Source organism: Spea bombifrons, chromosome 1 (genome assembly GCF_027358695.1).
Source record: "Spea bombifrons isolate aSpeBom1 chromosome 1, aSpeBom1.2.pri, whole genome shotgun sequence".
In the NCBI taxonomy this organism is placed as follows: Eukaryota; Metazoa; Chordata; class Amphibia; order Anura; family Pelobatidae; genus Spea; species Spea bombifrons.
Genome location: NC_071087.1, coordinates 78,413,577 through 78,485,665, shown reverse-complemented (window position 1 = coordinate 78,485,665; position 72,089 = coordinate 78,413,577). Strand labels below are relative to the sequence as shown.

Below are 72,089 nucleotides of genomic sequence, written 5' to 3'. Positions count from 1 at the left end.
TTTCTTAACCAATGAGGGTGGGAACCTCTTCCAGCTTTACAAGGTAACACTAAGGGCTGCAGGATTGTATTATAATACAACCCTTTCCCCCAAATCCAGAAAGTCCTGTCTTTCCTTTTTCTGAGTTGTAATATGTTTCACATAGTGCCATTACAAAACTCACTGCAAATTGTTTTCAGGGAAAATATTATTATGGGGTAAATAAATGAAATTACATTAAAACACATTTTCCAGTGCATAAAAAATTACAGAGCACAAATAAAACTTTAAATAAATGTGGTGGTTTCCAGATCAAGGCATGCAAAGGAATATATCTTTGGCATTTTTTCCCCAATTTAGCAGTGTATTATCTATATACCTGGAAAACTGTGAATATTTTTTTTAAATACATTTATTTAACTGTTTCACATATATGGTTATGGGTTTAAAAAAAACCCTAAAAAGTCCAGAAAAATATCAAGTGTGTGGCTACACTAGATGAGAAAGAGGGGAGACATAGAAAAAACAAGACTATGTTTATCTAATATTAAAGTGTCAAGAAAGCAACATTTCTATCATCTTTCAACAGAAATATCCAGTGAAATACAACGTTGGTAACTGCTTGACCAACAATGGTCCTGCTGTTCCAGTTGTATACGACTATGGAGATGCTGAAAAGACGACCAACTACTACTCTCCACTTGGGAAAAGTAAGAAGATAAATTGTTAATGAGGTTGATCTTTATAGGTGCTTGATAGGTCTGTTTATACTAAGCATCCATTCCCTCTCCAGATGAGTTTACTGCTGGATATATCCACTTTCGTGTCATTAATAGTGAAAAGGCTGCTCAAGCTCTTTGTCCGGGGGTGAAGGTGACTGGGTGTAATACTGAACATGTAAGTATGACAGCTCCCTAAAATTAACCCCCAAATATACAAACCAAGTGTAAATGATCTGAAACTGCCATCATCCAGATATAAGCTCCACCTGTGCATTTGTTAAAAAAAAAAGAACAGGACCAGGCTGGTGTAATTACTTAGTAGTAAACCACTAAAATAAGTAGTAAACCACTAATTAGCAGGAATTGGTCTATGCTCATATAGGATATGATCTCTCACCATCACCACACATACTAAGAGTTGACCTCTACTTTACTCTTGCAGCATTGCATTGGAGGAGGAGGCTTCTTTCCAGAGGGTAATCCCCTACAGTGCGGAGATTTCACAGCTTTTGACTGGAATGGATATGGTACTCGTATTGCATGGAGTGCCAGCAAGGAGATCACTGAATCAGCTGTGCTCATTTTCTACCGCTAATATGAATATTGTCTTGGTGCCTTGCAGAGTTTGTGTAATGTTTCTTTCAAACATGTGGTTTGGTATTGACAAGGTGCATTTACACCATTAATCTGATACAGGTGCTAAGGGTTAAAGGACTAGTTAGGCTAACAGGAATAGAAATAATGGGGGGGGGCGTATTATTCATTGCATTTAGATTAACACCTAGTATTTCTCCCTAGTTCAATGAATTAGCATATACAGTATTTACAGTAATGCATCTTGTTAATTTATACACTGTTGTGTTCACCTCTTTGCTTAAATAAACAGTGTAAACAATATTCTTTACATATTTATATATACAGCCAAGGCCAGATCAAGGAGTTTTGGGCTCTGGAGCAATTATTCATGAAGGACCCCTTTCTTTGGGTTTCCTGCTTTTAGCAAGTACTTTAGCAAGTTTCTCCTTGCAGTCTTTTTTCCTTCAGTTCTACTCTTTCATCCTTTATTTCCCTCTGTTCTATTCTTTTTTTGCCCTATCTCATTTTTGCACCTAGCTTCTTGAGATAATTTCCCATCGCCTTTCTCTTTTTTCTTTTATCTTGATTGTTTTCCTTTTACATTTTTCATTCTCCTAATTCCTATTCTGCCCCTCACACATATATACTGTATACACACACATGGACACATAGCGAGGGACTTGAAATTTACTACAATCTTATTGCCACAATGAGGGTAAATGTTCAATACAAGCTTTGACAAGCCTTATGTTCATAATTTAAAGAGTAAAGTATATGTCATACGATATATAGGGTATGGAAGTAGAACATGACCTATGTTACCACTAATTTAGATCCCTAAAACATATGTAACTACATAGCACTCCCTTCTAATATGAATCTGCTGGCTGAATACAATATGCTAGCTCAATACAAGTAACCAATAAATGGCTATAAATTTTGTCCACAAGTGTTCTAAAGTGAATATTAGGTAAAATATGCTTACAGGAACACAATGACTTAAACTGCTGAATGATCGTAAAAATGCTTCTGCTGAGCTGAAAAGAGGAGTTTGACCCGAATTAATAACTTTTTTTACATTGTCTGTGTAATCCCATTATCTCTGCTGAAAGATATATCAGTCATTGGCCTTGTCATATTCAGGATAGCCATATGCATATCATTTTTGGGATGCTACTGGGTCTACATTTCTGTTTTTTTTTACTTGGAATCAATTTACTGCACTCTTTTCTCATTTGATGCAGTATGGTGGTCTCATATTTCAATTTAACCCAAGAGTTTAACATAAGAGGGTGTCATATTGATGGTCTACCTTGGGCAAGCACTTTGCATTCATGTTACTCAGCCACCGACTCAGTTACCCACCAAATAATCTTACTAAATAAAATGAATACAATTACCAAGTAAATGAGGCATCGATTCAGTTACCCACCAAATAATCTTACTAAATAAAATGAATACAATTACCAATCTCCCTCAAAATATCATAGCAGTTAATTTACATAACTTATTAAACTAACTTTATTCCTGACTAAACATACTTTTTTTGTTTTAACCCCTGAATAAGACACACAAGCCAGTGCTAACTACCCATTCATCAAATAGTATATAACATTATATTTATTAAAATTCAACACTTACTAAATATGGGTAAGTAAACCAAACATATTATTAGGTAATGTCCACTAAACAATTATATTAATACATTTAAATAAAATTAATACATTTTAAAAAAATGTCCCCTATCTAAACTTACACTTTATGGCTCCCAACTCGCCAAAAGTACTTAAGCCCAATTTACTAATGTAATAATACAATAAATTCCCTATTAATTCCAAATTAATCTGATTATTTAAAATTAATAAAATAATATTATTAACATAATTTCTAAATAAATTTGCAGCATTAGCTGTCCTGCCAGAGATTGCTGCAGTAGCTCGGCACTGGAGCAGGTTTGGGTGAGACTGGAGATGCGGTGCTTGTGTTTAGCTGTAATTTTCTTCTTTCCCGTTTACTGAACGCACAGGAGATATATTGTTTTTTTCAGGACAATAAGGGCTTTCTTTAGATGTCATGTTATTTTGATTGTATCATATCATTTACTATAAAAAAGTATAAAATATGGTGAAAAATTTAGACTTTAAAATTGGAAATTAGACATGTGGTCATCCTTCCCCCTGTGTTAATTCGGACATTGTTGAAAACGGCCAATTCAATTTACCTCATCAAATCATAAATTTTTTAAAATGCCAGTATTTTAACTTTTTCCATGCGAGAATTGTTTAAAGATAAAGCACTAATTTTAGGACCTTCAGTGGGAAATTATTTTAACGTTACCATTTTTTTATTTTTGTAACTTTTTTTTTTTCTTCTTTTTTTTTTTTTTTTTTACATTTTTTATTTACTAATCCCATTGTGATTAGAAAGCTGGGCTCCATTGACTTGCATGGTTGAGTGCAGTACCTGTATTCAACCTGCAAGGGGAGCCAGAGTTCTCAGGACTGTCTGGAGAGACTCCCTTGGGAAACTTTTTCAACTCCTGGGGTGGGTGTTAGGTGTCACTGAATGCCTCGCTATGGAGGCATTTCAGCGACACCATTGAAGTTTTTAAAATGGGCGCCCGCCTCCATACAGTGTATGGTGGACATTGACGTCCCGGGGAGGGGCTAGACACAGCCCCTGGTGCCGATCTCGGTGTTGCGAAATGCCTCGACATTGAGGCGTTACAGCAACACTGTTTGGGTGCAGAAAGCGATCCACGTTTGCTTTCTGTTTAAAGTCATGGCAGTCCTGGCACGTCAATTGTCGGTAACCGGATGTTAGTGGATGATGTCCCCGGACTGTCAATTGTCATCAAGGGTTTAATCCCATCAACTACCAGACAACTCTCTGTTTACATTATGTTTAAACACAAAACTTTAATAAAGAATATTAAAATAAAGTTTGGTTGATTTACTGGAAGCACCTATCTCTTTGCAGGAAATCTGCTCTATTATTAAATCTCTACCAGCTCATAAGACGCCACGGCCTAATGGCCTCAGTGCGGAATATTATAAAATTTTGCCGCCTCACTTGTTGCCTCACCTCTGTGAATTATATAATCGCCTCCTCGCGGGTGAGATACTCCCGAGAGACTTTAATCTTTCTAGGACTGTCCTTATCGCTAAGCCGAATCGGGGCCCTGAATTGATGTCTTCCAACCGTCCAATCTCCCTCCTTAACCAGGATTTTAAGATTCTGACTGCAGTGATGGCTTTACGTCTTCAACCCATCCTGGCAAGGTTGATAGGTCTGTCCCAAATGGGTTTCCTTCGTGGGAGACACTCTACCCAAAATGTTAGGAGTATGATTTCAGCCATTGCCTCTACTAAATTAACAAAAAATAAATCAGCCATCAGCCATTACGTTTAATCGTATCTCATGGCAATATCTAACGTCCCTTTTTAAATTTCATCACTTTGGCATCCGCTTTACCCATTTATTCCGGGCGCTGTACAGCTCCCCTCTTACCCAAATTTTAATTAACGTGTTGAACTCGGCTTCGGGACTCTTGATTAATGCTGCCAAGACGGAGGAACTTCCAATCTTTCCGCAGGCCAGGGATGGGTGGGGCGATCAATTTCCTTTTTGCTGGACTGCCTCACCGGCTCTTTAGATCCCGTCCTCCCTTTCTCAGCTTTATAAATTACCGTATTTGCTCGATTATAAGACGACCCCGATTATAAGACGACCCCCCAAAATCAAAATATTAATTTAGGAAAAAAAACAAAAAGCCTGAATATAAGACGACCCTATAGGAAAAAAAGATTTACCAGTAAATATTAATTCATGTAAATATATTTTTTAAATTTCCTTTTATTTGCCAACCTGCCCCCCCCAGTTATGCCACTCTGCCCCCAGAAATGCTTTATACCCCCCCTATTTGCCACTCTGCCCCATGATATGCCTTATACCCCTATATGCCACTTTGGCATATAGGGGGTTAAAAGGCATATCATGGGGCTGAGTGGCATATAGGGGGTTAAAATGCATTTCTGGAGGTATATATGCATATCATGGGGCTGAGTGGCATATAGGGGGTTAAAATGCATTTCTGGAGGTCCAGAAATGCATTTTAACCCCCTATATGCCACTCAGCCCCATGATATGCCTTTTAACCCAGCATGTACTGGCTGCCTTGGCTTGATAGGAGTGTGATTGCTGCTAACAGCAATCACACTCCTATCAAGCCAAGGCAGCCAGTACATGCTGGAACCTGGGGATGATAGTAGTGGGATTACAGCCTCCCTATGCCATGCTACAACCCCCACCCCCCTTACACATCCATGCTATCACACACAAACACACATTCACAAACATTTAAATACTCATTCATTCCATTAATCACACATACTTCACACATTAATCACACATACTTACCCAAAAACCCTCCCCCACCCCCTTACCTGAACTGCAGATCTCTCACTCGAAGGCTTCTGCAGGGGACCGGCTGTACCAGCAACTTCTCTGGCCCCGCCCCCAGAGGAGGGAGGGGGAGATAGAGTTCTGTGAGGAAGCTACAAGCTTCCTGTCCTCCTGCTTCTAACGGAAGAGACGCTGCTCGCGACCGGTAAGCAGCATGGCCCCAGCCATTTTTTTGGGGTCTGATTAGAAGACGACCCCGATTATAAGACGAGGGGTATTTTTCAGAGCATTTGCTCTGGAAAAAACCTCGTCTTATAATCGAGCAAATACGGTAAATGTCCCTCCACTCCTTCAGCAAGTTGATGGTCTGTCCAAAGCTTAGGCTAAGCTTCCGCTTTCCTTCACGGGTAGGTGTCATTTGTATAAGATGGCTGCGTTCTCTAAGCTTCTTTACGCTATTCATATGCTCCTGATTACTTTACGACGGGCTGATGTACATAATCACCATCGGTCTCTTCAGCGCTTCCTATGGGGCGGTAAACGGTCTCGGATTGCACTACTAAAATTACAACAACCTACCTTTAACGGTGGGTTAAATATCCCACACTTACCCGATTAAAATTTGGTGGCCAATTACAGATATGCAATAGATTGGATTTTGGATAGACACTGTTTGCTTCTACTGGGTTAGAATCCCGGATTCTAATTTGGTAAATCTGCTCCCATTTTCAGGACGCTGGAGATCGAGGGGGGTTGCCTCGTTGCTGATTTTCTCTGTCCAACTACTTCTCATGTCCTTACCTCGCAACAATTTTGTGAGAAGTTCTCTTCCCTTTCTGTGCATCCGCTACATTATTTACAGCTTCACAGTTTTGTTGTTGGTGTTTTGGCTGTGTTGTCACCTAGAGATCATAACAATCCCCTTGACAATATGACAAATCCCTCTGGCCCCCTTACAATGTCCTTTCTCTATGGGCACATTCGACCTCTTATCACTTGGGCATCCCTAAGGCAGGGTCTGCCCGCTTCGAGGAAATATCTCCCAAAAATAGAACTGGACGCACTGGTTAAAGACACGGTGTTAAATTCTAAAAAGAAGGCTACATTTGTAAACTCTGTATAGACTTTGTTGTAAGCTTGTTTGAGCAGGGCCCTCTTTATCTGTTGTTTCTGTAAGTCTGTATGTTATATACTACTTGTTAAGTCTTGTCAAACAATAAGTTATAATAATAATAGTATGGAAAACTTGTTAACCAGGAGGATAACAGAAGTGTAACACATGTCATCCTAATCTCAACCACATGAGGGAGATCACACAACAAAATTCCAGCAAGCAGTTAAGTGGGAACATCACATCACCACCAGAATAATGAGGAGTAATGAGCCTCTTTCTGCATTTGAAAGGCTGAAACAGACTTTACTTGAGCTCCTATTCTCCATTATCCACATCCTTCTCTACCATTCATTGTGGAAGTTGATGCTTCTGAGAATAGTGCAAGAGCCAAAGAAACCCCAAGGGTAACTGCATACATCTATGTTCATTATTCTCAAGGTAGTTCTGTTCTGCAGAAATAAACTATGATGTTGGAGAGAGAGAGTTCTTGAAGAATGGAGACACCTAGACAGTACAAGGTTTTTTTTCCTGTTGATAAGAACCTCTTGTATCTAGAAGTCACAAAGAGACTAAATCCTTGTAAATCAAGATGGTCTTTGTTCTTTACTAGGTTTAATTAAATCATAGGGAAAAGAAAAAATGTCGGTGCGCTAAGCTAGTCACAGGCTCAAATAATACAAATGTGTAATACGAGGCCTACCAAACAGGTGTAAGCATGCTGCAAGAAACAGTGTATTGGCTGTACAATGTATACAAGAAACAAAAACTGTCTGCGCTTCTTACCCTAATAAAGTTGGCAACGAATATATAAACATAATATAAATGAGAGGTTTTGGTTATATGAATTGGCCAAAGCATAATTAAGCTCACCCGCCACGTCAAGGCACACTCTCAATAGGGTGAGAACCTACTCTCACCTCCTACATAGTGGGCACACAAAGCAGTTTATACTGCTACCAAAACTTTATTAATGTGTTGGGGGAAATGCAATTAAACCTCCTCCCTATTAACCCCTGGACAGCAAGCTGCAACCAGACTGATGAGGAGCCAACAACCTCAAATATGTGCAAACAGGGAAAAGAAAAAATGTCGGTGCGCTAAGCTAGTCACAGGCTCAAATAATACAAATGTGTAATACGAGGCCTACCAAACAGGTGTAAGCATGCTGCAAGAAACAGTGTATTGGCTGTACAATGTATACAAGAAACAAAAACTTTTTTTGTTTCTTGTATACATTGTACAGCCAATACACTGTTTGTTTAACTTTATTTAACATGGAGGATGTTAAATAAAGTAAAAAAAAAAATCAACAAAAAAACCCCGATGTTTTAATTTAAGCCCTGTGCGGCCGCGCACCCCTAAGGCCGGCCCTGTTTGCGGCTGCCCGGCCCTCTAGAGTGGTGGACCCGGTCGCAGTTGCTGCTTACTCCGGCAACAAGGTAAGTAGGGTAAGGGCGGGGGGTGCAGTGAGAAGGGGCAGAGGGGGGAGAGGGGTTAGATAGAAAGGGGTAGAGGGGGTACATATTGAGAAATGGGGAAGGGGGTACATAGTTAGAAGGGGCAGATAAGAAGGGGATGGGGAGAGTGGGTAGTGTGAATGAGTACAAGAATAAATGTGTGAATGAATTGTGTGAATGCGTATGAGAATTAATGAATTCATGTGTGGATGAATTGTTTGAATGATTTGTGAGACTGCATTATGAATATGTGTTAATGATTTGTGTGAATGAGTGAGTAAGTGTTTCTGTCTATCATGAATGTTTAAGTGATTTGGGAAAATGCAAAGATGGTACATGAAGTGTGGGCTTTAACAATAAATAAATAAAAATGGGCTGCTCAGTCTTAAATGCCCGGGCCTATTTTTTGTCCCAGTCCGGGCCTGCTCCTGAATCATTGTCTCTGTTTCTATATCCTTATTGACCAAGATCCAACTGGCCCAGAAGAATGTTCTGGGATGACTTGGCCATCTTATGACGGGCTCATGCCACCCCTATCTCCGGTCATCCACAGAACCAAGAAAACCCCAGAACTGCTCTCTCGTAGTTTCTGGAGGCTTTCTTTTCTCACCTATGTTAATGAGAGAATCACTGACATGATCTCAGCTGGCCCTTTTAGGTCAGAGCTGAAATGCTGTTCAAATGTTTTTGTGGGATTTAGTTTGTTTTCATGGCAAAGAGGGACTTTGCAATTGATTGCAATTCATCTGATCACTCTTCATAACATTCTGGAGTATATGCAAATTGTCATCATTGACTGTACTATGTTCGTTTTGTAGCCTCAAATGGTCACCATAAAGTTGCAGTACATAGACATCTGCTGCCCCCTGCTGGCAATCCTAATGATTGACGCAGGAGGCAGCAGATGTCCATATATGTCAGCTTTATGGTCAACATGTTAATGGCTTACATGATGGTATTTCTTTGCAAATAAGACATTGATTCTTGATTTGTATATATATATATATATATATATATATATATATATATATATATATATATATATATATATATATATATATATATGTATATATATGGCATTATTTTCTGCAGTGCTGATGTGTGTAGACAGGACATAACAAATTGGATGATAATGGCTGATGATCTTTAGTCCACAAAATATTTATAGATAAAATGTGCCCTGACTGGACCTGTCCAAAAATAGTTTATATGTTTAGCAAGAAATCTAAATTTCTTTCAGCGTTCACCCATTCAGGTCTAAGTTGAAAGCCCACACTTCACCAAGTGAGCTTCTCCTCAAAAAAGTTCTCAGTTGGCCTGTGTGTGTCCCTAATCTTGGTATTCAATATATTGGGTTACCCCCAGTGCATTGTGGTTGTGCCACACTTCAGTTATCCCTAATCAGTCTTTCTAAGGATATTTAACTGTGTACTAAAAGATTCCTCACATTTCTTTAGATAATCATGGCACCAAATCAGCCAATATGTATGAAAAAATGCATTTCTTCCCGAGACTGTCCCAGTGCATCGTATTGTATTTTGTGCAATAATAATGCAGTAATAATGGAAGTATTAGTGATTCCTGAGCTAACTGTAGCGCTTTCCAGATTTGCAGATTTCAGCAGTTTATGAGGAAAACCTTTCTCTCTTAATTGTTGTCTGAGGATTGTAGCTTCATTATAAAAATCATCTGTCAGTGCAGTTCCTTCCTGCTCTAAGACACTGCCCAATATGTACAGCCTTTTTCAGAGTGATTGGGGGTGGTTGTCCCACATTTTTAAAATGATTTGCGTAAAGTTGTGTTTAAATTACAATCAAGATGTACATTAGCAAAAGCATGATCTCAGACAAGCCAGGTCAGTAGCCAGAATCACAGCCAGCCAGGAAGCAATGGGTACACGACATAAGGACAATGACTAGAAGAAAGGTGCTCGGGTGCCTTAATATAGCTAATTGAGTGTGTTAGTTTATTGGGTAGCAATGTCTTTAAGAGGGATCAACTTCACGCATGAGTTTACGCGTGTGCATACCTGCTGATTCATCGGTAGAGGGCAGCAGCTGCTCAGAAGACATCCGCCAGATGAAGCTTCCCACTAGGTGACAACGCAGACCGGTATTCAACACTGCATTGATGCCAGCCAATGTGGAGCCCGACAAGCTGTGAAGGACTGAAGACCTGCTGATCGGATAAGTACTCTGCCTACCACTGTGAAAAGTATACTTACAAAGGTGTGATGACAGTTATTTGGAAACCTGCATCAGTCGAATGGTGTTCTCTCTTTTTGTTGAGATTTACGTTCCATAGTTTGTTACTTACAAATATATTCTTTTTGTTCAAGCTGTAGCAATAGGGTTAGGGCAACATTGTGACAGGGTATTTCATTAAAGTACTAGCTGAACTTATTGCTCTCTAGGTGGAATGCAATGCTGTCCCCACAGTACTAATGAGTTGCCAAAATATTTTTTGAATTTTACTTGAGATTTCTGGAAACTTGAATTGATATACATTCTAGAGACTTATATGAATGAATTAAATCTTGAGTTAACTAAAATATTAGATTTGCACCATTTGGATTTTTAACAAATCGAAATAAAGGCTTTATCTGGATAGGATTGTTCTTCAGTCCTCTAGACAGGATTACAAAGCCATTTCTAAGGCTCTGGGAATCCAGTGAACCATTGTGACAGCCAATACATACAAATGGAGAAAACTTACAGTGGTGAACCTTTGTAGGAGTGGCTGGCCTACCAAACTTCCTGAAGGAGAGCATCAACAACTCACCCAGACTAACATGCACAACTGCAAGCCTCACTTGGCTCATTCAAGGTCAGTGTTCACTATTCCACAATAATAATAATTAATAAATTATATTAATGCAGTTGTTGCTGCCAAGGGTAGCGCAACCAGTTATTAGGTTTAGGGGGCAAATACCTTTCCACACAAGAAATAGAAAATAAAATAATGATTTAAATGGTGCATTTTGTGCATTCATGTTGTCTTCATCATATTTTGGATGACTTGGGTGGGGGCCACCTAAAAAGCTGCTTAGGAGCTTACCTGAGCCAAGTTGAAAATCTAGCATACCTGGGAACTTCTGGTCTCTGGCTACCCAGAGACTTCCCTTGCGGGATGCGGCCAGGACTGCCCATTGACATCTGCGGGCGGTCCGTGGGAGTTCTCGTTGACATCCTGGGCGATCCCACTGACGTTGGGGGCCTTCCCGATGACCGCAGCGGGAAACGCCCCTCCGGGCTTCACCCGGAGAACCGGTGCTTCACCCAGCAATCTCCAGGTCAAACCCCGAGAGTCCCCAGGTATGGTCATTAGTGACACTGGCGCAAATCAAAAGCGAGAGCATGATACCAGGTTACACACCTCAACTGGAGGTTTGTGGAGGCCATGTCGGCCTTGTAGTGTGGGCCCAGCCCTGCAGCTGAAACTGGCGATGACCTGCCGAGAAGGGCTACATCTCATTTGGTATGGACGGAGGCCTGCCCGGAGCCACAGGTACAACCAGGGGTTCCGGACAGGCCTACCTGAGTTATGCTCTCTAAAGTAGGGTGACCACATGTCCGGATTGCCCGGGCAGCCTCGATCTGGGACAATGCATTTTCCTGGAACGAGGAGTCTGAGTGAAGGAGGTGTCAGCCAATCAGAAGAGACTCCTCAATTCTCCTGATTGCCTGAGACTTCAGAAGCCTCTCCTGATAGGCTAAGTCCCTCCTTCACACCAACTCAGTGTAAGCTGCAACCAGCACCAGGTATGTGTGTTTGACTCTGTGTGTGTGACTGTGTTTGTCAGTTTCTCACAGTGTTTGTTTGTGTGACAGTGTTTGTCTGTGTGACTCTGTCACTGTGCTTGTCTGTGTGACTGTGTGTATTAGAGGAGTTAATTATCTGGTATTAGAGGGGTTAACATTCTATATCTACTCATGTCTGTAATAATTGCATGTATATTACAAAATCTGAAATCAACATGGTTTCCAAGACTTCTTAATAATTAATACAAAATAGTATATGTGAATCAGTGTGTATATAAAGAAAGATTCTCAGAGGGGGTATTTAATCATAAACTGGAGATTTCAAAACTGACCTACACCACAAACACACAGGTTTGTAGGTTGTTGGGTAAACATCACAGGGATGTCCTTCAAAAAACTCTTCCTAACCTTTTATCTCCCAACACATCAACCTGGAAGCCTATGACAGAAAGGTGGGCCCAGCCTATTCCTGACTTACGCAGTTAACACAACATCTTCACACCCTACCAAACACAGAGAAACATCACCTATCACCCCTACTTCTTTTCCAGTATTACTCTGCATCAGTCACAATTTAAATTTCTTTAATTTTCTTCATTTCTTTATTCATGTTCATATCTAGTTGCAAACAATGAGATAACCGCGATAATATAAAACAATGTATTACATGTACCAAAAGGGGTGTTTTTTAGATATTGGAATGCCCATGTGGAATATATGAGCATATTTGCAACATAAAAAAGGTCTTGAAATACACAACTTATCACAACATTTTTAAGAATCAACAACATCCTAAAGGTCTTTATTTTTATGGTATAGGGGTAATTACTAGCTAGAGTAGAGATCAGAAGGATCAGTTAGAAAGATGTGAGGCCTATTGTATATATAAATCTGACACCCTTTTGGCAGATGGCTAAGGCTGTATTACGAGACCATAATAATGTCATTTGTGGCAAAGAGGAAATCAGATTTAACTTCAAATTAAGTCCCTGACCTAAGCCTAATGATGCTTTATATGCACACCAACTTTGACAAACAAGGAACTATTCAAAACAGTCAAGGATGCTTTTAATGCGCTGTTTGAGGAAGCCTCTGCTTTACTTCTTAAGTTCATCAGCAATAAATAGAACATTTTAGAAGGGAACAAGCCAGGTCATCTGCTGGCCCGCATAACGAAAGCGAATGCATCATACAAACTAATTGAGACATTTAAGTCCAGTTCAGGAAGCATACACACAAACATTACGGAAATCAATGCAATATTTTTAAAGTATTAAAAAAATCCTTAAGCCAGAGATGTTACGGAATCAACAAACCAAGATTCCACTCTGTCTAGTGTCCAATTACCTACACTCACTGAGGACCAGAAAGGTATGCTCAATGCCCCCATAACAGAGCAGGACATTTATCCCACAATTAGTAATTTTAAACTAGAAAAGCTGCTAGGTCTGGATGGTCTCCCATCCATATTTTATAAACTATTGAAGGACCAACTGACTAAGCCCTTGACAGAAATGAGCAACTCCATATTTCAAGCTTACTCATTACCCCCTGACTTCACCTTAGCTCAAGTGATCGTTCGCCCAAAAGAAAACAAAGATCCACTGCTAAAAGATTCCTATAGTCCAAATTATGTGGCTGGACAACACTGTTGCCTTTAAAAAAATGACCATGTTGCCTGGGTTGCCTGGTCCTTTCTAAAAAAAACCATTGCCTATGGTGGGGTGTGGAGACACCTTTCTAACATATACAATATCTCACAAAAGTGAGTACATCCCTCACATTTTTGTAAATATTTTTTCATGTGACAACACTGAAGAAATTACACTCTGCTACAATGTAAAGTAGTGAGGGTACAGCCTGTATAACAGTGTAAATTTGCTATCCCCTCAAAATAACAACACACAGCCATTAATGTCTAAACCTTGGCAATAAAAGTCAGTACACCCATAAGTGAAAATGTCCAAATTGGGCCCAAAGTGTGAATATTTTGTGTGGCCACCATTATTGTCCAACACTGTCTTAACCCTCTTGGGCATGGAGTTCACCAGAGCTTCAGAAGTTGCCACTGGAGTCCTCTTCAACTTCTCCATAACGACATCGCGGAGCTGGTAGATGTTAGAGACCTTGCCCTCCCCCACGTTCCGTTTTGAGGATGTCCCAATAGGGTTTTGCTCTGGAGACATGCTTGGCCAGTCCATCACCTTTACCCTCAGCTTCTTTAGCAAGGCAGTGGTCGTCTTGGAGGTGTGTTTGGGGTCGTTATCATGCTGCAATACTGCCCTGCGGCCCAGTCTCTGAAGGGAGAGGATCATGCTCTGCTTCAGTATGTCACAGTACATGTTGCATTTATGGTTACCTCAATGATCTATAGTTCCCCAGTGCCAGCAGCCCTCATGCAGGCCCAGACCATGACACTCCCACCACCATGCTTGACTGTAGGCAAGACACACTTGTCTTTGTACTCCTCACCTGGTTGCCGCCACACACGCTTGACACCATCTGAACCAAATAAGTTTATCTCTCAGTAATCCATGTCCTTAGTCTTGCCCCCACTATTGTAACTCCTGCAGACGTTCCAACAAGTATCAGGCGCCAAATTGAGTTTAAGTCGGAAGTCCTTATTTTAAACGCATCGGCACAACGTCTCAAATGTCCATTTCAATGGTCAGTGCACACAATCACACACTTTGGCACTGTATTACTCAGAGATCTAAATAAATTTTTGACCTAAATTATAACCCAGATTATAATTCAGAAACGCAGGGACAACGTCTGACTATGCGGACAACTTCTGCTCTCATTCATAAGGAGAATACATTGAAATTCTAAAATAAAGTGAAAATGATTGCCTTACCACAACTGTTGTTTAAAATCCAGATGCTCCCGCTTCTCAATCCAAACTTGGTGGTACGCCCGGGAAGTATCCCGCTTTATATGGAAGGTAGGGTGACCATATTGGCCATGTTTTCCAGGAAACATATTGATGACCAGCCCAGATAAAATGCTGCCCTGCAGTATGTGGGATGTATAGACTTATGGAAGGAAACAAATTACCGTATTGGCTCGGATATAGGCCGCCCCCGTATATAGGCCGCACCCTAAAAGTTTGGTGCTTTTTTTAAAGAAAAAGTTTTTTTCTTTAAAAAAGCACCAAAAAAACATGCTGCCACTCTGTCTCCCCCCCCGAGATATGCTGCCACTGTCCTCCCCCCCTGAGATATGCTGCCACTGCCCTCCCCCCCGAGATATGCTGCCACTGTCCTCCCTCCCCCCCCCCCGAGATATGCTGCCACTTCCCCCCCGAGATATGCTGCCACGTCCTCCCCCCCCGAGATATGCTACCACTGTCCTCCTCCTCCCCCCCGAGATATGCTGCAACTTTGCCCCCCCCCCCCGACTTACCAGAGCAGACTCCCAGGTGTCTTGCGGGGGACATCTACGCAATACGCGTATACAACTTCACCGGAAGTTGTATACGCGTATTGCGTAGATGTCCCCCGCCAGCCCCGCAAGACACCCAGGAGTCTGCTCTGGTAAGTCTTGGGGGCAGAGGTAAAACGCATCGTGCAGACGGTCACCGGCTGTGGCGATGCGGGTAAACAACCTCCGCTGCCGGGACATCTGCACAATGTGCTTTAACAATCTCCCTTGCCGGGACTCCCCCCGTGGGATTTCCCGGCAAGGGAGATTGTTAAAACACAGCGTGCGACGAGGCTGTTTACCCGCATCACCGCAGCCGGTGACCGTCCACACGATGCGCGTAGACAACCTCCCGTGCCGGCACCCCCCCCCATGGAAAGTGCTGGCAGGGGAGGCTGTCTGAGCGTATCGGAGAGTAGGATACAGGTCCCCTGCACCGCTGCGGGGGAACTGCATGTCCCGGGCGTCGGGCGCTAGACCCCGAATATAGGCCGCATCCCCACTTTAAAGACTTAAAGTTGGGGAAAAAAGTGCGGCCTATATTCGAGCCAATACGGTAGTTGTCAGCAATATGTAAAAGTTGTGTCCTGGAAAACATGGCCAATGTGGTCACCATAATAGAAGGGTGGAAAGGCCAAATGAGATTTGCTCACAAAAGAAAAAGGGGGCTTTAATTTGCTAAACCTGAAGTGGTACAACATAGCAAGTTTGGCAAGTGTGGGAGGAGACTAGATCTCTCAAAAATCAATCAGACTACAGTTTGTACTAGACTTGGGCACCAGGGGAGTCTTCGTTTTCGTGCTCGTCTTCAGAAGAGATCAAAAATCAGAAGAGATTGATAGATTTCATGATTTTGCAAGCAATAACATGCATAATTACCAACTGGTTAGATTTTACTCCCCCTTAAATGGTGGGGTAAATACATAGGAGCTTTTTACTCAGGTGCTAGACATTCATACAGTTTCAAGGTCACAAAATGATTGTCCCTTCAGTTTCAAGGTCAAAGGATGATTATATCTTGTCTGTTTTAAAGCGTATTACTTTATTAAAGGGCCCCAAACAACTCATAATGTCCCCATGTGGAAAACTGTCATCGCTGTAGACTCAAAGTCTAGTTATGTCACCTTTAGCAGCAATAACAAATTTCTGGAGTTATTGATCAGTCTGTTACAGCATTGTGAATAAATATTGGTCCATTCATCCAAACAGGATGTCTAACGCTCTTCAGGTTCTGCCATAACATCTTATTGGGTTTTAAGCTGATGGATGACTGGTCTGATTTTATCATGCAGAACTATCTGATACAAAGCAGAACAAATGGTCCCTGCAGCTCCATGGCTGGTCCAAATGGGGCCTGATTGTTTACTCATTGGATTGAATGTACTAATTTCTTATGTATACAGCTTTTTACTGTAGTACTTGTTATTTAATTTTCAAGTGGACAGGTCACAGGTAAAGTGCTCTATGACTGCAGGGAGAGATGTTAAAATGGTTTGTTTTCAAGTGTCACAAAGAGGTTTTATGTGTTTTTTCAAGATAATTTCCACTATATCTGTGCATTATGCACAGCCAGCATTGACTCAGCGCATTCTTCATACTTACTAGTGACTCGGTCTTTAAGAGGGACAATCCCTCTTTGGGACCAAAATCCCTTTGTCAAAAATGTTTACTGCAATTACAATTGCTCTGTGTTCCAGCACAGGTTTTGGTGCTTCTTTCAGACTCCTAAAGCATTGTAGGTATGCAATATTAAAAATTATCATTCTCTCACGTCTTCATTTTTTACTGTAAACTTATTTAAATTATTGGTGTGTCCTTAAGACTGGACAGATAGTGTAATAAAGACAAAACACAAGTAATTATGTTTCAGTGCAGGGTGAATACATGAATGGGAGGATGTGGGGTCTGTTTTAGATCTGTGACATCCCCCACCAGTCTCTCCCCTCTGTTTATATTTCTTAAGCCCAGAGCTCAAAGGTAAACACAAAGCTTTGAGGCTCATGGAGGGGGATGGTTAATGGAAGGCAATAGAGACATATTCAGGTGTGCTTCCTGTCTCTGTCTTTGAAGCAGTGTCTCTGAGGTCATTAAGTTCACACAGAAGCTACAATAAACTTTGCATATTTCACATTTTTTATGCCCCATAGTAATGCAGCCTCCATAAACACTTCCTGCTGTGTAACAAAACCTAATTTACCCCCTCCTCCCAATCCCGTCCACCCACCCATCCATGCACTCCTCAAACAGAAACCATTTACATTTTGTTGCCTGGGTTTGTCATTGACACATTGACAAACAGCCAGTGGTTTTCGAATGACATTTTTAGCAGTGACTTAAGGCAAGTCTTTTATATATTTTAGGGGTGCCTAACCCTCCCTTCCTTTATGTATGAGCTTTAAGAATATAATATATAATTATGTCAAAAGCTTTGTCAGACACTAAGTCTCCCAAGCCCTTGAGGGCTGTATTGTAAAGCACTAATGTACTTTGGGAAGAAACTCTGCACAATCTTCCATATGAACTTCCATACGTAGTTTTATAGGATCTGCATGAAAATAGCAGGGCCTGTGTAGAATAACCAGAGCCGTCTATTTACTAAAGGGAATTCACTAACACCAACAGGTTCCTCCAGCGAGTCCAGCAAGAATAGCTGAGCTGGCCCTGCAATGCCTAATTTAATAGGTGAGGAGACTTTCAAGAAATCTCACCAGTCTAATTATACATTATACAATTATACAGGACCAGCCAAGCTTTTCTTGGAGCAAAAGCTTGCTGGGCAAAGACTGTCATAATGTTTAGGTGCTGAAACACAACTCTCCTGTCAGCTATCTCTTTAGTAAATAGACCTCAGAGGGTGGGAGCAGGGCAATCATTCTCCTTTCCTCTCTCCCTGTACATATATAGACACACCTTATTGCTCAGCAACACCTTAACATAAGTGAACCTGACATAAAACTGTAAAAACAACTTATGAGATAACTTTTCTGGTTAGAAATCAAAGCTGACTTTTGGTTGCCTTTCTTTTTCAGTGAAGTCTCATAACATTTTGGTATTAACCTCCCTCAAACAAAAGCACAAATGTAAAGGGGCAAATGTACATACCACTAACACTTATTTATAGGAAATGCATACATAGGCCTTTTCTTAAAATGATACCACTGGCTCAACTTCAAGAGGTAAGGAGTTCCAGCTAAACGTCTCCAATGGTTCAGTTGTCATATCTATTGTGATGCTTGATAAGACATTGAGATGTAAAAGTCTTGGCTCATGAAACCAGGCAGCAAGCAGATCCATCACTATCTAGTATCCTATACCTGCATCTCACTAAACATGGTAACCTTATGAAAACTTCAACCTAAAACTGTAAAACTGTATGCAAGCAGGGGCGAGTTGTGCAATACTAGGGCTAGGGCCACAAATGGGTGGCTTAATTATCAAATGAATGTAGAATAATAAGTTGTCTCATCTTCATATTGTGAGGGCATACTACATAGAGGACATTGTCATGGTTACACCAGACAGGCACCCTATGCAGCCATTATATATTAACTTCAAATGAATCAATTACATCTCAGTGGCAAATATATTATGATTAGTGAGGGCAGTGCTTTCTGAACATCTGGTATGAAAGAATATAATGCTTATTATAGGATGGAGATGTGCATTGATAATGTATCCATCCTAGAGGCATTACAATCCTTGCTTGTTTGCTTTTTTTTTTTCTTTTTTTTTCACAACGATTCCAATGGTCAGTCTTGGAGACTGTAACTATAAATTAACACTAATTCTGATGGCATTTCCAATGATTAGCATAATGCCATGCTTATAGATATCTATAGCCAGACATAGAAGTGTTAACCATAAAATCAACTGGGAACAACAGCTGAAATTAGAGATTTTAAAAAGGTTTTGGGTTTCACTCCCTCCCTTGAACAGACTCACATCCTATGCACACATAGCCCCTTCCTGCCATCTGATCAAGACACTGCTAATTAAACAGTAAATGACTTAAATTGGAATACCAAAAGCTGCCCACCCCCTCCTCTTTAAACACAGAGATACAAAGGAAGAATTGAGTGGGCTGGAGGGTGAAATTATATATGGCAGATGTGCAAGGAGAGTGGGACTCTTAACCCTTTCTGTGATTTTATCACAAGACAGCATAACATGCTATAACTTACTTTACTACTTCCAATAGCAGAAAACAAAAAACTTAATAGTTAAAATACTTTTCAAGAATCTTCAAAGAGCCAATAACATTACAACAGAGCCCCCCAAAGGTCCATAAATTCTCTTTGCTGCTCCCAGAAATATAAGTAGTATTCTCACATTTTAACAATTGTTATTTTAACTTTTATGCAACATATTTATAATTATTTGTCTGCTGCTGTGCGCAGTAATTTCCGTGATACTGGCTGTGTCTGCTGGTATATATTGGTAGCTTCTTATCTCTGTATTGGAGAGTCATATCGGAGTGCTGGTTTCTGGCAGCGACAGTTGTGGGTCCGCTGCGGCCTTGAGTTTTAATGTTGTCAATTTCCTTTGTTCATTTACGACTATGTGTGAAGCGAATGTTTTGCGCATGTGCGGTACTTCAGGCTGTGCACTATAGTTGATTGTGATCAGGAAACCGTGCTTTTTGCAGCGACTGTATTCAGTTCATGATCATTAAGTGCAGTTTCCAGTGGTATATTTTCTCTCCCACAGGTCGTTTATACACAAAATATAAATTTATATAAATATATAGATATATATGAATTATTATTATATCATTTATATTATATTTTTATATTATACATTCGTCCATATCGGCTATGTCAGAAATACTGGTAATTGGCAAGTGCATATCTATGGCTTTCAACACTTCTGAGAATCTCTTGAAGTGAAGTAGTGCCCCAGGCATTATCCAAACCCCTGTTACAACAAAATCAAGTCAATAAAGGAATCAAGTCAGGCAAAGCCTTACAAAAAAGATCCTGCAGTCCCTACGAAAGAAAACATCAGGCTTAAATTATTTAGAGCCTCACAGAACCAAGAAAAAATCAGTCTTGCGCCAACCATTGAGCTGTATTGACAAGTGTGTTTCAGAATCACACACAGTACCCTCATAAAAGGAAGATTTGACTTAGGTCAAATGACCTAGAATGAAGCCTGATTCCTTCGTTTGTGATTCGGACAAATCTTTTGTATGTAATTATTAAAAAACCGCTATTTTAGACCCATCATCTTATAGTGATTCTATCCTTGTTAATACAGGGGATGATACCCTCCAGGATACCCTCCAGGAACTGGGAATAGAAACCAGCACCCCATGTGGCTAAATATATTGAATGCTGGATTCGTAAGCCCATGAAATGGGGGGCTAGACATTGTGGGTTGAATGACCCACAATGAATGACCAATGACATTCACTAGCCAAAATATTTAATTTAGTGGAATATGCTAAAACAAATAAATCCGCTGTTGACGAGATTATATTAAGAGACTGGATTAGGGTGACCACATGTCGTGAATTGAAACGCTATCCTTTTTTTTCAGACACAGAGTAGAGTGAGGGGCACCAAGCGGTCGCTCAAGAATACGTTTTCAGCAACCGTTCAGCAGCCCTCACTCTCCTCCACGAGGGGGGAGGGGTAGATAGTGAGAAGGGGGAGGGGCTAGATAGTGAGAAGGGGGAGAGGGGCTAGATAGTGAGAAGCCGGGAGAGGGGCTAGATAGTGAAAAGGGGGAGATGGGGTAGATAGTGAGAAGGGGGTAGTAAGAATATTGAAATAAAGAGTGAGAATGAGTGAGAGAATTACCGTATTTGCTCGATTATAAGACAAGGTTTTTTCCAGAGCAAATGCTCTGAAAAATACCCCTTGTCTTATAATCGGGGTCATCTTATAATCAGACCTCAAATAGGTCTGACTATGAGACTAAGATCCAGATCCCCTGCAGCGATGCAGGGGACCTGGATCCTCCTGGATCCTCCCGCTGCAGCGGAACTTGTTTACATGAATCGTGTAGAGCTCTACATGCTGCCCGGACTAAGCACCGGGGACTCAGATGCAGGGGACCTGGATCCTTCCCCCCAACTTACCGGTGCTTCTGAGTGCCCGGTGCTTAGTCCGGGCAGCGTGTAGAGCTCTATGCGATTCGCGCAGACAACTTCCGCTGCAGCGGAAGTTGTGTACGCGAATCGTGTAGAGCTCTACACGCTGCCTGGACTAAGCACCGTGGACTCAGAAGCACCGGTAAGTTTGGAAGGGGGAGGGAGTCTTAAACGGGGGGCATAAGGCATTTCTGGAGGCAGAGTGCGCTGTGAAATGCCTTTTAACCCCCTTAATGCCACTCTGCCTCCAGAAATGCCTTTTAACCCTCTATACGCCACTCTGCCTCCTGAAATGCCTTATACCTCCCTATATGCCACTCTGCCCCATAATATGCCTTTTAACCCCCTAAATGCCAGAGTGGCATATAAGGGTATAAGGCAATTCTGGAGGCAGAGTGGCACATATGGGGTCAAAAGGCATATCATGGGGCACAGTGGCATATAGAGGGTTAAAAGGTGTATCATGGGGCACAGTGGCATTTAGAGGGTTAAAAGGCATATCATGGGGCAGAGTGGCATATAGGGGGTATAAGGCATTTGTGGGGCAGAGTGGCAAGCCTGGGGGCAGATGTGCATAACTGGAGGGGGCAGGTTGTAAAAAAAAAAAGGAAATAAAAACAAAATATTTTCTCAATCATAGCTTTTATTAACAAACAATTGTTCACATAGTGTACATGAATTAACATTTACTGGTAAAACTTTTTTCCTATAGGGTCGTCTTATATTCAGGCTTTTTCTTTTTTTCCTAAATTAATATTCAGATTTTGGGGGGTCGTCTTATAATCAGGGTCGACATATAATAGAGCAAAGGCGGTAATTAACGTGTGGATGAATTGTGTGAATGAGTGAGAGAATGAAAGAATTAATGTGTGGCTGAATTGTGTGAATGAGTGTGAGAATAAAATAATTAATGTGTGTATAAATTGTGTAAATGAGTGAGAGAATGAAAGAATTAAGGTTTGGATGAATTGTGTGAATGAGTGAGAGAATTAAAGAATTAATGTTTGGATGAATTGTGTGAATGAGTGAGAGAATGAATGGATGTGTGTATGAATTGTCTGAATGAGCGAGAGTATGAGTTAATGTGTGGATGAATTGTGTGAATAAGTGAGAGAATTAACTAATTTGTGAGAATGCGTTAATGAATGTGTGTAAATGATTTTTGTGAATGAGTGACAGAATACATTATTGTGTAAATGATTTGTGTGAATGAGTAAGAGAATAAATTATTGTGTGAATTAATTATGTGTGTCACGTATCGGGTCCACACAGACGACTGTAATGACCGAGAGCGCCCGATGATGGTACTGCAGGAGTCCCCGTGCAAGAGCGGAGGCACAGGAACAGGTGCAGAGTAACCACACTTCCCTGTGTGTTGGACCATCAGGATTGTGTGGCCGCATACCAGGGCTGTGAAATAGCAGCGGGAGGTATGCAGTACAAATACCAGGATATAGAGATATTTGGAGCTAAGAACAGAAAAGGCAGGACAGAGCTAGCGGAGTAGAAGCAGGTTGCAGAATGAGGAATACAGGTTACATGACAGGCTGACACACAATACATACAGGACTAGCCTAGGACTATATGATACTATTGGAGATTTAGTCACATCTTATGGCACACATAGTATGCTTAGCCCACTACTACGCCAAAGTACTCCAATATTCGGTGGGTGTCTACGGAAGTACTAATAAACTGAACATTGAAACCAAACACATATCAGAGAGACAAACCTGTAGACTCCAGACTGAGACAAGAATAACTTGTGGGGCACACCTTATAAAGGGAACAGAGCTGAAGCAAAGAGCAGAACTGGAATCAAGGAATCAGAAGCAGAGTACAGAGCATAAGGAAATGCAGGAATGGATTGTAGCAAAACAGGGAAACTGTAGCAAGACAGAGATATGCACCTCTGCAGCCTGTATGGGGCCTGACAATGTGAATGAAAGTGTGAATTGGTGAGTGACTGTTTAAGTGTTTGTATGTACAATAGATGTATATTCCGAGCTGGAGAAAGATGATTAAGAAAGAAATTCGGTCCATGGTAAAAAAACAGATTACTTTGAGGACAATTGCCAGAATCATTGGAATGCTTTCAGCATCAATCCAAGCTATTTTTCAGGCTCTTCTTCATTACAGAGCTGGTCCCTCTATCTTTAGACTCAAGAAAATAACTCCTTTGGTGGCTAAAACATGTACAAGCATAGAACGTCAGACCTAGTCAGGCACCAGTCTAGGTTGGGGACCGAGATACGGTACACAAACAACGGATCTTCACTTCAATTGTCTAGAACTACTGGCAGGATCTTTTGCACTAAAATTGTTCGCCAAAGAGAGTGAATTGTTGCATTTTGGTAAAGATCTTTCTTGTTTTCTTTTAGTGGTTCAATACATAAATCATTTGGGTGGCACAAAATTAAAGCTGAATTTGCCAAAAAAATTCTAGCATCTCTGCTTGGATTGAGGCATTAATATCCAAGCAGTATAAATACCTGGCCTCTCAAATGCAGTTGCGGATTGGAACTCCACAAGACAGTTTTCAAACAAATCTCTTCAATTTGGGGACTGTTCCATCTGGACCTGTCTGAATTCCAGAAGCTCTAGCAGTGAATGTTTTTCTCCATGATTGGAATAAACTATACCTTTAGACCTCCACTGGCTGCCAGAGAGAAGGATCCAGGTTCCCTGCAGCACTGCGGATCTGGATCTTAGTCTTGTAGTCAAACTGAGGTCTGATTAGAACATGACCTTGAATATAAGACGATGGTTATTTTTCAGAGCATTTATGGTAATTACTCCTAAGTCCCTCTCTTCCGTTGCTACTTCTTCCAGTGCCACCAATGCTATATTCTGCCTTGGGATTTTTACATCCCAAATGCATTATTTTACATTTATTAATATTAAACTGCAGATACTTAAGTCATTCACCATTTGAGTTGTTCCATCAGGAATGTCTTCCATGTTGCAGACCTTTGTATCATCTGCAAAAAGACATATCATACCATTAAGACCTTCTGTCAGGGCCGGCCGAAGACTTAACGCCGCCTGGGGCGAAGTTTAAAATGCCGCCGCTGGGGGGGGGGCGTCATTTTAAACTTCGCCGACGCCATAATCTACCCCCCGCCCCCGGTACTAACCTTTAAACGGTCCTGCGGCGAGTCTCCCTGCTCTGCCACGGTGCCGGCTTGTAATGCTGAGCGCCGGAAATTGACGTCACTTCCGGCGCTCTGCATTACAAGCCGGCACCGAGACCGAACAGGAAGAGTCGCCGCAGAGGAGAGAGAGAGGGGCGCCGAGCGGGTAAGCGAAAACCACTCGGTGCCCCTCTCTCTCTCCTCCGCTTCAAAAAAAAAAAAAAAACAGCGCTTGGGGCGGCAAAGTGCCGCCCCTTCTAAAGTGCCGCCTGGGGCAATTGCCCCAGTCGGCTCCATTGTAGGGCCGGCCCTGCCTTCTGTAATATATTAAAATAAAAATATTAAAAAGTACAGGTCCCTAACCAGAAGGGCGAAATGTTGCATGTTTGGTGGTCCTGTCCCAAGCTCCATCCATTATGGGAAGAATATATCCAAAAGCTTGAAACAATAACTGCAACAAGTCTCCCACATACACCAGAGTTTGCACTATTAAATTTTTTTCCAGACAATATAGCCAAGATCCATAAAATTCTGATAATCCACGGCCTTCTATCTCTCAAAATAGTGATAGCCCGACACTGGAAAGATCCACTCGCACCCCTATTATCTGAAGGCTGGAGGACACTGGAAATGCATTCCCAAATGGAACATATGTCCCACGCAATTAATCATACCCTTCCCAAATATTATAAAATTTGGTCATTATGGCTGGACAGTGATGTTAGACCAATAAAGTAATAAATTAACTCACAAATACACCTTAAAGGTTCAAGACAAACTGTAAGTAGTGCTAACTCGGTTATGATGTTTATGTTTAAATGTTAGTACCTTAGTATGCAACAAGACAACCAAAGAGTTACTCAACATGGCTCAGCAATGTTTGAATCTAAACATACAAAGTACATTTAAAATAACAGAGGAGTATAACACGAGGTACGGCATTCTTAGATTCATAGATAAAATATATGGCTGCAAACTATACTTGAATGTTAGTACTGCAAACATTTGTAATATGTTAAAATCTCCATCCTGTATGTAACAAGTTGACATATGCACCCAGACCCCCTGAAAAAAATCCAGGGAGGCTTAAGGTCAAAGTATGTTATTGGATGTTGATGTACTTTATCATGTTTATACTTACCTCTGAAAACTCAATAAAATCTCTTTAAAAAAAAAAGTACTTAAGTGTTAGAACTTGCTGGGCCATAGAAAGAGTGTGGAGCTCACTGGCATGACAAATGGAAGTAATACCAGGAATACAGTCTGCATAGCAAGGAAACAAGTGGGGATGTCTTGAAGATGGACCCAACATCATCTGGGTTGACATCTAGATCCCAGGCAGGGAATCTCAGCACTACTGGAGGTGCCTAGAAGAAAGCACCAGCCCAAAGGATGACTATGCTTCTTAAACATGTTCAAGGTTGAGACCTGAACATAGAGAAGAGAGGAAGAGACCATAGAAAATCCCTCCTGAAGAAAATCTGGGTAACATCAGCAGTAATAGCAGCGACACCTTTTCCTTGACACCAAAAGAAAGTCTGGTATTCCGAAGGGTTCAGCCACCGATGTTCTTATCAGATCTGAGTACCAAAGTCTTCTGGGCCAATCTGGAGCAACAAGAATAACATGAGCTGAAACCATCCTGGTAAACTGAGGGCAATATGGTGGTGTTGCAGTGATGTTGTCTCCCCCAATTGGGGGGATTGGAAGACGATGTCACCACAAGAGCCGCCATGTTGCCCTCAGTTGGCGCTTTCAGTGACTTCCTCTTCCCTGATTGGAAGAGTGAACTAATTATATATGATCCCTTCTGACGAAGGAAGGACCAAATGTAAGAACCACTGATGAAACCCCCTGATTGGAATGTGGAAGTAGGCATCTTACAAATTCAGGGTGCAAGGTAGTCCCCTTTTGACGATTTCCAAGGCAGACTCCAATGAGTGTCTCTGTACTGCTTTTCTGGAGGATCCTCCACTAGGACGTTATTTAGGATTAAATCGTGAATCAGAAGAGAAATGCCTCTTGTGAAAGAAGAAACATCTGTAGAGGCATAAAGGCAAACTCTGGGTATACCCTGAGCAGATAATCAGTCATAACAAGAGTATCTGCAGTGACATACTGCCAGACTGGTGGGGAAAGAAGAACAGTCTACTCCCACAGGACACCTGGCATCATAAAGTGAAAGGCACCAACCTATCTGTCTTGAGCTTATGTCTGGATCCTTTCCCGGAGGAGAAGTAAGGCACATATGATCTGTCTCAGGACTGGCGCTTGGGTGATTATTGAAGACTACCACCAAAAATGAGGAAGCCAATACTTGTTTCCAGTAGTATGCTCAAGGAGAACCTCTCAACTCTCTCTTCTTGGTCTGCAGACCAGCACTTTAGTCACATTGCCCTCCTAGCCACCACTCATTTGGGGAGTTTTAAGGAAACAGCTGAGACCCTAACTGCTACCTTTCGATAGCACCCTCAGCTTTAAAGTCCATAGGATCATGAGGGAGTGCTGTCTTTCTAGTGTCCTTGGTTCACTGCACGAACTGCATCCCATTGCCCAGAAACAGTCGTGTTGCACTCCAGTGATGTCAACACACTCATACGACCCTATAAAAAGGGACAAGCACGCACTGTCAAGACCTAAATGGTGTCTCCCACCAGACCACTGGGAAATTCCAGCCTCTGCCAGCCATGAATGTCAGATTTGGCCAAAGACATCTGGCAGCCCAGCGAGAAAGCCACCTGTCCGCGGTGCATGCAACAAACCCGCCCAAAAAGGCTTCCCAGCCACCCAACTGGGTGGAATGAAGTGTCAGGACCCCCTGGAGTCTGAAGAAACAAAGAAAGTTAAGAGCTCACACCTAAGGAAGCACAGAAACAACACTGAAGGAGTGGAGGTGTGGGTTATTTAAGTGTTATTTCTGCCCTCCCTAGGAAGATGAGGTACTATATCTCCTTAAGTGCTACCAGGGATAGCAAGGAAGAGACATAGCAAAAACACAAAAATTGCTCTGGTGCTATAGCGGAAAAATACCCCATGGTCCATAAGGGGTTAAAATCCATAATGACAGCATAAAACTTTCATCTTCAGTAGCAGGGTAAACATCCGTGCACACTGCTACCTGATGGCTCTTGCTGCATCACCTGTAAAAAAGCAAGACTTCTTATATGTGTCAAAGCCTTGTGTTTACACTACACACAATGCTCCAATTGCTAGAAAACAGTCTCCGGGTGTTCAGCAGCCTCAGTGATGATATATAAATTAAATAAAAATTGTAATTATGAAATAAAGAAAAAGCATGAAACAGGGAGCCTACTGTGGGTGCCTGCTACCATGCTATCAAAAAGTTTAAAACATAAAAAAGATGTATAATTTGTGTGGATACAGCAAACATGGAAAAGGAAAATTGTGGTTAAATGTGAAAAATGCTTTAGGTCTTTGGGTATAAAAACCCTCTGTACAGAAGAGGTTAATTGGGACCATGGAGCAGACAGTCAATATCAATATATTAATATTTGGTCATGGTATAAAACTCCAATTGAATTATGAGAGTGATGGTATTCATAGGTGCACCAGAGATACAAAAGGATACAAAAGGACGGCATAGTTTTCTAGTACAATTATTAAAATGTACCCCTTCTGATATAACTCCATTATATCTTGTACTGTCATCTGTATAGGTTACATAAATGCACAAACACATCTATTGGATACATTTAGGGGGTGGAAGCTTTATTTAGTTTCCATCACTGGTTTGAATTTTTGAGGGACAGGGTGATTTTTTAAATTTTATTCTGGGGAGTGTTGCTTTTCCTATTATATCTTATTAAGTGATGCACAATTAGTCCCAAACTAGGTATCTATGAATAGCTTTACTCACACTTACACTGAAAAAAATAAACTAAAATTATGTAGGTGTCCCTAAGTGTAAGCTGGAAAGATTGTTACTCAACCATAACTAAACTACATAAGTTGGTCCAGCCTCCTACCTTGACAATCATACCCAGATTCCTAGGAGTTGAAGGGTTAACCCAGTGTCCCAGACGAAAAAAAAAATAGGGTAATGTAACAGGCATGAAAGAGTTATGATATAGACAGATTGCCCAGTAGAAAATGGTTTATGCTGACTACCAACTAATCCATCAATACAGTCAAAAATGCTATGTATAAAGAACTGGAACTGGAGAACCACAAGTGGAATTCTATTAATTTCTACTATTGAGTATGTATTAAAAACAGACGCATATACTACGATAAGGCTAAACAGCACATGGTTCTTACTGCTGTTAACCCCTTACCAATTAATGATGTATCAGGTTCTTCATGAAAAGATGTCCCTACTGGACCAATGATGTGCCTGGTACATCACAAACATACATGCATATGACAAAGGTGACGCTTGTAAGGGCAGCCTTTGGCATTACCTGGTATTCTGCATTAATTGTTCACAATGTGTGATACAAACAAAAGACAAACACAATGTGCTTAAGCTAATAACGGCAAGGTGTGGAAGGTGGTGGAGTCCGGTATGCAGGATAACCCAAGGCACAAAGCAAAAACAGGGCCAGATTCACTTAATGAAGCATAGGTCAGTCCATAAATCAATAGCGGGGTTCGGTACACTAGAAATCAGGATAAGCTGTATAGTAGCCAAGGTCAGGACAAGGGAAGGCAGCAGAGTCAAAGGAATAGCTGGGTTTAGTACACTGGAAATCAGGATAACAGGAAACACAAACTAAACAGCAGTACCCGGCACAATAACTGAGCACAGCTCAGTGCTGAGTTTAAAACCTGCCGCTCGGAAGACATCCCGCCCCCGTGCGTGACGTCAACCGAGCGTGTTCCCTGCCGTCTCTGTTCAGAGACGCATAAAGCTTGCATGTACACGCGCCTAGAAGCAGTCACGCTGGATGTGGAGGAAGAAGCTGGAGGCATGATGCTGGATCCGTTACCCGCCGGTACGTGGACCCTGACAATAACACACAAACAATGATAATCTTTCATGACTTTATTGAACACAATAATGGTTAAAAAAGGAAGTGAACCCTTGAAATAATTAGTCGGACCTCCTTTAGCAGCAATGACCTCAAACAAGTGCTTCCAACAGCTGCAGATCAGACCTGCACAATGTTTAGGAGGATTTTTAGACCAGTCTTCCTTACAGAACTGCTTAAGCTCGTATTCCTAGTATGTCTGCAGCACTCGTGGTCATTCCACAGTATCTCTAAAGGGTTAGGTCTTTGACTGGGACACTCCAAAAGGCATCAGGTAGGGCAGGAACAAGATAAAAAGGTGAACTTCTCACTTCCTCCACAGTGTTGTTCCGACCCCTCAGGTAGGGTCATCGCTTTTTTCTCTGCTCCACTTGTTATTTTTCCAGGATCCTTGGGGGGTCCCTTTCCACCCATTCACATTGCCAGGTGCAGCATTGATGCTGCAGGAAGGATGGTTTGGGTCCTTGGGGGCCAGTCTATCACATCCCAGGGGGGTTTTCTTGAGCAGGCTTACATGTTACATTGGCTTACCTTTGTTTTTCTCATAGCCCTTAAAGAAGATACGTCCAGAAATGTTGATCCTTTCCAGGGACATACTAGAGAAATCAAGACCTTCCCAGTCTATGACTCACTTTCTCCCATATCTCTGAGCAATGGCAACATCGATTCAAGAGACTATTTGCATGTCACCCAAGTTTTTGGATCTGCGGGAAACTTCTAAGCACAATGCCTCATTTGCCAAGGGTACAAAGAAGACTCAGTTCAAGGATCTGATGTCTAAGAAGGCTGAGGGCTCGGCAAAAAAAGATCCTTTGAGGTAACAGCGGCTAATTTTTGTGATTCACTTGCTATTTACCCTGCCTCCCATGCTGAGAGGATAAGGCTTCAGCAGGCCCTTGAACATCTAGCATCTATGCAAGAAGCAGAACAGGTGGCTAGAATTATTTCTTACACCAGCTTGGCAGTTACTTTAATCTTAGAGGCAGCTATTAAATAAATCCTAAACACAGCTTCGGTGACAGTGCTTTCAGCAGTTTCCAGAAGGGCACTTTGGTTGAAGTCCTTGTCTGCAGACAACGCCTCTCAAAATCATCTCTGTGGAATTCCCTTTCAGGGTAAAGAGCTCTTTGGCAGTGAGCTTTAATCCATTCTGTAGAGACCTATAGGTGATAAGAACTGGCTTTCACAAAGAAGAGCTCCTACTCTTAAGTCCAATGCCTTTCATTCATCAAACGGACAAGCATGGTCATCGGTCATACCAATAGGAATCCCCATGAAGAACCATTACATTCACTGGATCTGAAGTGTATCAAGATCTTGGCACGAGTAGAACTCCCTCTTAGTCTCCTTTGCAGGAGTCAGGAAAGGACTGAAGATTTCTAGTGCTTCCATAGGTCTATGGATCAAGGCTACCATCTCTGAATGTTACCTAGAGGCAGGAAAATAGGTTTCCTCTTGCAACATTTCAGTAGGGGAGGATCCTATGGACCACAGTAGACCAATACCCCAGGAGGGCAAGGACCAGGGACAAAAACAATAACCGAGTCAGGAACAAAGTCAACAAGCTGAGTCGGTACCAGTAAAATAATGACTGCCAAATCAGGATCCAGGAGCGAGGTCAGGCAAGCTGTGTCAATAACCAAAATCACTAATAGAGCAGGAGTAAATGCACAATGCTACACCAACCAAGGCCAGCTAGACACTGAAGGTCTCAAGTTAAAATAGGCTGTGGATGCTGAAAACAAGGTGTAACGGTTCCCCAAGAGCTATAGCTACTCTTGGACGTTGATTTGTTAGTTCTTCCTTCAGTTCCCCAATAATCACGATCGAATAGATAGGACTTAGTATACAGGGACACAAACAATCCTTTCTTGTTTCAGCAGACGAATGCTTTATTAGTCCCAACAACAGTATATTTATACAGTACGTTTATCTTGAAAACACAGCTCACACAAAGGGACTTTAACGGGATTAACTGTAACACAATGGAAACTTTAATTGAATTTGGTGCCAGCACCCTTGGCACCAATACTTTAGAGGGGGCGGGTATTTATATTTGGGGGCGCGGACTTAGCGACCAATGAAAATAGGAGCTATGTCCCGTTTCCCTAAAAGGTGATCCGAGTGACTAATCCCGGATGTGTCTACCTTGCTCAATCTAAGGACGTACTCCAGCCGTCGGGCTTAACCTTTATTATATGCGGCAGCTGGGGATACGTTCCTGGGCAAGGGACCTAGTGATTTTAGCCTCTTTCTCCAGGTAACATATTTTAGGTAGTCAGGGAAAAATAAGGGTTCTTGCCTCCTAGTCATGGAGCTTCCATGACACAAGGCAATTCAGGTCAGCTGGGGCTATCTGAGGTCATAAACGCATGCTCACGTGACCACACCCTGTTTCAGTGTACCGCACGGTCAGCCATCGGGTTGAGGAGGCTGGAAGGTATAGCGGGTCAACAACCTGTACCAGAGAGTTGCTGGCAGGTCCCGCGCAGCTGTCGATGAGCAGCAGGACAAGAGCTATCTCTACCTTCTGGGCTGAATCCGACCCCTTTCTGTAAAGCAGCTACCTGAAAGAGTGTGCATACCTTTGTCAGACACTACAGGCTAGACCTCAGGATTCTAGTTCAGCACTCCCTTTCTTGCTCTGTCCTGGTGCCACCCAGGATGGATGGCAAGGAAATTGTGAATTCATTTAAAAAAAAAAAACAATTTATTCAAAGAGGATATTGCACATATGCAGTACAGAAAAGAGAAAAAGGCAAGCCAAAATACAGTATACAAACACAGTAAGCATGTATCAGTATCGTAGGAGGCATATGAGGTACAAATCGGTAGTAAGGAAGACACAGTCGATACATGTACCAGAAAAACACAAAAGAATCTATCACGGAAGGCACATAATACAGACAACCCATATGATAGCAGGGAAGCACAATACATAAGTAGCGTCAGTACCTAAGGCGCGAAGAGTATAGGCGTAAGAAATCATGAGAGGAAGGAAATTGTGAATTCATTTCCATGGTGACACATCCCTCCCCAAAAAATTTGTATTATTGCATTCACATTTCTGAGAATGTCGTATTAAACTGAGGAGGAAGTGGAAGGTTCACCTTTTAACCTCTCTCTCTCCTGGTGCCACCATGGAAATGGGCTAGGAAAAGGTATTCTCAGGTAATGTAATTTTTTTTAAAACCAGTCCGTAATAGATTTACTACAGATAATGTTTAGGATCATTGTCCTGCTGCATTACACAACTTCTACTGAGCTTCAGCTGGCAGGCAGCCACTCTGACATTACCCTGTATGAGACCTTGATAAACTTGGGAATTCATTGCAATCTTGATGATGGCAAGCTGTCCAGGCCCCAAGCTGGCAAAAACAACCCTAAATCTTGATGCTCCCTCCACCATACTTCACTATTTGTATGATTGGTATGCCATTCACTTTTTACACCATATGTAATACTGCATGTTCTTCCCGATCAACTCCACCTTAGCCTTATCAGTCTGCAAAACATTTCTCAGTAGTGTTGTGGAGTGTCAACGTGCTCTTTCACAAACTTCAGCCGAACAGCGATCTTAAATTTGAGAGCATTTGTTTAATGCCAAAGTAGCTTGTTTCATTGATTGGACTCCTGACTTCAATTAGTTTTTGTGATTAGTGATTTATCTAGGGGTTCATATACTTTTCCCAACCCATTAAACTGAATGTTTTAATGATGTATGTATGTAATACGGACAACAAAAATACAATAATTTGTATGTTAGTAGTTAAAACTTATTGTGTTTGTTCATTATTGTAACTTGAAGAGGAAGATCATATTAACACAAATTTATACATAAATGCTGATGATCATGGGCGTAGGAACCCCTAAAAATCTTGGGGGGGCAGCATTTTCCCCCATCAGATCACCACCCTCTCCCCCTTCCCACACCATCTACCCCCTCTCACACTTTCTTACTATCTACCCCCTCCCTACCCTCCCTTCTCAGACTATCAACCACTAGCAATCACACTCCTATCATACCCAGGCAGCCAGTACATGCTGGTACAGGGTGGCTGTAAGTGATGTGCAGACCCCATATTGGTGGCAGCATCACTACACAAGGGGGGCAGCTAGCTAGGTTTCAGCATGTACTGGCTGACTTGGCATGATAGGAGTGTGATTGCGAACAGCAATCACAGTCCCATCATGCCTAGGTTCCAGCACTTACACATCCATGCCATCTCACACACACTCATTCATATACTCATTCACTCACTCAATCACGCATACTGATTCAAACACCCTCCCGACCCCCTTACCTGCACTGCAGCTCCTCGATGCCACTCACAGACTTCAGCAGGGGGCGCGGCCTCCCTCTGCGTTCTCTGGTACTGCACAGAGGAAGCAGGATGTAATGTGATGTCACATTAACTCTGCTGGGTTCCGCTTCCTCTGTGCAGTACAGAAGACCCTCCCACAGGTAAGTAGCAGGGCTCGAGGTGCGGACCGCATAAGATCGGCAGCCAGGGCCGCATTTGCGGCGTTTCTATTGGAGGGGGTTCTTCATTATCGGTCCCCCCCCGCATGAGTTACTGGGGGGGGGGATCTGTCCCCCCCGGTTCCTACGCCCATGCTGATGATCCCAAAGGGTTCACTTTTTTCAACTGTGTTTTTGTATGTATGTATGTATGTATGTATGTAATGAGAAAAGGGGAAATAACTGTTGAATAAAGATACAGGAATGATGCAAAAATTTCTCTGGTCCTTTAGCGTAAAATTGCAGTGGTCTTTGTGGAGTTGTAGTTTAACATCATTAATGTCCTGCCAACCAATAGCTCTAGCAATAGCAGTCCTGCAAGAGACGATACCTTCCCCTTCCTTAGTCATATTGGGGAAAGCTGAGAATTATTCTGATTTTATCGCCTGTGACGATGGATGTTTCCTGGGTGAACAATATCGGCCTGCTGTTTGGGATATCCAGGAATGTGTGATTAAATTATACTTTGAAAAAGCCCTTTTACAGTGCAAACCTCAACCATGTCTTATTTAATTAAAATGTTATTCTACAATTTTACACCATGATTCTTGATCTAGCTTGGCTTTACTATTTTAAAGGCAAATGTTTAATAACTCTCAATAATAAAATTAAAAAAAAAAAACAGTTCTTGGTAGGGATTTACACATTAAGGGAAGCACTGACCATTGCATTCCAGTTTGCATTTAAATCCCAAATAGGTTATAGATGATTGATCCTGATGCAAAGTTTGAAAAGTGCTTTTATCACCATAGCACCACTAGAACATACAGTTCAGCATACAGAGAATGGATCTTTACCAGATCTACTTTCTGTCTCAGCCAAATGAGAGCATATATGCAGTTTCAAAAAAACAAAAACATCCTTACGGCATCTTTAACATAACTCAGTTAAGCCGTTTTTTTTTTAAATAACCAATGAACAATGAAAAAGAATGCATCCCAATGCCATCCATCCACATGCATAACACAAACAATGAAAGAGGCATGTATTAAAGAAATTTTGTTTAATATTTCAAGCTCAGTTACAACTTTCTTTCCTCTTAAATATTCTGACGTTTAAATACAATCTGCATAAGGTTATAAAATGTAAACTTTCAGGGTCTTTAATTTTTTTTTTACATTATTTTATTTTATAATCACAAGGCTTTAATATCTGAAGTATCTGAGAAAAAAATAAAGTAAAAACCTGTGAAATATGTTTCCAGCGATGTGAGTGATGATACCCACAGAGTTCTGAGGTAGAGATATGACATACCTGAGTTTAACACTTTTTCACCAGAAGGGTTAACCATAGCTGTGGTCCTCCTGAGGTAGAAAGTGTTTATTTGATAATTCTGAAATATATTGTTTCTTTCACCACTTCATTCTATAGCCTTGTTATACACAAAATAAAGTCTCCCTCACCACAGCCACTTCAATTAAACCAGGCATTAAATTAACAAGGCTACAGGGCAATGAGGTGAAAGGGTCTTCAATAAACAAATGGAGGGAAAAAAAAGACAACATTTCAAACACAAGCACAAAAACAAAGTACAATAATTAGATTACACAACATTGCGGGGAAGAAAAAAAACCCTCCAACCCCCAAATACAATGTGAAAGCTAGGACTCGCAAGAGAGAAATATAAAAGAAAGAAATGTGTTTCAGAGTGGGACAGGACTTGGAGTATCCCACAGACCTAAATTATAAACAGATATTGTGGTAACATGGCAAGACCTAAAGGAAGGCTTTTATAGTGCAGTAGATACAGACAAGGGCATTGTGTGAGAGTTCTGGGAGGGAAGGCTGAACTCAAAAGGGTCCCTAAAAGTAAGGTTTAATGGTTCTAAGGTAGGTTGCAGGGGATGACTGATGGATATTTATAATTTATTTTCTTCTAGGTTGGCTAGTTTTTTTTCTTCAAATGTGTGTGAAATTATATATATATTATATACACACACACATATATTTAAAAACAAAACGGTAGCCAACCTAGAAGAAAAATCACTTATTCAGAAAGTAGAATTTCCATTGGATTTTAAACAGGGAAGTCTGCATCTAAAAGTACCAGTTATCACAAAGTAATGTACCTAAATGCAACATCATCTGACTGCAAAACCCCTTTCTTGAGAATCCCTTCAAGATTATAGGCCTTTATTCCTATATAAAAAGGGCATTTAGGAACATTAACCATATTTTCCATAATCCGGAAGAAATGAAATTGCATGTGAGACCTTGACATGTAGGCTAGGGAGAATACTCACAGCAGCAGTCGCTTCCTGCTTTGTCTACCAGCAGACATCTACTTCATAAAACATACTTCTACTTCCCAGGGACAAACTGTTCTATAATATGAGCCTTTTGAGAACATTCGCTCAAATGCTAGAGCTGTCTTGAAAACATTGATACATCACACAAAGAATGCTAAAAGCAAAATTAAGCAAAGCAGCCAGCACATCAACTCTCCTCTCCACCTGACAGAGCCAGAGAAAACATTTTATTCCCCTGAGTTATAAATCTAGCCCTGCCCTATTCACACAGAGCAATTCATGAATATATACACACTATATATATTTTTTTTTCTATATATTTATATATTATAGAGAATATTTATTTTTTATTAAAAAAAAAAAAAATCTATCCCAGACCCAATTTATGGGTAAAGCAGCGAGAGGGTGATAGATGGATGAAGGAGAAAGGAAAGAGACAAGAAACCCTGAGTCTTACAAATTAGCCCCCTCCTTGCCTAAAACATTCTTTCTTTAATGTACAAATATATTTGGGTGAAGTCATCACCATTACATGTTTTTCCTGCTACATGGGGGTTCATCCTCTAAGTAAGGCCTCTTGCAGATGTATTCACATTTTTGGCATTGTTATGACCCTCTGCTTTATATGTATAAGAGAATAAAAAGTAAAATCTTTGGATTAACAACCATTGGCAGCAACTGATGAGGGAAAACAACAAGGTTATTCCATAATATCTGATGTGCCTGTCCTGACTTGGGAATCTCATATACAAATTTCCAAAAGGTGTCTACAACTAGAGCAGGCAGCAAAAGAGGCAGGATTAAGCCCCCATGACAGGTTTACACTTAATAGAAATCTGCGTTGGCATGCATGCTACTTCAGAGCCATACCCTGACCCTTGAAGAGCAATGTTACAAAATGTACTGCCATCACAAGTTTAGTAGCAGAGGGGTTAAAAAAATTAAGATTGAGGATATTCTTCCACAAATGTATAGTTAAAATCAAACTAGAATGACCCGCTTCCCAAGAAGTTACCCACATTTTCTTTAGTCAATAGATATAACCCGTATAACGCTTGCAGGTGGGTAAATTTTATCGGAATGATGGAGGCTACTGAGGTTCTGATGCAGTCTAAAACCCAAAACTTCAGGAAACCACAGGAATAAAATTGAAAACATTCAGTGATACAGCATTTCCTGCTCTTCTCAAATTACATTCCAGAGTCTGTGGAGAATGGGAACCACTGGATCCACACATGTTACTTTTGGGTAACACAGACACATCCCACCTCAATGATAAGCTGTGTCCCTTGTAAGTTCAGCATAAGGGTTATGCCAATATTCTCACATATATTGCAGTTCTCCCTCCATCTTCCTTTCAGAATAAAAGGCATTAACACAATAAAAGACCCCCCCCCTGAAAAATTCCATATTTTTTCTTATTTTTTTATGTAGGCATTAAAAATTTGTGTTAAAAAAAAAAAAAAAAAAAAAAGGATGTGGGTGGGTGGTTTCCAGAGCGCAGAGTGGGGCTGAGGAGGTTTAGACGGGTTTTTTTGAACCTGGAGGTACTGAATATACATTATATTGGAAAATATAACATACACACATCATATGTATTTACAGTGCAAGAAGTGAGGTATATTATTCATGGAGAGTTAAAGGATCATTTCTGACCCTATAATGGCTCAGCCGGACCCCCTCCAGCCCCTGCACTCTGTTCCGGGAGCTCCCATTGATGAGGAGTAATAAACCTGAGTGTGAAACACAGAACAATTCCATAATTTTTTGGCGTCAGCTGTGTGAAACTATGGCAGCTCCATGTCAAGGTGATGAGCTGTTGGAAGTTGGAGCCGGATGCGTGGGCAACGAAGCCTGTGAGATGCTGCTGACCCCTCCCACACTGGTTGTCCGGTTGGAGGTTCCTTTGCTGGTAGCAGACACTGAGGTAGAAGGTTGAGCGAAGAGTACTCCTTAAAGTGAATACAGCACACAGTTACTTTCAAATACATTATGTTCTCAAATCAAACATAAAAGGAATATATTCACTAAGAGATATAATACATTTCGCTATGTACTATGTATATACAAGATAAATTGCATGCCATAAAAACAAGTGAGACCTAAATGAACACACCTTGATCAGATAAAGCCACGTATAGGTATTTCCAACCAATAGTCTGGTTTAGAAGTGGTCCTGGGCCATTAAGACATGAAACTTCTGTTCTATTATATATACACAGTATTTTTAGGTTAGATTCAAGGTGCTGGCAAGTGAGGGATACAATAATGAATTCAGGTCTGACAAAAAGAAGCAATTCAAGAAAAATGAAGCCTGATTAATGTTACAAAGTGTTGTTTCACATATTTTAGTCATTCCATTCCAACAATATTAGTCACATAGCTTGCAAAATGGACGGAAAACAGCAACCATGGCTGATCAGGGGATATTTATAAAGAACAGGTCTGGTAGAGTAAAATTGTCTTAAGATGTATTAATCGGTGCGATCCATGCACATGTACATGACTTTCTTTACACCATATGTACAAATTTCAGCTCGTCTTTTTGGCTAACTCGGGATGCGACAGCACTTATGCTGCACCCAGCACAAAATGTACGAACAAAGTCACATGTCATTATTGGACCGAGTATTATATAGTCGAGGAATAGAGGCGATTTTTTCATTTCTGATATGTGGTTGTTTAAATGTAAATTTACCTCTCTGTTATTTAACACACCCATGAAAATTATATATTGCTTTTAACCTTCAATATAGTATTAAAAATAGATACAAAAAAACAAAACAATTTCCCCATGGCTTTTGACAGTCTGCTGTGTATTGCTGCAAGAGTAAAGTGATGCCACCCATGCATAGGTTTGTTGGGTTGTTTTGGGGGGGGTTAAAAGGCCACATTTGAGACATGCACTTTTTAGTTTTTCAATTTGGAATTTTTCATCTCCAGCTACTCGGTGGGGGCTAGGTCTGCTGCCTTGTATAATATAAGGTGGAGTAGGTGGCCATATACATAAAGATTTGTTTGAGCAGCAATAAGCTCAAAATATTTAATCAGTGAGTGACAGCTGCATAAATTAATGTGACTATCTGTTCTACTTCTTGCGAAGCCAAGGGTTTATGTGAATGGGGGTATGTTCAGCTGTGCAAAATTAGGTGGGCATAGGCTCCGTCTTTGTTTTGGGAATTGGGGACGAGCAGCAGAGCCCCGAACCGTCACTTGAGGAATAAATACTGGGCTAAATATACAAGCAATGTCTGAACTGTATGACAGAATGGCGTAAGCCTCCTCCACACTATAAGTGAACGCATAACTATTTTTAATTTTAATATCTCCCAACCTAATGCTAACCCACTCATCCCAAGCAATTGCCCACTTAAAGAAAAAAGATAAAAAAAAAAACCTGAGCAGTACCAGTACTGATCAGAGCAACAGCATGGAGCTGCAAGGGTTAAATTAAATTAGCATAAAAATGATTTTACGTATCAAAACTGAAAAGTTAGCACCTAAAGTAAAACAGTGATCACAGTTTATTAATGTAATCAGGAAGAGGGATGGGAAGGGTTAATTTTTCAAATACTCTGCAACGCTGTGTAACACGGTTTCGCTCTCTGTACCTCATGATCAGTGTTTGCGATACAGAGGGTGACACAAAGTCAATGTTTCAAAACACTGATGCTGAGGTGAGCATCAGAGATTGTTGCTATTGGTTAATCGCAGCAACCAGCTGACCCCGTGATCACCAATTGGGTCCAGGAACTCTGCCTCAGTTGGCGAGGCAGCGTCCTGGACCTGGGGAATGCTGAGGCAGTGTGCACGCTTAACTGCACGGCATGCCAACTCACGTAAAGGGGTAAAGGGTAAATTGAGAGCTACTCACCTGTATACACAATGCCATTAAGCTCCACAGACATGCTAATACTGTTAGTGCCATTGGTAGTGAGGTTTACAGCAGAGTCTTGCCTTCCCTCAGCTGGAACAAAAATGAAAAATATGCATGTTAAATTGGAAAAAAGTAACATAAATAACCCCCGTTCGTTATAATAAAGTTGTACAGTCGTGGCCAAAAGTTTTGAGAATGACACAGTCTGTTGCCTCAGTTTAGGGGATATCAATTTGCATATACTCCAGAGTGTTATGAAGCGTGATTAGATGAAACACAATCAATTGCAAAGTCCCTCTTTGCCATGAAAATGAACTTAATCCCCAGAACATTTCCACTGTATTTCAGCCCTGCTCTAAAAAGACCAGCTGACATCATGTCATTGATTCTCTCGTTAACACAGGTGAGAGTGTTGACGTGGACAAGGCTGGAGATCACTCTGTTAGGCTGATTGAGTTAGAACAGACTGGAAGCTTTAAAAGGAGGGTGGTGTATGAAATCATCGTTCTTCCTCTGTTAACCATGGTAACCTGCAAGGAAACACGTGCCATCATCATTGTTTTGCACAAAAACGGCTTCACAGGCAACGATATTGCTGCTAGTAAGGTTGCACCTAAAGCAATCATTTATCGGTTCATCAAGAACTTCAAGGAGAGAGGTGCAATTGTTGTGAAGAATGCATCAGGGCGCTCACGAAAGTCTGGCAAGTGGCAGGTCTCCTAAAGTTGATTCAGCTGCAGGATTGAGGCACCACCAGTGCAGAGCTTGCTCAGGAATGGCAGCAGGCAGGTGTGAGTGCATCTGCACACACAGTGAGACGAAGAATTTTGGAGGATGGCCTGGTGTCAAGAAGGGCAGCAAAGACACCACTTCTATCCAGGAAAAACATCAGGGACAGGCTGATATTCTGCAAAATGTACAGGGATTGGACTGCTGAGGACTGGGGTAAAGTCGCTTTCCCTGATGAGTCCCCTTTCTGATTGTTTGGGGCATCGGGAAGAAGACAAGGTGAGCGCTAAGATCAGTCCTGCTTTACATGCCAACAGTAAAGCATCCTGAGACCATTCATTTGTGGGGTTGCCTCTCAGCCAAGGGAGTGGGCTCACTCACAATTTTGCAGTGTGGCATGTCTGGGGAGGATGGAGTGGTGTATCAGGGGGTATAAGGCGTATCAGGCACAGTGGCATTTGTGGGGGTAGAGTGGAGTGACATGTGGGAGGCAGTGTGGCATATGTGGGAGTCGGCGTGGCAAGCCTGGGCTCAAATGTGCATAAATTGGGGGGGCTGGTTGGGAAATAAAGACAAGAAATCCATTTTATCAAAGTTTTTTTTATTCTGCTGTTTGTATTTAACATAATTTGTTTATTACATTATTTTAAATAAATGAAAAATTACATTTTTTTTATCCGATTAATCGAAAAAATAATCGGCCAACTAATCGATTATGAAAATATTTAGTTGCAGCCCTACTTGTAAGTATAGCATAGTAACATCTGACAAAAATATCTAAGAACACTGAAGCAGCGAACTTTGTGAAGATCAATACTTCTCAAACAGTTTGGCCACAACTGTACACATAAAGGCTCTTATACTCCAGTCAAATGTCATGCTTCACTGGACTTGCAGTGTGCCTGAATTTTGTGATGCATCAAGAATAACTGTACTATGTCATAACTTGACTGGGGAAACTATTTGTGTGACCATAATCAATGTTTTCTCAGTAAGCAATTCAGCATGAAAAATGAAAATAATGCATTTTGCAGGGCTGCACTCAGCATCTGTTGTTCCTACGTTAAACTGCAGGGTGCTTTTTTAGGAGGCCTCTAACTGGACTCCTTAAAACGACTTTAAACACAACATCTTACAGTTAACAATAAAGTTGTGTCACAGATTAATAAAACAGACTGCAGGATGATTCTGCTCCAATGTACTAAAGTAAAAGTATTATTGTAAACTGAAGTATAGTGGATAACTCTTTTCAAGGAATGGTAACCAAAGCAAAACATATCTAGTTTACATCACTATACTGTTGCCATGAAGTCTACACTGGTGTAGAATTGCAAACTCAATCACAATGGCCCAATCATTAATCTACAATGCAAGCTGTTGTACAACAACCATCCTCCACCCAGACATGTCTTCTCTAGAGGCTAAACAGGGGAAGCAGCAATTGTTGGAGCGTAGCCTTAAGTAAAAACAAACATCAGAACTGACCAGTGGCTCAGGTGTTGTCCATCCATCAACAATACAACATTTGCTTTGAAATAAAGTCATAAAAAGTTACTCTGCAGTACTTTTTTCTCTTTGTGTTAAAGTAAAATGTCTGGTGAAGACAGATTATGCATTCAGGTGCAGCTCTTCAAGTAGTTTGAATATCACACACACAAAAAAATTATATCGTTTAAACCAGAGGTTCCCAAACTTACTTGGCTTACTGCCCCTTTTCAGAAAAAAATAATTACTTAGCGTTCCCCCAGTTGCTCCCGAGGCTATTACCCCCCCTTGATTGTTTCAGCATTGATGCGTATTTAATTCCTTAAGGAATAATTTTTTTTTTTTACCCTTCGTGACAATGCAGTTTAGCTGTAACCCCCCCCCCCCATTTACTGTACCCACTCAAAATTATCTTTTCAGGGCTTTCTTTAGACACCAAAACCCACACACCTTTTCTGCCTTATTTGAAAATACTTTTTACCCATCTACAAAATGTAATGAAAAACATGCTACAGTAATCAGATTCTATTTGTCCTGGGTTTAGAAATATCCAATGTTTTTATGTTAGTATAAGTAGTGTACTGCTATTTCATAACCATCCTGCGTCCGTGTACTATTTGGGACGTCTTTCAAGTGGGCCAAATCAATTTACTCCCATCAAACCATATATTTTATTGAAACCTAGAAACCTCAGGGTATTTTAAATGCTGGTATTAGCACTTTGTGGTAGTAATTGGGAGACTGCAGTACATGTTATAACCCTGCAGAGAGCGCTTAAAGGCATCAGATCCTCTGGGAACTCAGTTTTTACCAGGCACAACCTTATGAGAGATGCAAATGCATGGGGGGGATTCTGTAAAATCCTCCCAAATGCATTTGCCCCTTTCCCCACCCCAGCAAAACGCCATGCAGAAGATGCACTCCCATCTAGTCAGCTCCAGTGCTTTCTCTGGTGAAGGCTGCATGCATGAGTCTGTTCAGACCCCAGTGCCCGTTTGGAAAGTGCTACAATTGATATCAATGGAAGCAAATATCTGTTATTAATTGACAGCTCCAAGAAGCCAAACAGTGTCAAAAAACATTAGGTCATTGTGGAGCAGCTTTTGCAGCAGGACTGTGACATATAGGTCAGGCAAGCGCTTTATTCTTTATTTTATTTTTCCTTTTTGGAGAAATGCATATTAAAGTAGTCAAAGTACTTTAATATTAATTCATGTATAGTAGGAATGTTAGGGTCATTAGACTGCCCCTTTAAAGATATCATACATTTGAATTCAAATATACTGCTATGCAGACTACTGAAGAAAGGATTGAAGACGTTATATTGTTGTTTTTATGCTGGCAGTAACTAGAATCATACAAATAAGCACATTTCTTTTAAAGATATGTGGCACTGGTTGTTCTAGCTACCCAGTAAGGTTAAACATTCAATCTGGATACTAACAGATACTTAGATTTGCAATTATAAAACTAAATTTGCAACTTCTTCAAAGTATTTTTATATAAAATGCTCTGTAATATATTTACAGGGCAATAAAATATATGGGCACATGTAGGCCTGCATCTTTCACCACATGTAAGAGTTTTTTTTTAACAGAGGCATCCAGGACATTGCAGTTACTCGATACCTGCTGGTCAGCTGTTTTTTTTTTTTTAATGATTTTATTTTTATACACAACTTTGCAGCTGATGAGTACCCATATTATATACTATGGTGATCCCAGTAAGGTCCACCAGGAGCGGTACATATTTGGCTTCTTGGGCCTTCTTGCCAACTATGAATTGCATACATAGCCGACACACTGAGATATTGTTGAAAGGACTGCACAGAACATTCATATGGATCTCTCTCATTACGACAACTCGGCTAAGCCATAAGCCAGGTTTTTTTTTTGTTTGTTTTTTTTTTATTTTTATTTAAAAGTAGCAATCCTCCCAGTTTGTCATACCTTGTAAAGTCTAAACCATTGAATATAATAAAAGCAATACATAAAAAGCTGCTAATTTGATATGGTCGGCTGACAAGGAATCAGCGGAAACAAAGGAAGCTCAGAATTGAGTATCCTTTGTACTGGGACAAGGGCAGTAACCACGCAGCTGATAAATGACCAGAGCTGTGTTTACACTGTTATTATCTGAACTCACTGAACCATGTATCAATGCCCTTAGAATTTGGCCTTGCGCCCATCAGGAACTCAAGGGAAAGGAACAGCAGTTAATTGAGATGTTGTCCAGCCACCAGCTCAAATGCTTAAATCATAAACCAAGACTCTGAGCTAGCTACAGTATATGGACAAAAGTATTGGGACACCTGACAGGAACTTTGATGACATTTCATTCTCAATGCATCGACATTAATATGTAGTTGAACCCCCCCCCCCTTTCCAGCTATAACAGCTATGGAGTGTTTGTGTGAATTTTTGCCCATTCAACCAGTAGAGCATTTGTGAGGTCAGGCACTGATGTTGGATGAGAAGGCCTGGCTCGCAATCTCCATTCCAGTTTATCCCAAAATTGTTTTATGGTTTTGAGGTCATGGCTCTGTGTGGGCCAGTCAAGTTCTTCCACCTCACAAATGCTCTACTGGATAAACGGGAAAAAACTTCCACAGAAAAACCTCCACAAAACTCTTGTGGAAATCGTTATAGCTACAAAGCGTGTAATTTTACATTAATGTCTGTGTGTTTAGAATGCAATGTCATCAAAGTCCATGTTGGTGTAATGGGCAAGTGTCCCACCACTGAAAGCTCAATAAATGGGTGGAGGCAACAGAAAGCCTTTGGTTTTTAGAGAGATTGACTGAAGAAATATATATCCCTGCTTTACAAGTTAAATACTTGGAGAGAGAACACCCAATCACTCTTACCTTGGCTGTTGATGCGGATATTCATTGGAAGCTGTGCAGTCATTGCAAGGAGATTGTGCTGGATAGCTCTCTGCATCAGTCGTTGTTGTTCCTCTGTTCCAAGAGCCATCTTCTTCTCCGGGGGCTCACCAGATTCCAGCTTTTCTCTGAGCTGCTCCAGTGCTGCTGCCTGGGCAGCAACCTGGGCAGCCACCATGGAGTGTCCAGCCAAGTTGACAGGGATCCTTGGGGGTCCTGTCAAGGAGATTGGAGAGTCCTCCTCTGAAAAAGACAGAAATACCATTTTATGTTGAAAGCTCTGGTCTGTAAACATCATGATATGTTGCCGAACTGATGCTTTTGTGTATTAGCACACTGCTTTTTCAAACATTTAAGAATCAAACAGCTCTAACATATTACTTAGAAGATGAAGCGACACAACTTGAACATTTTCCTAAGGCAGGATTGTACGTGCTACTTAAGGTCTGCAGGACAAGCTGCAGATGCGAGCTGACCTGAGGGTCCAATACTCTTCAGAGGGAGCCACCTAAGGTAGACTGGCCCACTCGCGGAGAAGGGAGCACAGTGGATTCACGTAATGCTATATTAAGTGACCTGGTGGTCACTCTCCCAGCTTATTCTGGCCCTCTGCACCAGCAAAGTTGAATAGTATTGTTCTAAGGGCTACAGATTCTTACCTAAATCCCATAAAGCCTTCACCAATATGGTTACATAAACAAACCGCATTAAACCTCAGGGTTTTCATTACTACACAGTCAATCATATTAGAGTTAGAGTAACTCAAATTACCTGTATATAGCTTCCCCTGTGCATCCCAACTCACCTTTCTTTATCTTGTGCATTTGAGGTAGGGAGCTACCATTTGTTGCAGCAGTACCAATTGCCATGGCTGACACTTGCATCTTTGGGGGTGAAAGCAAATTTGGAGCTCCACTGGGTGAGTAAGTGAACAAGGAGCCCCCAAAACTCTGTCTGCGACCTTCCCGGCGATTACTGTCTATGGCAGCCTGCAGTTCATTGGGATTACTAAGGCCACGCTTCTCACATTCGTAGGGATACAAATACTTCATATATCTATTAAAAAAAAGTGGATACAAATAAAAATTCAAGGAGAGAGTGGGCTGTATTAGGAGAACAAGAGGTCACAGCTTTTAGAGGTAAAGGACATAAAAGATAATGCTGGGGGATATGAACGCGTCTATCCCGTCAATAACCCATCCGTCACATGGAGGTGGAAGAGCAAGATCCATGTCCCACGGACATTAGCTCAGTAAACATCTTACACTACATGGTGCATACTTACTGTGTTCTCAGGGTGAAGGCTGCACTGGTGATTGAGGTAGGCAAATTGAGGCCTTTGGTGATTTCTCGCCATAGTTTCTTATTGATAACTTCCACCAAACCTCCTTTCTCGGTCACCAGGACATATAACATATAGAGGTCCAGGACCTGCTTAGCCATGATGGGGATTCTATTCACAGGGGTCCCTAAGAGAGATGGCATATCATAACTATAATTCGGGTCTCGTACAGCAGAAGACAACCAAAAAAAAAAGTTTTTATATCCAATGAGGATAGTATTTAGGACACGTTTAAATATATATATATATATCTATATATCTCTAGAATATAAGTTTGCAAGCAGGCCCCAAATATTTGTGTAAGTCTGTAAATTCTAGTTGTCATAGCCCTTGAATATACATATTGCAATAAGTGATGCATAAATTGTTGCTGCTATAAAAGGAGAAGAGAAACAAACATGAAAGTCTGTTACTCTACAAAACTGTACAGAAGTCCTTAACCCCTGAAATAGTGTTACAAACAAGAAAGCGATAACACCCATATATTGTTTTGTGATACAGTACACTGTGACAGGCTGCACTAAATTTACAACCAAGTTTGAAGTACATTTCAACTTACAGGCATCACACAGCATTAAAGTATAACTCTAAACATTCTCATTGCTCCTTTTACATTTAAAACAGTCCAATGTGTTATTTTTATGCTCAGCACAGCAATAGAGGCGCTAACTCACCCCCTCCCTTCCAGTAGCCCAGCATATTCCACTAATTGCTCTGTTGATAAGGGCAAGACCCCCTGGGGCAGAGGGCGGGTGGGGGTCTGGAATGTTGCATTCCCACAGGTGGGTGAGGCCAGTTATGGCAGACTCTGCCCCCAGCTCGAATTCCAACACTCCACCCCCCCAATTCAACACATATACATACATACATCCAGCATCTAATGTGAAATTAAATGTAGTACAAATTATCGAAGGTTTAGTATGTCTTTCAGGAAAATTAACACAAGAAACTGGGTGCACTTACCTCTCTTCTGCATGAAACTGAACAAGTCATCCAGAAATTCTTTTCTTTTGGGGTCCCCATCCAATTCATAAAGCTGTTTGAGAAACAGAGTAGAGTAGTTAAAATGATAGGGATGATAAGGGAGGAGAGGTTCATAGAGAAAGCCAAAAGGCAACCACAAAGATTTTTTTCAGGAGGTGTAAGCGAGAGCTGAAGGGAACGCAAACATAAAACGATTTACTGATAAACAATGCACATTGGGGGGCAATTGCAGGACTAATTATATACCCCAAAAGTTAGTTCTGTCAACACCACATTTACAGTCACTCAAGAAAAGGACACATTTTATAGAAGTACAATAACCCTACATTTACTTCCACATCACTATATATATATATATACACACATGCCTAAGCATCCATTTAGAATAATGGAGATGGAAGCTATAAGCAATTGGCAGTCTTGAACTTTATATTGGGTTAGCAAGATACTACCTACCATAGCCAGGGCTGGGAAAAGTCATACACAATTTCAAATAATGCCATAGGGTTTATTTACTAAGAGTGATTTCAACTCACTTAATTTTGGTTTTCGTTTTGAAGGGCCATACCTGGCAATATTCTCCAGCAAGGAGGGCTAAGCTGGCCCTGAATAATGCATAATTCAATATGGAAGGAGAGAATTCACCAATTTAATTATACAAACACAGAAGTTTTTTTAGTCATGAACATTACTATTTTGGCAGCCAGTATTACCTGGTTTCTGGGATCCATCCAGCCCTATAACCAAGCCACTTAAACAGAATGCACTCCCCAGCATAGCACAAAACAATGACTTTAATAAACGCTCCCAGTTGCAGAATAGATCAACTAATAACCATGTATCAAAACAGAAGCTGCATATTACTAACAACGCACACGTACATTGTCCGGACTTCATTGGATACAAGACAAGGTCAACACAGGGCTCAACAAACCCCAGCATGGCAACTAGAAGCAACTTCTTGGCGCATAAGGTTTTGTAGGACAAGGGGAGTAAAAACTGGCCTGGGCTAGCATTGTGAACCTGGCAGCCTACGTGTTCCTGCGGAGTCACATAACGTGCACTACGTGACCCCGCTGGGTGCCTCACTGCAGCCCCTCCCCCCGCATGAAAGCAGTGGGTGCCGGATTCACAATGGCAGAAGATAGGTGTGGCAGGTCTCTACGAGGTGTGGGGGGTAGCGTATGTATGTGTATGAGTGCATACGGTCGTGTCAGTGTGTATATGTATCGTGCTGTAATCAGTGTGTGTGTATACTGTAATATTAGTTTGTATATGTACATACGTATAGTACTAGATATAGTGGTACAGTATGTCTACTGTATTGTAGAGCCAGATTCAGTATGTATGTGTGCATTTTTACAGAAGTATAGTGTTATCCAGTGTGTGCATGTGTATAAGAGCGTAGCGTTAGCCTGCATTGTGTTGTGTATACCAGTTATTATATTGTGTTACCAGTACAGCATTAACATGTGTATATGTCAGCATATAGTGTGTGTATTAGTGTATGGTGTTAGCATCTGTGTATGCAAGTATAATGGTTAAACATACAAGCTTGAGTCTTAAGGGCTCTTTTACACCATAGTCATGAAGGGGTTAACGGCAGTACTGAAAAAAAAGGTGTGTTTTATGTTGTATTGTCCCAATATACATCATTTAACCGCAGACTATAGGGTAATATATGAAAATAAAAACATGATGTGGGGCGCTCAGTTGACTCTAAATTTTTTGGCTGGCTCATAGATCGAAATAAAATTTGCCAACCCATGGTTTAGCTTTTTACAAGCCTATCTCAGGCTATTCAGTCACACCTAAAGTGTAATTAACAAAACAGCAGGTGCAGAACTGAAAATTTCAATCCACTTAGCAGGAACAGCCAAGATGTGATCCTCACCACAAGCTCTATACTCAACAATACTATGCTCAAAGATTAAATTGAAGTCTGTGATGCCAATCTAGCCACACACAAAACCCTCTTCTACGATAAGCAGCCAAGAGCAGTGTGTTTCTTCCCAAAGACTTGGCTCAAATCCTTGACAGACAAGCAGTAGCAATGAAGACAAGTGACTAGCAACAACACAAGTATACCTTAAATCAGGGCTTGACAAACCCCGGGTGCCAGGGCAACTAGCAACCACTTCCTGCGCCATGATGAATCCATTGGATCGGGTACTGTGAAGCACCCAGCGGGGTCACATAATGCACGCTACGGGCCCCCGCTGGGTGCCAGTCGTTTGCTTCAACACGCAACTGCAGGAAAGCATAGTGTGCCGGATTGACGATAGCATAAGATAAGCAGCGGCATGACAGGTGAGAGGGAATAGTGTGAGTGCGTGTACACTATAGCGACAGAGTCAGTGTGTGTACGTGTGTAAATGTATAGTGCTAGAGTCAGTGTGTGTATACTGTAGTGTCAATGTGTACGTGTGCGATATGTATGGTGCTGCAGTCAGTCTGAGTGTACTAAAGTACTTAGCTCATAGGGCACTAGTATATATATATATATATATATATATACACACATATATATACACATATATATACATATATATATATACACACATATATACACACATATATATATACACACATATATATATATACATATACATATACATACATACCGTATTGGCCCGAATATAGGCCGCACTTTTTCCCCCCACTTTAAGTCTTTAAAGTGGGGGTGCGGCCTATATTCGGGGCCTAGCGCCCGACGCCCGGGACATGCAGGCAGCGGGGGTCAGGATACAGATCCCCCGCAGCAGTGCAGGGGACCTGCATCCTACTCTCTGATACGCTCAGACAGCCTCCCCTGCCAGCACTTTCCACGGGGGGGAGTGCCGGCACGGGAGGTTGTCTAAGCGCATCGCTGCCGGTGAACGTCCGCATGATGCATTTTACACCCCCCCCGACTTACCAGAACAGACTCCTGGGTGTCTTGCAGGGCCGGCGGAAGACATCTACGCAATACGCGTATACAGCTGAGTGCTGGCACCGGGAGTTGTATACACGACGTGCGTAGATGTCCCCCTCCGGCCCCGCAAGACACCCAGGAGTCTGCTCTGGTAAGTCGGGGAGGGGGGGACAGAGTGGCAGCATAGGTTGGGGGGGGACAGAGTGGCAGCATATCTCGGTGGGGGGGGAGAGGACAGAGTGGCAGCATGTTTGTTTGGTGCTTTTTTAAAGAAAAAAACTCTTTAAAAAAAGCACCAAACTTTTAGGGTGCGGCCTATATATATATATATATATATATATATATATATATATATATATATATATATATATATATATATATATATATATATATATATATATATATATATATATATATATATATATATATATATACACACACACACACACACTTGTATTGTACCAGGACAGTCAGTGAAGCTGGGAAGTGAGAACAGCCTCAGCCATATTGACTTCCATCACTAAATGTCATTGCGCAATATGCTCAGTAACGCCACACTGTGCAGCGCCTGCCCCTGCTGTATAAGTAAATATAAATAAATGATGAGAAACTGCTCTACTCCACTTCCCACGATTAATTATTTAACCAGCTGTCGGGGGAGGTGGGGGATACAAAATAAAAAAAAGTGTGTGTGCAGGGCAAAGGTAGAGAGATGGAGCCCGAGGGATTCCTTGGAAATAGAACTAAATAGTAAAATGAATGACATAAATTTCTATGGACATTTTTAAGAGTATGTCCAATACAATTTTTTGGCACTTTACAATAATTTGAAGCCATGTTCCACCTGCTTCTATTCAAGGACTAATTACTGAATTTAACATGAAACCGTACGGCATTTTTGCTGTGATTCTTAGCAGAAACTTATTTTAGTCGGGGGCTTCCATGGGCTTCAATCAAGGCAATGTTGCCATATTCAGCAATGCTGTACAATGGGATGATGTCATATCCTGGTGATCAGTCTAAGGTCTGATTACATTACTCACGCCTACAAAGAGAACAATGCTGTATACAACAGCATACAAAGAGATTTATATAAAAAACAAACACGGATGAACTACAGGTGCATGGAAAAATAAATATTTATATTTCTCAGCAAATCACGTGACTGCTTCCCTTTCCCAATGCAAAGAAGCATTAACTAAACTGGAGTTTGCTGTATACTTGAACATTTCAACAGTTGACCTCACAATGTCAAAACTGTGGAGTGATTTTCTGTCCTTCTCCAGGGCCAGCTCAGCCATTCGGGTTGGCTCTTCACGCCGCACAGTACAGACAAAGTGTAAAGCACTCCTGCGAGTTTAGCAAACACATCATAGTATGTCAAATGCGTACACTGAAATGTGCCAAAATGTCATGCTTCCTATGAGGTAAAATTATGTAAGCAGAAGACCTCAAGAAGTGTTTTGTTGATAAAACACCGACTGTCACTATGCATTTAGTCATATGTTTGATACCAATAAACCAATAAGCAATAGATCCGAAGGAGCATGCATTCTGTCTATGTGTTGCTCATGCAGACCCCCTCCTCCTTCACAGACCTGTTCAGCAAGTTTAGGCTCCAAAAGAACACTGTGCGGTGGTGTATGTTGGCGTGCACACCATGTTGTCTTGTTTTGCAGACATATAGGAGTGGTCACACGCACCAATTTAGACAACAATTACTTCAAAGAAAATGTCTGCATCTTGGATATACAAAGACTCTGTTTCATTGTGCTTAAGGACCAATGTCCACTGACATAGTTAAATCAGGGCTTGATTTACTTCTGAGGAAGTAAGAGAGAGGAGGAGGGTTTAGTGTGTGTATGCATAGTTATAGTGCTGGAGTAAGAGTGTGTGTGTGTGTATACAAGTACAGTGTATGTATGTGTATTGTATGTAGGGTTTGTCACTCTGCGTGCGTGTTATTTTATGTATGTATGTATGTATGTATGTATGTACAACGCCACAGTCAGTGTATGTAGGTTTATATGAGTGTGGTGTTAATTTGTATGAGTGTATGGTGCTGTGTGTGCTAATTGTGTAAGTATGTCAGCATATAGCGTTAGAGTGTATGTGTGTGTATTAATTTATTGTGTTAGCATGGGCGTGCATTAATGTAATGTTACTGTACAGTATTTAGTCTAAGTGTGAGTTACAATATATCAATTAAATGGATTCGTGTTTTCAGTATAACTTATTTATACTCGCTTTATTAAATGCATTTTATATATTTTCCAAATATTTAATATTCTGATAAATATATTCTTAGTAGGATATATCTTAATGATAATATTTATATATATTATGGGAACATATGAGGGTGGAATATCACCTTATAAGTGAGATATGGCCAGAATGTTTTTAAACCGGAAGGAAGGGGGGGGGGAGTCTTACATTTTTGGCTGGATTCTAGATCTAAACCAATTCAAATAAATCTCAGTGTAAAATTGTAAAGGCTTTTTTTTTTTTTCCTACCGCAGTCATTACACTTAAATGTTTAACTCAATAAGTGGCGTTGGTACTGAAAAAAAGACCAAAGGCCAAAGAGTTATGATGAAGACTGAAAGAAAAATGGAGAGGGGGGGTGTAATGTTCAAAGTGATAACCTAGCAAACTACTCAAATGAAGCGAAAAAGCAAAAACAGATGAATTTATTCAAATATTTACAGAATCATCTTTAAAAACTGTCCCGGGGCTCATCACACACCTTATACCTGTCAGAGCCAACCGCAATCTGTAACTGTATAAGCATTCTCTCTGCTGGTTCCGTAAATTAAAAAAAAAGAGAAATGAGAGCAAAGAGTGTTGAGAATTTAGAGAAGTCAAACTAAAATCTGTTAAAGTTGTTATTTTAAATGTATGTTGACATGTGACTTTTAAGAGATACTAGGAAAGTCTTTTTGGCTGGGTATCAGATTATACAGCATGAAATGAAGCTTTAAAAAACGGGAGTGCCTTTTCCTCGCTAGGCTGTTAATTGTTGTCCATTGATAAGCTGGGGAGACTGGATCTTTAAACAGGTTAGCGGATAGTCACAGGGAAAAGATGCTTGGATTATGTTTTAAAAAGGACCGCTTAATCGGGAATGAAGAGGCGACTATCATGTCGGCAAACCTAGCAAAAAGCAACTGACATGACATGTCCCATTAATAACGATGTATTATAACAGGCCAGCGGGTCTCTAGTGTAACCAATCGCTTAGGTCAGACAAAATCCTTGTTGCTGCAGCTACTACTTCCTTGGCAAAGTGCCAAGTGCAACTGCAATAGATTATGTCTGTTACCAGATTCTTATTCCAGGAAGTGCCAAGGAGGACCAAAATCACATTTACCGTAAGCCAGTCAGAAACAGGAGACCCAAGTCAGTAGAGTGTTTGAGTGTGTGTATTTTGTATTCAGAGGGAACGGTTTCCTTTTTTTCACGGTTTTTAAACCGATGCAGTAAAAGCGGGCATAGGACTTTTTTTTTTTTTTTTTTTTTAATCCATACTGCTACTTCTTTTTCTGAATTGAATTAACCTTTTCTAATCAGGTCCTCCACAAAATAAAATCCAGGCTACATCCAACAATCTTTCATCATGTAATAGTTGGGGATGAAATACACACATATTATATTATATATATACACACATATACAAGGGTTATGCTTAGGACATCATGCAATATTAACCGAGAGAATCATTTTTCTTATTTTCCTTTTTAAATAATAGTAAAGATGAACCAATGTGATTTTTGAACTTACTCCTGAATTGGATTATATGGGCAGGATTTCTTAAAAGCCCACAAAACAATACCAACAAAAATCCAAAATAAAAAAAAATATTGCATAAAATAAAAAGTACAAACTGAGATATGCATTTCAGCAGCAAAGTTTTGTGCAAAATTCACAAGCTCCAATAAATAGGATGTTAAACATTCTATGGCAATTGTGCAAGTCTTGTTTAATAGATTCTTGGCGTAATTCACATTCTGGAGAACTCTGTTACAGGACTAGGTATATATATCGTTTCTGTTATACAGTGGGTTTCCCTTATACATATTACTATCCTGTATCATGCGGGGCAACAGTCTGATAAATTTAAAGGTAAAACAAAAAACACCAGTTGATCAGTCTGTCTATAGAAAGCTACCAAAGCTTAAGATGTTGCAGCTAATACAGTTCTTTACCATCTGTCGCGTTACAGCTCTAACACAATTTTCTGATCCTCATTCATGTCACTTTAAAAGTAAAACTACCACAAACGTTACATGCATTGGGCAAAATATTATATACTGTGTGTTAACAGTATTGTATACCACTTAATTTTCATTGAAAGTATCATTAAGATCTTCATACATTTACGCACCTTCCTTAAAGAGATAGTTTTTTGTATTTGTATTTAAATGTTCAGTAGTTTTTTCATTTAAGGAAGGTGCACAAATGTATGAAAATCTGAATGATTTTGTGTAATGCATATGAACTGTTCTAGGACAAATTCAGCAATGTTGACTGGCAGACAAAGGGCTGCATGTGGTTTCTCAACAACACGAGTGTTATTACAAGTTAGAAAGAGGTATTTAAAATATCTTTATCGATGCATAGGCTTTCCATGATAAACGGCATTCAGTGCCCAAGCCCAGTTTTGAAAGCTTTGGTGCCACCGGTAATGTTAATGAAGCCAATCCATTACTTTAGGAGAACAAATCCAGCACCCCTGATGAAAAAGTGCTCGCAGGAGGAAGCTTTTGGGTAAGGCATCGTTAGATTTCACATTAAAACGCTTCCCGGTTCACAATTATGTATAAAAAATTGAGAAAGCCTGCCCTACTTTGCCATTCTTTGGGGGAATGAAGACCAGGGATGACTGCCTATTAAAACATGTAGAAAGTATACAATGTGCACAGCCCTCATTGTCTACATGAGGCGACATTGAAAGAAAAATACTCGATATTACTGCATAGCGCAGCACGCAACAATTGCGCAGTTCTGGTGTGTATGCTGAGTGAATTTAAAAAGGAACACATGACACTAATCTGAATTCCAGAGCACATAGTTCACCAAGTTAGGGACTGGGAGGGGAGACTACTGGACACAATAACATGAGACACGAACGAGAAGCTACTGGCCATACAAAGCCACAGAGTGGAAGCCTGAGAAGCCGTCCCAAAAATAGATATATGTTGAGTAAAAACACGCATGACAACTATAATAACCAACCTCCTATTCTTGGCCACGGAAAGTTATTTTTCAATTACTTTTTCAGAATACGAATGGATTGTATATTTAGATATGAAGTGAATAGACCACAAGTCCATGTCATTGTCCAAAAACACACCACAAAAAATATGGCATTTCATATCATACAATTATTTCGCCTAACCAGATCGATTTTTTTCCTCCCTCATCTAATAAGTTCAATTAACATCCAGTAGTCCTATCACATTTAATGCCTCGGTGTAGTTTCTAGTACTTTTTTTTTGTAAATAGAACATCAAAAACTCTGTTATACTTGTAGGAACAAACATACAACATGACACTACAGTAAAGCACAACGTGTAAAGCAACGCATTGTTGGAGGCCAGCAGGTGACTGCAATTATACCAGCACCAACAAGGTTTAAATGGAGCGATGACGACTATAACATACAGTTCCACATGATTGTATTTTACAGGAAACACATAAAAAGAGGCTAGTCACAGCTTACAATGTAAATAACCATAAATATTATATTATAGTATGACAATGCCTTAAAACGTAGAAAGCACTTTTACATCTTTCAATATTTTCTTTTACAAAAAGGATTACAATTATTAGGACTGAAGCACGAGCTGCAATTTCAGTTACCATTTTAGTGCGCTTTTCCATAAACATCCTGCTTTTAGTTTATGCAACCAATTAGACATGAAATATTTTTATTATTAAAGTCGGTAACTGCAATGGACTGCTTGGACAGCGCAGGATTAATGATAGAAAATGCATCTGGGTAATGGTGTAATTAGCCGTGCGTAGTGTGATGGGAAGGGGTGCGGTGAAGGAGGTTGTGATTTAACGTATGTACGTGCAGTAGGATCGAGGATAAGCCAAAATGCAACATGTATAAATTAACGTCAGATTGTTTTAAGTTGACTATTAGAAAAGGGACGAGTTACTGAGCGTAAGACAATTAATCCTGGCTTTAGAAGGAGTGACGTGCATAAAGCCATGTTCTTATTTATAACAGGCTACATATGTTGCCACTAGAAAGACAAGCAGTTTCCACTTAGTGGTTAGGCAGTACAGAAGGTAAAGATCTATACTAGCTGCAATGAGTGGGGAAATGCTGTGTAGCAATGTGTTGATGCAATAATAGACTTCTCCTACAGCCTATAATGAGAAGACAGTAAGGGTAAGTACCAGGATACACGTTATTCTGGTAAATGATGGTCATCACAAAGTGAAAGGACTCTACAGTCTCAAGTTGGCAGCTTCTCAGTTTAGGAGCCAAACGTTATACAACGGCAATGACTGAAAACAAGCCCTTACGAAGCACAATGCATGCTGGATGCTAAATAAAGTTAAACTATAATAATGAAATAAAAGCCATTAGTATTGCACTTCACACTGGTTCAGTTAGTCATAAACACAACCTCTGGAGTGGTTGCAATGTTAAACACATATTGTGAAGCCCTGTGGCAGTTAGCATATGCTTTCCTAGCAAGTTCCACTTCTTGTTTTTGTACTAGCAAGTGAGCTATGAATGGATGATGAAGTGTTGTCTTGCTCTGTGAAGTGATGTGGAAGTACAGCATGCTTACTCAAGCTGTGAAGCTAATGATATTACAGCCAACACCACTAAGGGTGCCCTCAACAGAGCGAGCAAGGTTCAGCGAACTGCTAGTCAGCTCATCGTCAACACTGGCAGGAACGCATCCAAGGCTTTAACAAGACATCACTTTCTGCCTTATCGGACTGCACTCTACGGACTTTCTGTGACCACTGTGCTTCCTTACAGAAATCATTGCTTGTTTACATGGAGCAGAGATGTTTTGTCAACAATGAGTTTCCCACACTACATACCAGATGTATTTGGCAGTCAACATCAATCTGAATACCAGTACTGAATTCATCAATAAACTAATCTTTTCAAGTGTAATATTTAGACATTTCCATTACAATATTGGTAACTATGCACTCACATGTAATAGCTTAATTTTAAACATTCAGATTTTTATTTTTAACAAATGTGTGGACACCTAAAACCAGTCTTATTGCACAACAGATCTGCCTCAATAAGTAGTAACAGTATAAATACGACACACAAATATTAACGTATCTAGATACATCTGAAGTGCCGCAACCCTATACTGCCCTCACCACAGCTTCTGTTGGGTGGCTTTCATAGACTATTGGGACTATCCCCCATAATTACAGCCCTCTGACCCCAGCATGTAGAGGCCATGCTCTTTTCCACGTGTGCTTTGTTAGAAGGGACACAAGACCAGAACGCACAGCCCCCACCCGTCTCTATTGCAGGATGTCACCAATTTGTCACGCCTGTTAATAGCCTGTTCAATAGCCAAGGTAAGATGTCTTACTCACAAAAGGCAAGCACGACCCTAAGAATGCAACAACACAATAAAAAGACTGGCTGTACAAAATAAAACAAGCATGGATGGTTGCATCTGAATACATACATACATACATACATAGAAAAAGACACACACACACCTAACAGTATGAAATGTAGAAAGGTAGGCTTCATAAAACAACATTTCTAGTTATTTTAAATGGATTCAAGCAACATAAGCTGATTTTTGTATTGGAGTGGTCATAAATGCAAGCAAAAAGAAAAAAAAAAAACACACAAGATACGAAACTTGATTGGCTTTTTTAACTTTCACATTTTTAGTGATGTTTATGGCAGAACAATCATGTGTTTAATATGGTAGCTAGTATATGGACAGAGAACCATGGATCAATGAATGCAAGTTACCGTTTAACCTCAGTAACCCCCCCTCCACAGCTTCTGTCAGTGAAACTACTGGGGGGGGGGGGATCTTCCAAACCAGTATAGACATGATTGAGATAATGCTGATGAGGTCTCATACTAATTTAGCAGATGCCAAGTGGAAAGATAGTGTCTAAGATGACTGCATATCCAGCATACAACTGTGCTGATCTCACACTATGCCAGTCCAAAAGCTGTTTTCTAAAACATCAGACACGGGAGGAGGATCCCAAAAAGAAAATTAAGATGTACATTGACCTCATAGAAACATTTTATGCTATTCAAAAATCAACAGCATGGTGTCTGTGGGGGAGGGGGGATAAAACCAAGATGCGTTTATAGAGGGTGGACCCTATAACCCACAAAGGAAGCGTGGTCTATGGCCTGACTTGGGACTGCTGCACGCGATCTGCTATTATGACATGCAAATGATCTAAAAACAAGCTAAAAATACTCTGCAAAGCAGGAAACTTGCAGAGCATGGAGATAGCAAATAGGAGCAGATGGGTGGGGGCTCAGACGTTGAGACGTGCATGGATCAAGCACAAAGCTTCAAACCGGGTTTAAGAATACGGACCATTTTTATGCACGTTGCTACACTGGCCTGATCTACTTCCCCAAGGATCAATACGGTGCAGTGAACAATGTGACAATGATTTCGATCGATACACCACTTGGGTATGGATTTCTTTCCCACCACTGTAGCAGTGCAGAACAATAACTCAATTCAATTCATACAACGTTATAACACTCTGCAGAAAGATAGGCCAATGGTAAGGTTACAAGGCCCCGCCAGTCAATCTGAAAACATCAACACATAAAAAGTTAGTCATTGTCTTTTTACGACAGTTTGCCAAATTTACAACATACATTATTTCAATAATCTATGAAGCAGAGTCCACAGCTATACATATACAACAATATGCACCGGTAACTCAGTGTTACAGACCCTGGCAGGTTTAACCCTTTCACCACGCATGTTACAAAATAACCTTTTCATTTAGCAGACTGATGCCGTGGCTTACTGGTATACAGCTTTGAGCAAACACACACACACACACACACACACCTAACTTTGGGCTTTCTGGGAAAGATTTCTTCAGATTTTACGCAATAATCTGCAAAAAGTAAACAAAGCTATGTGCTTTTGATACGACACCAAGGGCATTCTACGACCAGAACAAGTTTGAATCTCATAACACGAGGATGCCAGAAAGCCCCAAAATAGTGACAAAAGGCCTTCTCTGTACAAAGCAGAGCAAGTAAAATAAAATACACTTACGTCAATAAGGACATGACTAAGGCACGCACGGTATGTGTTTTTTTATTACTTACCAATCCCTCATTTGCACATACTTTCTGTGTGCATGGGCCTGAACATCCCACCTACACGCAGCAGCTTCGATCTCATCAGGATAGAACTGTTCAGGCTCATGAGTTTCCAACCCTATGCTGTGCTCAAAAGCCATTTTTAAAATAGCAGGCATATGCAAACAAGGAAATACCATGTAACCATTAGTAAGAAATAAAAAAAACAACAAAAAAAAAAGTCGACATAACTCCTGTCCATGTCTGAGATATCCATATTGGTATTAATGTATTATCACTTTGCTTTAAAGCACCAAAACACTGGCATTAAATCTTAACAATAAAAGAAATCCAAAGCAAATATACAACACTGTTTTCTCTTATTTCTCTATTTGCCCATACAAATATCATGGATCGATGCACATCTCGGGTTCAAAAAGTTCAAAGATACACAACATATGGTGGTTACTAAAAGGATGGAGGTCGCAGACCAACAAGTGATGGGTCAAACACTGTTGCGGTTCAACACAGATTTTAGTGGATCACTCCTTCAAATGTCTCACGCGCAGGACGATATAAGCATTGCTGCCAGGGAATAGCAGATATGTGGTACCACTGGGTAGAAGAACCCATTACCACCATTTGTTTTTAGTGTTATGTCAAAATACGACACGTGGGAATTATTTTTTGGGCACTATATGGAAGGAAAAATGATAAATAGGGTAGATTTATTAAACAGTTTCATAATGGGTTTTTCTAACCAAATTACTGCCACAAAAGTCTTAATAGTTGCATGTGTGCTTACAAAAAAACAGGTTAAAAAGAATGCGATTAGGAACAGTATTATTAGAGCACAGAGCGATATATAGTCTGAAAGCGTTATGTAATAAAGCAGACGCTGCATTGCTCTATGTGGGAGGCAAGGGGAAGGAGACAAGGCTGTGGAGGGGGATACAGACATTTCTAGTAATACAGGTTTACAGAACATGGCTCAGGCCCAAACCTAAGACAGGAAGCAGTCTCACCAGACAGGCAGAATGCCAAACCGTGATTCCTGGAGAGAGCCAACAAACACAGACAGTGTTGCGATACTGGAGGATGATTCATTCTGCAGGAATACGCAACACGTTGTCTTGTTATATAACTCTTTGCCATAAACCTCCACTGCCTGAAAGATTCGTATCTAAGCAACGGCGCCGGACAAACCACATAATTTAACTGGACAATTTACTATCCCACCCCGCCTCACCAATAAAGAACACATATTATTGTACTTTGTAAATCATACATATTCTTTTACCTGCATTAACAAAAAATACTCTATTTTAGTTCATGCTACAGCTCCAGAGTCACAGTGAGCTGCCGCTGTGTGGTGAGTTTTTCTCTTTGGTTGTTAGTCGGTCAAATTCTATGCTACTCCTAAAGATAAAAGTACTTTTTTTTCTTCTTCTAGAAGTGGAATTGTGCATTTCTATTTAAAGCACTTGAATATGCAAATTTCCATTGGTGGCTCTGTATGGGACACTGGAGTATCTTTAATTTGTACATCTTTTTCTTTTAATCAAGGCTTCATATACCTCATTTGGACCTCCACACACACACACACACAAAAAAGCTCCTTCACTCCCTATTACAGGCATCATGTATGTTTGGGGCTAACCAGATACTTCTAGAATCAAGCATACAGGCTTCATAAGGATCGAGACAATAGAGTACCAGCCACCCTTTCCATTTGCAGAACATGCACAATGTAACTGCTCCCCCACCCCCAACGATTCATTTCCATAAAACCCTAGACAGGGAGCAGGTTCTCTATACATAGGTACTCCCATAACACAGACAAGAAAAGATCCCGCACACATCAGGGAGGGGTAACAGATAAAACCGCTCAAAGCAGATGGGTGCAACAGCAACCAAGACCAACTACACCACCAAATGTTTGGCACTTTCAGTAAAAACGGTTTGCCACCTCGAACCCTGGAGCAAAATAACAGCTACTGAGCTCACCTGACAATATACTTAAGTATGCGTATTCTACCAGGGCAGTACTTGCCAAACAAAGGAATTAATCATAAAGTAGAAGTTAAGCATTTGCATCATGTATGCCCAGGTGTCGCATCCAACTGTTGCCTCCCACTAAACAGCTCATGAGTTTACACATTTCCTAATGACATTAACATGCTCACCAGGAATTACCACCGACAACTCGGCCCGGCACCCCAGGTTTTAAATATATATATATACACACACACACACACACACACACGCACTTTCCTCAGGCGTGACACCTACACTCTAATGATACCCTAATGTCATTTGTCCAACCCCAGTGGTCAGCATCACTTAAATTTTGTAGGTGGCCAAAATCAAACATGTCAACTCTATGTATACATCTCACAATATCTCCCACTGATACCCTGGTATGCTTTCTTTTCCCGCACACACACCTGACAAGCACTTCAGCCCACATCCCAATGCTGGAGTTCCTACTGATTCCCCATACATGGTTAATGCAATGAAGATAGAATTATCAGCTTTACAAAACCTCTCCTAGTTTATTTTAACATGGAAAACCAGCAGCACACCCAGGCGAGTGTTGTATAAATGCAGCATCTTGAGCACAACGTAACAATTCCTGCTCTGTGCCCACTAGTCACACAGGCAAAACCCTGTCCCCTCCGAGGCTGCCTCCCTGTCCCTCCCCCACCCTACAGGAAGTGAAAGAGAGAGCGAAAAAAAAGCACACGCTGAGAAATATTATCAGGGGAGGAGAGGGGATGTCCGTGATATAAACAAGGATCTTGTCACGCAATACCTGCTACTAGGTAGACAAGGCAATGTGTACAGTGCAACATGACAACGTAATAAAACCTTAGAGAAGTCCAAAAGCAGAATACAAAAATAAAGTGTACACTGTAGATTATGCCTTAAATTGTTGAGAAATGACAGAACAGTCAAAAACAGGACAAAAAAAAGTTTCAAAGTATTCAAATTCAGCTATTTAGAAACAGATTGGTTTAGCTGGCACAGTGTCACTGAACTAGGGATCTTTTAACGCTAGAATAAGTAACATATTACTCCTCTAATCCCTTGTAATTCAAACACAGAGCTACTATGTTGCTAGTAACTCGACACACTCCCTGGCTAATTTTCAAAACTACAACATGCTCTGCGTGAAACAAGTTTGCTTCTTGAGAAAGAGCAAGATAATCAGCATCAAACTTCATCGTCCTTCAGTTAAAAAGCCGGAACCAAAACACTAACCGTTTGGAAAAAGATATGAAAATACTAATTTAAAGCCTTTGTTTCACGCTTTCCGTCTCCTAGGGATAGCTTTAGGGAATACTGCGTACACATCTTTGCATATTGCTTAAACATACACTACATCCATCCCTCCCTTAAATTCTGGACTACATCTGCTTCACTTTTCTAGGCTTCCTTTTCCTTTAAAGCACACATTTTCACATGTAGGTGTTAGGAACAGACTGTACTATAACCCACAAGGCCAAGAAAATCCACCTAAATACAGCATCACATGCAGGCAGGGGAGGGGATGTAAAATTAAAGCTAAATAGATGGCAAAAGGGAAAACGTACTACACCCACAAAGCTCCAGTAAAGAGGACAGAGGGAAGTCGCCTACATTCTAATGGAAACAATGCAACCACCCACCTGTTTAAACTGCTCTTCATATGTCCAGTCACCGTGGTCTTGCATTTGAGGGTGTGTGGCTTGTGGGATTCCTGAACGCTCTGCTCCCCCTGCTAGGCGCTGGGATGGAAAGCCTTGCTGGGCAGGGTGCTTAGAAGGCAGTAAGGAACCCTTGCCTGGCCTGCCCGCCTCCCCTGCACCTATACTACCCTCTTCCATGTCATCATAATCTTCCTCCTCTCCTTCCTCCTCCTCAAAGTCATCCTCATCCCATTTCCCCTTCCTGGAAAACAAAGCAAGCAGAAAAAGACATAGGTTAGAGGTGACAATTTCCATACACCATTACACCTATTGTTCAGAAGCCTATTTAAGTCCATTAAAATAAAAGAAAGGTATAAACTGCATGAATAAAAATCTTAACTAAGGCCACACTCATTATTTCGTGCTCATCATATGCCCATTTGTGGGCTTTGTTTATAATTTCCTCCCTTGCAAATAGTCTTCACATTCCAACTTTTTGCCTTCATGTCGTCATAACAGCTGTCTTACTCAGACCAGACAAGCGAGTCACGTGATTTCATAGCTTAACTACAGAGAGTAAGAAATCATATCCCCTTTTCAGTCTGAAATGGGGTGAGTTTTCAGGGGCTTTCAGTAAAAGACTAGCGTAGTAGAAAGGAACTCTGTTTAATCATAAAAGTTACATCAGCAAACAAGAATAACTTGGCAAAGACAGTGGTGCGAATTGAAAAGCTGCCACTTCAAACTACTCCTTATCCGCCTGAGGTTTCTAACCGCTTATGACTGGCTGCCAACATTAGTCGGCCTGCTGCCAGCTGCTGGCATGCTGAGTACCTTGAGGTCAAAGAAGGGACATGGCACTTCTAATAAAAAGGATTCTTTTATTTTGATATACTTTGGCATTCTAATGGTTATTAAATGAGAACATATTAAAAGAGTATTTGTTAATACTAAAATGTCAATAGAGTCTGGAAGATTAACGTCAGGAATGTGAGTATCTCACTATTTGTGGCTGTAAAGAACTTTTCATTTACCATTTTAGTAAGATTCTTTTTTTTTATTTTATTTTTTTAGTTTCGTGACTCAACACCTGAAACAGATGGTGATGCTTTTAATCTAGGTACCCCACGAGAAATGAAATACCCTAGAGTTCATTATGCCACCCTCCCCCATCAGTACTTCCACTAGATATACTGGGGAAAGAAAACACTGCACTTAAGAGGTGATGGATGTGAGGAAGCCGAATGTATGCAGGAGCTCACAGAACCTGTTAAACCTGTGCAAAGGACACAGTGCAGGAACCGCAACTCCGTCCCCTAACCAAGATGAAAAGGACAGCTGCCAAAGGGAGTAAAAACGACATGCAAAATCAAACGTAGTTGCTAATAAATACAAATGTCGAAAAACCTGCGTGCTTAGGAGAGCCACTCCTCAATCCGACAGAATAATGCAAGATCATTAACCCCCCACCGTAAAGGTTACACTCACAGTTCCTCCTCTGATCCCATGTCCTGGTACTGTTCACTTTCCCGATCCCTTTCTCTCTCATCATCTTCTGAAGCCATGCTCTCACCATCCTCTTCCTCATCAGAGGCAGCTGGGCTCGGCTGCTGGCTGAGTCCTGCAGCAGCTGCCCTCATGGCAGCCAGGGCTGCTGCTTGTGCCCGCTGTATTTTCAAGGCTTCTGGCTCATTTTCTTCTGTGCCATTACCAGTGTAGCCCACAGCAGGCGGTGTACGAGCACCCACTGAATCCTGCTGAAGCTGCCGGGCTTCCAGCTCCTGCTGCAACCGAGCCCGCTGCTGGCGATGAAGCGTCTCCATCACCGCCTGCAGCTTCATGGCGCGATGGGGCGGGCGAGGACCACGTGCTGTCTCCTCCACCTTCTGAGGGATTTCAAACTTGCTTGTGGATGTGTTTGGGGTAAGAGGCCAGGGCCAATCACAAAGCAGAGGTAGATTCAATGTCCTTGAGTTTCTGACATGGCATAGTCCTTTCACACCTTCGTATTCATACACTCCTTTACAATGTTTAGTAAGGCCGTTTGTGTGAATTACACACTTAAGGACACTGTTGGAAAAGAGGGGGGAAAAGTGAGAAAGTGGACATTATGTACATTCACAGCTCACAACCGAAAGTTATTACTAACGCACATCATCATAGCCATGCTTTTGAAACCTATGGTTGAGAGAAGAGTTGTGTAGCAAAATCATGATGTCTCCTACAAAAGGTCAACAGACAACTATGAAGACTTAACTTCTGGGTGCATAACAACACTGGTATAAACAGTCACAACAAGAGTAAACTGTCTTATGGGTTTATTAAGATATGTATACTATTGTACAACCAACACACAATACTGTAGAACAGTAATGCTTACAATTTGTATAGGCCAAACCTCTTAAGTAACCAGTCTTGTAAATGCAGGATGTGCATTTTAGATTTGCACACTAAGCGAAAAAATAAAACATACGACAAACACAATTTGCTCAAAAAATAAATATATAAAAATGACAAACGACAAAATAAAATAACTTAAAATGCACTAAACATTCTACATGCATCAACTAAAATGTATCAAACTGTTCATTTACCTCAGCAAATATACAGGTTATATAATGCACTCTAATAAACCCACACATTGAGCCATTCCTAGCACTGGTGATTAAAAACAATTTCTGTACATTTTAGCATTTTTACCTAAAATACAAAAAAAGTTGTCTCTTTGTAAATCCTACCCCCTGTTCTCCTAGGAGTATACGCTGTAGTTTCCTACTAGAGGAGGACAATATGAACACTGAAGTGGTGGCTGTTGTAACCCCTTAAATCCAAATTACAATGCTAACAGCTGGAGGATATGCAAAGCGAGATTGAAAAGAAAGAAACAATAGTATATCTTTGCTACCACACTTTCCAACATGTGTTGCTACATCCTCAAATAGTAAATCAACAAACTCAAAATACAAGGAGGGCCTAGGGATAAATCCCAAGCCGTGTCCCCCTGTATTACAAATCATGCAGCCATAGAACCCTACTCAGCACTTGGCAAAAGCCCCCTCCCCCAGAAACCCTGCGAGTCTCCACTGACCAGTGATGCAGATCCAGGCATTGGGTGTGTGAGTGCAGAAAGAACACAGGCACACACCGGGTGTGCAAAGATTAAACAAATACACCAACAGGAGGCTGGGTGGGAGGCCTGGGGGGGGATTAATGGAAGGAGGGGCTGTGTCACCCCCTCCTCCCCCATGGACATTAGCTCTTAATTATCTAAGCTGATAGGGTGGATTAACCAACTGTGTACTACAGTTGTTAACATGACACTGCAAAGCAGTAAAGTACGGCACCTCTGAACAGCACAGCAGAGATGTATACCCCCAAACAATTTCTCGGTAACAGTGCAGCCAGTTGTATCCTGCATCTCAGGGGTCTGTAATAAAATCCCAGCACCACTATGTCCCACATATGTTAACACGCATCATGTAAAACAATGCCGCAGTTGTGAGAATTAGACAGACCAGCTTTGAACATTTCGATAGCGAAAAGGACCCTCTACATCATCTTCCCTAGCTTAAATATTCAATGTCCACGTCTAGATTGTAAGTGTGTGAGCAAACCCCCCCCCTCACCTTTTCTCTCTTGATCTATTTTTATGCTATGCGCTACTTATCATAGTGCTGTGTTGCGTGACAGTAGTATACAAGTCGAAAAATAATAATGTACAAATCCTGTTTTAAAGTCACTAGAACTAATCACAAACATCCAAGTTACAACTTTGATAAACAAATCAGCCAGAAACTCAACTCCATATTTGCAGTAAGTGTATATAAAAAAATAAAAAAAAAAATCCCCCTCCCTCAACCAAAAGCTTGTATGGCCACGAGAACTTGCAAAGAAAAAACTAATGGAACAGCTTACTATTCAATTTCAAAGGGCACCAATGTTTTGCTGCCAGAGGCAAAAAAAAGGCTTGTAAATGAATGGGTTAATACAACAGCCTCCCCCCCATTCAGTTCCTTTAGACTTCTGGAGGAGGGGGGGTGAATTCAGGGGTAGTAGAGACACTCCCCAAAGTGTGTCTCAACACAGGGTCAGCGCTCCATGGTAGCACAAAGGAAGACTTGTGTTGAAAAGACCATTTATATTGATGGCCAATGTGACTACATTTCTCATAGACACCAGAAAACTTTTAAATAAATATCATACAAGATACCTTTAGGCGTAACGTACAGAGCCATAGAGAGGTCTTTGTTAGTCATAAATATTTTAGTCTAAAAACTAACAGAACATCAATAAACAGACCCCCTTTCTTTTTTAATTAAGTACAAAAATAGTAATTAATGGGGGAGAAGGCATCTTTCTGCTGACATGCCAAGTTTAACTCATCTTCCTGGCATGTGGCTGTTGTAACTTCCCTTTGAACTATACAACGAAATTAGAGCTGTATAAAAAGGAGAAAAACACATTTTCAGGATACAAGCCAGATATTGCTAAATCTAAAGCCAGATAAGTGTCTAAAATATTGAGACACATAAATTTACTTTAAAAAATTTTTTAAAAAAAAGAAAGAAAGAAGAAAAGAAGAGTCTTGAATACCAGAAGAGATAAAGATAATGCTGATATCCAACTACAGTATGTTTGTACACCATTACTACAGATATTGCCCTCCATCATTTTCTAGTCTTGTACACCAAATTTCTGTATTTCCAAGTAATTAAGATTTTGGTGCCTATATGGGAAAATTCCTCAAGAATTGTAGACATAATTACTTTGTACAACTTAAACACGTAGAAATAGGGTTTATCACAGGATGTAGCAGATTGCTATTAAAGAGACAATCCAGGATTACATTGTAACTTATTTAATAAGACATAAAATGTATATACATAGTATATCTAAATACAGTCTAAACAGGACCCTACATTACAAAATCTCCATATAAGACCCCCCATTAAACAGAAGATATACTCATTTAACAGGATCATGTCCTACTCATTAAAACTTGCCCAGGCTACTAGCCGTGATTTGTACTGGGGCTTTACAAGTCATCATTCTAATAATTGGGTGTCAAAAACCCAATTCCCTAGCATATATTGGGCTACTATTTCTCCACCATTCCAATGATAAGCCAGAAAGCAAGCAAGTTACTCAATATTATGGCCACCGACCAGTAGTCTAGACAGATACTCTCCCAATAACAAGTTCTCGGAAAAACAACGACTGATACAAGACATTAATGCCAAAACAAATATTTTCAGACACAATACAAGACTAGGCCTACGAGATGACTAGTAGGAATATTGTAAATCAAACATCGGGGTGAAAGACACACGTAACGAAGCCTTTTGCATAAACTGCCATAATAGGCAAATTCTTATTGCGGGGTAATGTATTCAACTGGTGTTGGTTAGGCCAAACAATAAGTTACGCTGAAATGCGACATTAACGCAAAATTCGTTTCTACAACACTTTGAGTATCGATCTAAAAGCCGTGGCAAGTAGCAAAATGGCATTCCTAGCCCAGCACGACAGGGAGGTACCTACTGTACTATGACTCCTGCACTTCACGTCGTCGTGTGACGATCAAATAATTGTGAAAGTATTGATACTAAAGTACTCAGAGGCTCATCCCTCCCCCCAGGTTGCTATTCCCGGTTCCGCAGGGCATCGCGAATCAACGCCCTAACTCACTGTCCGCCTCTCTCGAACTTACCAGGAAAAGCCCTGTTGCCCCAAATGGTCACTACGGCCTACCCTCACACGCCCCAGTGTCTCAAGCCCAACTATCCTTCAAACAGGTCTACCCTCCATGTTTTCCCTTTTAATACACCCCAAGACCTTTGCTACCCGTACTCAACCCTGGTTTCCTCCCCACCTCTGCCCACACGTACCCCGAAATTCCTTTTATTTCCTTTGCCCCCAGTACCCCCTCTCTTACCCCTACTCTCACCGTTGCTTTTTCTCGGAGGAGAAACTTGGGATCTGAGCAAGGAGGGCGGGACGAGGACAAGAGGGGATACCTGATTGGACATCATCCAGGGAGGGTCGGCAAACTTCCAACTCCACTGTACAGGAGCGCAACTGTACATTTAACGACCTATTAGCAAGGGAGAGACTGCAAAGTACCGACCGCGTGATGTAATTAGGGACAATCTACAAACTACCCCAACTCGTTATACGTGATGAGATAAACATCTGCACGCTACCGCTGATCTCATAAGACAAGGGAGAGTCTGCAAATTATTAACTCGCTGAAATAAGCTTACACATGTACAATTTATTATTCAAGGAATACGTAGTAAAAAAAAAAATGACAAATTGTGAACCTCTATATGCATGCGTTCTAAAATAAGGCAAAATTTAAAGGGAATGGATAGTCAGAGTTGTCAACCACAACATTTACACACTTGGAATGCTGCCAGAATAAACCTAATATGCATATTTACCTTGCGTACCTGCCAAATAGCCTTGATTAGAAGGGACTGTCTATGATATTGGCTTCTTTCCAGTGTTTTACTGTCTTGGCATTTTCCCAGCGTTTCCAATGGAATTTAACCCTGTCTAGTTGGATTACTCCAGGTCTGGCTAAAGGTTTTTAGGGTCCCGAGTAAAAATAAATATAGGCCCGCCACATGCCTTCCAACATATGTCACTTTATTTTAGGTTATAAGTGTAAGCAGGAGTCAAGGTGCCAACAAGACATTTTTCTATGACTTTATGAGGGTCACTTGGAAAGTATGCAAATATAACAAATGTATACATTATAATAAACTAACACAATCACTCTAATTAAGCCTCTCTTCTTTGAGGTTAGCATGATTTAGTGACCTAAAAACCAAACAAAGTTGGCCAAACATTTACCTCCTTTTACCCCGATACACATATATTTATGTGCATATAAAACAATATTTAATAACCAATAATGTCAAATATACCACATTTATTATTTCAGGCAGTGAAGAATTTAAAAAAATATCCACAGCCAAATGCGTTATGCTTTATTACTTAATGTTGTATTAAAAAAACAGAGTATTGTTGATTGACGTGTCCTGGACTAATGCGATCCATTCTCTTTTCATTCTACTTGATAGGGATTAGGTTTCTTGTACTGGCAACTATTGTACACAATGTCCCTTCAATATAAAATGTTTTTGTTTCTTGTGAACCTGCAAAACATTGAATAAAATGAATAAAAATAAAAAGTATCCACTGCTCTGCACTCAACTCTGATATATAATAACCAACCATATTATAAATACCTGGGCGTCCTCATTCCCTCGGACTTGTCTCGGATTAGGGCCCTGAATTTCGACCCCCTTTTGACTACCCTTCACGCCGACCTGACTAAGTGGGCCTTCCCCCATGTGTCTTGGTTTGGCAGGGTTAGTGTCCTTAAAATGAATGTTTTACCCCGTTTTCTTTATCTTTTCCAGACATTACCCGTTTTCCTCCCCCGGTCCTACTTTCGTAAGTGTCACAGTGCCTTTCTTCGGTATATCTGGAAGGGCAGGCCCCCCAGGCTTTCCTTTTCTTACCTGACTAGGCGGAAGACGGCGGGAGGAATGGGTCTCCCTAATTTGGAACTGTACTGGCGGGCCGCCCACCTCCGACGCGTGGTGGAGTGGTCTGTTGGTTCCGTAAGGCCTTGGCTTCAGGTTGAGGCCGCGGCCGTTTCATGTCCCCTCGGTGTCCTTCCCTGGATTTCTGACCCTCAGAGGTGTGTTGTTTCTGCGCCTCATCCCCTGATTTCGTCCACACTACGGGCGTTCAGGGGGGCGGTGCGTGCTGGAGGTGTCGTGCTAGAACCCTCTCCCCTATTCCCTATCTCGGGGCATCCTGACTTTGCTCCTGGGGTGATGCGGCTCGGATGGCGTCTCTTATGCCTCCTAACGTTTCCGTTCTTCGGGTTTATCATGTTTCCCATGGCTCTACGTGTAAACCGTTGGCGGAACTGACTGGGGACCCGACCAACCCCTTCTCGACTGTCTTCCTATATCACCAGGTTAGACACTTCCTCAAATCCTCCGGTGCCCTCGCGGGAGGGGGACTCGTGCCCCTACCGAATTTGAAAAGCTTTGTTTGGCTGACAAGGCTCCTCCTCATCTCCTCTCTGCTTTGTATGCCATTCAGCTTGCCCCGGCGGTACTTACCAAACCGTATTACTTTAGCCTCTGGGAGGGAGACTTGGGGATTTCTTTTTCCCTGGAAGAGTGGGAGAGGATGCTCATGATCGTCCATAAGGGGACCGTCTCCAGCAGAGTGCAGGAAACACTCTTTAAACTTGTCACCCGATGGTACAAGGTTCCGCTGGACCTGAATAGGTTTTTACCCCAGATTTCTCCTACCTGCTGGCGCTGTAATTCCCTTCCTGGCTCCCTCCTCCATATATGGTGGTCGTGTCCGGCGATTCAAGCATTCTGGGACGCGGTGTCTGAGGTTATCCGGGAGGTGGCTGACCGGTCTTTTA

The 72,089-nt window shown here is 41.0% G+C and overlaps 2 protein-coding genes across 4 annotated transcripts in view; one reads left to right on the top strand and one right to left on the bottom strand.

Annotated features, from left to right (window-relative positions):
- LOC128492169 (intelectin-1-like) overlaps nucleotides 1-1,322 on the top strand; it is a 2,844-nt gene extending 1,522 nt beyond the window's left edge. Inside the window, exons 4-7 of the mRNA XM_053464635.1 lie at nucleotides 1-43; nucleotides 569-689; nucleotides 773-876; nucleotides 1,144-1,322. The exon at nucleotides 1-43 is cut by the window's left edge and continues 116 nt beyond it. Of these exons, the coding sequence (XP_053320610.1) occupies nucleotides 1-43; nucleotides 569-689; nucleotides 773-876; nucleotides 1,144-1,296 (421 nt within the window). The 3' untranslated portion in view covers nucleotides 1,297-1,322. The remainder of the gene's footprint in view (nucleotides 44-568; nucleotides 690-772; nucleotides 877-1,143) is intronic.
- A 36,560-nt stretch (nucleotides 1,323-37,882) lies between these two features.
- Nucleotides 37,883-69,614, bottom strand: ARID3A (AT-rich interaction domain 3A). Of its 3 annotated transcripts, none has more exons than XM_053464607.1 (9): nucleotides 69,573-69,614; nucleotides 65,114-65,695; nucleotides 63,626-63,887; nucleotides 47,707-47,779; nucleotides 46,687-46,870; nucleotides 46,207-46,457; nucleotides 45,384-45,644; nucleotides 40,301-40,393; nucleotides 37,883-38,378 (listed from the first exon to the last, which is right to left on the bottom strand). In XM_053464607.1, the coding sequence occupies exons 2-9, from the start codon at nucleotides 65,464-65,466 to the stop codon at nucleotides 38,230-38,232; spliced, it is 1,626 nt and encodes a 541-aa protein (XP_053320582.1). In that variant the 5' UTR covers nucleotides 65,467-65,695; nucleotides 69,573-69,614; the 3' UTR covers nucleotides 37,883-38,229. The 3 variants fall into 3 exon arrangements, with proteins under 3 accessions (XP_053320582.1, XP_053320591.1, XP_053320599.1); XM_053464616.1 differs by having other exon boundaries at nucleotides 69,561-69,603; XM_053464624.1 differs by lacking the exon at nucleotides 69,573-69,614 and adding an exon at nucleotides 69,336-69,380.
- Between the last annotated feature and the right edge of the window lie 2,475 nt (nucleotides 69,615-72,089).

Coding starts and splice junctions, on each gene's coding strand:
- ARID3A (XM_053464607.1), bottom strand. CDS start 65,466: ATGAAGCTGCAGGCGGTGATGGAGACGCTTCATCGCCAGCAGCGGGCT. Junction 63,888..65,113: donor ATGGGATCAGAGGAGGAACT/GTGAGTGTAACC, acceptor TTTGTTTTCCAG/GAAGGGGAAATGGGATGAGG. Junction 38,379..40,300: donor TAATGGCATTGTGTATACAG/GTGAGTAGCTCT, acceptor ATTCACTTTAAG/GAGTACTCTTCGCTCAACCT.